The 72089-nt window shown below is 33.2% G+C and overlaps 1 long non-coding RNA gene across 1 annotated transcript; it reads right to left on the bottom strand.

Annotated features, from left to right (window-relative positions):
* Positions 1–48048: 48048 nt before the first annotated feature.
* Positions 48049–70659, bottom strand: LOC116421489. Its single transcript, XR_004231863.1, has 4 exons — positions 69683–70659; positions 69018–69118; positions 50378–50742; positions 48049–49268 (listed from the first exon to the last, which is right to left on the bottom strand). It is a non-coding gene; the product is annotated as an uncharacterized LOC116421489 (long non-coding RNA).
* Positions 70660–72089: the final 1430 nt, after the last annotated feature.

Genomic DNA, 72089 nt, shown 5'->3' with positions numbered 1-72089 from the left:
GTATCAAAAAATGTTATTTTTGTTATGACTTTACAATTCTGGTTCATTTGTGTTGTATTGATCCTATATTCTAAAGGTCTATGGTCACTTTACAGCTTATTTATGTCCTAGTGTTGCTACTATGTTGTTTTAACCTCACACATTAAAATCTGACAAACCAAGATATGGGATGGTACCAATAAATAATTCTTGATTTGTTGATTTCAATAAACACACCACACATATACACACACACACACACACACACACACACACACACACACATTCACCAAAATATTGAGGTGTTCAAGTTGAATTTGGTTTAAATTTAAACCACAGATTGACAATGAACAAATAGAACCTGATACTAGTCTATTTGTCATCAGGATGTCAAGGAAAGTGCTCAAGACATGAATCAATATATCTACATTAGAGTATGAGCTTTAGAAACTAATAGCCATGAAGCCTTAAGCAAATCATATAATTTCATTGGGCACTACTTGCACCATCTGTAAAAGTGAAATAATATTATTTGTCTTTCCTATCGTTTCTGGTGGTTGTGAGGATAAAATAATACACATAAACTAATTTACAACAAAAATGTTTTATATAAATATATGTTGTTCTTGTCATGATAACAGTAATTTTGATGATAAAAATATTAAGTATTGTGATAAGGAAGAAAAAAGAAAAAAAACAAAGAAAGATGTAACACATCTCTTGTAGAGCAACCTTTAGCCTATTCCTTGACTTATTTCATATTTAATCTCTTTATTCATAATTCCAGATCAAGCCAGGAACATGTGTGAATATTTCTATTCTAATTTGTAAACTTTCAAAATAGCTTAATAAATCAACTAATCTTAGAATCCCCATCCCTAGTTTATCAGATAAACTGGAAAAACTTTTTTTTCCCAATAATAAATACTTACTTATCTCTTCATACATTAAATCCCTTAATCTCATAAATTAAATACTAAAGTTAGACAAAATCCATTTTAACCACAAAATGCATAATAAAATATGAACATATATATTTATAATATTTTAAATTTGAGAAAAATTGCAGCATGATCTCTATCTTTTCACTGTAACAACAAATGACTTCTCTGCATTTCTGAGTACACGCTATGTAATTTAGTTACCCAGGATAGTCTTCACCACAATCACCTTCATCCTTTTCTCAAAATAGCAACAATAGCTTCATAAAAAAGCTACATGAGTCTTTTTTCTCTGTGTCTTCTCTAGTTTATCTGTTAGTAGAGAAAAAAAACATTTTCTTTGATTTTTCTCAAGCCTTCATTCTTAATATTTATCCATATATGTTCTCTTATAATTTTCTTTATAGCACTTTATAAAATAAGTTGATATTTCTAAATTTCTAAAGATTATATTTTCTTTTATGCTTTCGGCAAATTTTCTGTTATATACATATACATGCAAACACACACACACACACACACACACACACACACACAAGTTCATCAAAAAAAAAAAAACCTCATAGAATGATGATTGTAGCAATAACTTTCTTTTCTGGGTCTCCTGTTGCAATCTGAGCTCCTTGAGAGAAACATCTTACTTTTCTATTTGCAGTCTCAGCAATTAGCATGGCGCTTTACATATAATAAGATTACATATAGATTTATATATATATATAAATATGTATGCATCTATTTTTATATAGATAATGATAGATAGATATTCAGCCATTCATCAGAGAATCAAGGGAAGGGAAGGGAAAAAAGGGAAAGAAAGGAAGGGAAAAAGAGGAGAGAAAAGAAATAGGTTATGAGCTATTTGCTAGCAATGTGACTTACAAATCACAAACTCTCTGAGGTTCATTTTCCTCATTTTTCAAAGGAAGATAGTTATTCATGCAATACTTCCTTCAGAGAACTATTTTGAGAAAAGCACTTAGCAAATATTTTAAAGTACTACAGACAGATGCATATTTATTGTTACTGTTATATTGTGCACAGTGTAATGTCTTTAAAAAATATATCAAATCTATTCTTTGGAAGTCTTGATCAGGATAATAATGCCCCTAAATAATAAAAGCCCTGAGGAAATGATTCCTACCCTTCCTGAGTTATAGTTGCCCAGTCATTCTTTTCCCTTCTCTTTTCCCTGGCTCCAACCCCCATTCTGTGGCTCCTTAAAGCCTTTCCTTTTGTCTTAATATCAAATAATGCCCACACATACAGTGTCTTTCCCTTAGAATATAAGCTTCTAGATGGGACATTTTGTTCTTTTTGTCTTTTGCCCCCAGAGCTTAGCACAGGACCTAAGTCAGAGTAAGAGTTTAATAAATGATTATTAATTGATCAAATTATTATTAATTTATCTGACCTAGAAGGCCTTGAATATATGTGAATCACTGGAATAGTGAAGAAGGATGACCAAAGCTACTGCTTTGGCTTTTCTGTCCACTTACACGTCCTATCCTCCTTTGCCTCTCTTCAACTATAAATACTAAGGATTGGTAGAAGATAAGAGTAAATGTCAAGGAAGGAGAGATGGTTTCATGAGTAGAACAGAAACAGAAAACCTGATTCTATGTAACCACCACTCTTAAAGATTACACGTCTCCATTAGTGCGTTTAACATTAGGAGACAACCAATTAATTGACCAACCAATTAACTCAAAGCAAAGTCATTTATTAATATGGCATCATCATGAGAACAACAATAATAAAAACATTTCTCCCTAAGCTTGAGAATGGAACACTTTTTGGGTGTGACATCACTGGGAAAAAAAGAAGTATATTATGGAATATATTAGTAGACTCATAATATACTAGTAGAGTCATACCCAGAGAAAGTCTACACAGTTGACAAATCAGGATGATTTTGATGATGTAGAGCCCTCGATGTTCTTTCTTTTCTTGGTGTCCTCATGCTATTCTCCTGCTAGAAGATCACTCAGTTGGGTTTTCTGGTACTGTTTCTCCCAAAAATTTGACTTCCAACAGTCACAGTTGATTCTGTCTCAATTCACAAAACTCCTCTCTAGTGTTTCAAATGAGTAAATGTGTTGCCTACAGCATACGGTATTTCCTACTAGCATAATACCCTCACAACTGAATTGTTTATTTATATCTGACTCTTCTCTTGACCGTCAGAATTCACACTATTAAGAACTGTGTCTTACCTGACACTCTCTAGAGAATGTCTTGCTCTTTAAATGGCAACATGTATATGACCTATCCTTTGTCCAACCAATGGCTAGCATCTCTCTAAATCTTTCAAGTTTGACTGAAGAATTTTTTCACATCTCATAAAGAAGTAACAAAGTGCACATACTTCTTTCTGCTTCATTTAAGACCTTAATACTTCATTGTATCTATTATCTGCCCTCTTATATCTGTAATTTGATTAACTAGTCTGAAGAAAACCTACTGATCAAAGGTGTAATATTCAATTCCTCCCACTGTATTTCAATAGAAACACAAAAAGCTTTTTCACTAAATTCAATTCTCATTTATGCTTTAAAAAAGTCTAAAAGTAAAAAGTACTTAAATCTTGGCCAGGGTAGCTTTTCTTCCCTTCGGGCATTAGTTCCAAGTTTCAGAAGTGAACCTAAATGAAACGATGATCTATGATATCCAACTTCCTAGGTTTTATCTGCAACTGAATTATTATCCCTTCTTTCCAGTAAATATAGGCCAACCTAAGCAGGGTCTAATCCAATCCAGACAAAGAGTGGAGCTCAGGGAACAGTATCACTAATGAAATCAGAATTCTCAGCCAAAACAACTAGTTAAGATCATCTGATCTTGGAAGATGTAATTTTAAAATGAAATCAACAAAGGTAAATGCAGGAAGATATTGGTGCAATGAAAGACAAGAAACTTTTATTTAGGAATTAAAGGCACTGGATTCAAATTCTAATTCTGCCATTCAATACCTATGTAATCTTATGCAAATAAATTAATCTTTCTAAATTTCTGTTTCTTCGATTGTAAAATGAGGGGATTGCACCAGACAACTTCTAAAGTCTCTTTGAGGTTTAAATCTATGATCCCAAAAAATTAATCATACCTTACAACACTGATGGAAAAATAGAAAATTTCAAGACGCATTTCAAGCAAAAGGCAGAAATGATAGGCAACCAGAACTATAAAGACAACAAAAATTCACTTTTCAAAATTACTCTTTGGATTTGAAACAAAAGTTGATGGGAAACTGGTGGTGTGGAGGTCAGAGAATATATCTTTCAAGTGAGCTTTCCATCTTGATCAAATTCTGAGAAAGATCACTTATTTGAACTGTTCTTAAAACATCACTCACTTTGAAGGAGTTGCAAGCACCAGTGGAAAAAAATACCAAGCTTTACAGTGAACTGAAAACATAAATAAAATATACCTGAACAAATTTCAGCAAGAAAAATGCAAACTCATATAACTGGGAGGGCCAGTATATCCCAGAAATTAAGAAAACAATCCCTTTACAGTAGTGTTAACTACCTCTTACCTAGGGATAAGAGAGTCAATAATCAGCTATAGAAGTTTATGGTGTTAAATGAGTCATTTATTTATAGATTCATGGTAGAACAATATATAAGTAAATTAAGAACAATAAAAATAAGAGAGATAATAAACTCATCTCTGCGGAGCAAATGAGAGGGAAATGGGAAAAGATAATAAGATCCCAGATTTAGAAATGAGAAAAACCTAAAAGATCACAGACTTAAGGATTGTGAGGGACCTTGGAATCCCAATTAGAACATATGACAAGCATTTAATCCCTTCTCCCCTTTAGATTCTTTGAAGGAGGGAAGCCCATTACCTATTAAAACAATCTCATTCTCTCTCTTTCTCTCTCTTTCTGTGTGTGTGTGTGTGTGTGTGTGTGTGTGTGTGTGTGTCTGTTTGTCTCTCTGTGTATGTGTGTGTGTCTCTGTGTCTCTGTCTGTCTGTCTGTCTGTGTGTATCTCTGTCTCTCAGTGTGTCTCTCTCTCTTTTTCTCTCTGTGTGTGAGTCTCTGTCTCTGTCTCTCTGTCTCTCTGTGTATCTCTCTCCCTGTTTCTCTCTCTCGTAAAGATTTCATTATTAGAAAGTCTTTTTCTTACTAACATGAAATCTAAATTGGCCTTTTCCTATATACCTCCCATCACTCCTACTCCTGCACTCAGGGACCAAAAAAAAAAAAAAAATGAATTTCACTACGCCTCCATAGAATTGCCTTTTAAATACTAGAAGACAGCTACCTTGTCACCCTAATTCTACTCTTCGTGATAAACATCTCTATTTCCTTCAACTAATTTATTCCCCAGCTTGTTTAAACTGTGGAGTCCGAAACTACACATAGTACCCTACAATAAACCATAGAACCATGCCTAAATCTTATCTGGTCAAGGCAGAGTACAGACGGTCTATCACCTCCATATTCCTGAAATCTGTACCTCTCAATGTAGCGTATGGCTGCATTCTTTTTTTTTTATTGCCCATATGACAAGGCCAATTCAGATTCAGCTTATATTCCCCTAAAACCAACAAATCTTTCTCAAACAAACTACTATATAGTCATCCTTCTCCCATCCAGTACTTGTGAAGTTGTTTTTTTTTAACTCAAGGGCAAAACTTTACAATTTGACAATTTCTTCTTTTTGATTTGACCTTATAATCTAACCTGAGCATATCTTTCTGGATCGTGACTTTGTGATCAAGCATTAGCTATAATTCTAGCTCTGAGGCATAAACAATGAGAAAAATTATTATTTTACCTTTATTTTAAAAAACCAATTATTAAGTTGGGATCCAGGTTTTTCTCCTCAATTTTCTCATTAAAGCTCAACTCTTATTAAAAGTCAGTCTCTGAAGGACATGACTAATTGAGGAGATTACCCCTAGTCCTCAAGGTACATGCTTTTCAATCTTAGTCAGTACCCCCACCAAACTAGAAGATCTAACTACTATATAGAGTATAAACAAAAACCAATCTGGACAAGATTGGGGAATTACCTGGGGAAAAGGAGCCACTGTTTTTAACCAGTTTTTAAGAGTTTAAGGTGACCCAGTTCACAAAGAGAAAAACAACTAGAGTAGTCTGGATGAAGATGTATTCCCTGTCTAGATTGTTAGAGATGCCTGAGCCTCATAATCAATCTATGTTCTCCGAAGGAGAAGGTGAAGTAAATATCCACCTCATTAAGTATACACCAATCAAAGTTGATTTTCATTTGTCAAGGTAATTCTCTTTCAAAGGTTATTTAAAGTTTAAAGTATTTCCACAAGGCATCTTTGGTTTCTGAGAGAAACAACTGATCAATTTATTAATTGATAGCCTAATTAATAAATTGATTCTTAATTATCCACTAACTTAAGGATTTTTATTCATTTCAGCAAATGTGATGAACATAATAACATTAATCATAAAAATGTAAAATTGGTTATTCACTTCTAGCATTACATAATTTAGAGAACTGGAAGGCAGAAACCCTTGAGTCCAAACCATTCCCCCCCACAATTCCCAACTATTACATACTTGCCAAGCACTCAACTCCATTCTTCAGATGAGAAATCTGAAATCACCAGAGGTTAAGTGATTTGCCTCGTTTACACAGGTAGTAAGTAGCAGAACCAAGATTTGCCCACCCACACCCATCAGTACCCCTGACTCCAAATACAGTGCTCATTTCCATGAATCAAGTATAGGAACATAATAGGAAAGAAACAGGGAATGATTTTATCTTTGTGTTTATGCCCCAAGAAGATATTCAAAGATAAGCTTGTTGCATGTAATTGTTGAATTGAGATAAAAAGAATTTAATTAACAGGAAAGTTACAACATCCATAAAATGTCTACCAATATTTGAAAAAAAAGGCATTTTAATAAGGAAGAAACATGTTAATGAAGAAAAGTAGCATTAATAAAAGAGAATATTAATTAGGGGAATGGTGTATACAAAGTACACCAAGGTTTTAGGACACAAAAGAAACTTGGAAGGTTTTTTCATTTTGCTTACAATTGGTTTATCTATCCATTGAGTTGAGATTCCAAGAAGCTATGTACTGAAAGATATTTTTTTAACCCAAAGCCATAACTGCTCAGGGCTCTGCTCTCGTGATTTATGAAGTTTAAAAACAACAACAACATGGTGACTGCACATAGGAGAGCATCTTTCCCAAAGGCTTCATTAACCTAGCTATCACAGTAATTACATTCAATCTTCCTGAGTTCTCCCTGAAGTTTCAGCTAAAACCAGTATTTTTCACTTTTTTTCTCAAATCATTGCACCATTTCTATGGAATAACTACTACCTCAAGGGGAGAATTATGGCAGTAGACATAGTGGCTCTTCCACTTCGAGTGTTATTTATCCTCTTCTAGATGTTAACGTCAGGAATAACTGAAGACAGTAGTTCTCAATTTTATTGAAAATGTGAAAAACACAATTGTGTACAAAAATTCTGCCTTCCGTAAATAATGGAATCATAGCATAATAGAGCTGAGAAGTATCTTAAAGATCACCTCATCCAACTTCCCACCCAATGCAAAAACCTCATCTACACAACCCCTGACAGGTAAATTTTTCCTCTAATTCTTTTTCTGTCAATATACCAAGGATGCTCATGGTGACAAAGTGTTTTAGAGGAGATGAATTTTCCCTAGAGCCAAAAAGAACTGATATGTACTTTTTCAGACAAAGAAACATCCTTACAGTACCTGTAGCACCAGCAGAATTTGCAAACATCAGGTACTAAGGGAAATGCTTTGCATTCTGATGGTGCTTTGGTTTGAAAAATATACAGAGTTTTCGACTGTTGTCAGTTACAGATTAGTATTTTCTTGCTTCTTATCTAGTTTGGGCTTGATCCCCTTTTTCCAACACTCTATCATGGGTTTTATTGTGCTGAGAAAATGTCAATATCATCTATATAAAAAATACTTACTAAGATAAATACACAATGAAAACAAAAATAAATGAGGAGTAGCCATTATTTGGGATTATTTATGTTCCTAATCTTTTCATTGTTTTAAGACTCCAAGATATAGTGCAAAAAGGACTCTCTGGTTCAATGTAATTGTATATATGTATGTAAGGGGATGTATTTACACATACATAATTATAATTATATAGTCCAAGTTCAAATCCTAACACTGATGAGAACTCCCTATGTGAACTCAGACAAGTCATTTAAATATCTAAATTTTCTCATTTATAAAATAAAGAAATTGATCTATACTGACTCTGAAGTTATTTTCAGTACTAGATGTAAGAGTATATAATGATGTTATTAGACATTGAGGGTCCAATCTTTGGGAACACGATCCAGCAGGGTGCTGCAATGAATAGAGTTTTTTTACTCATGTCAAACTCTTTGTCATACCATTTGGAGTTTCCTCAGCAAAGATACTAGAGTAATTTGCTATTTCTTTCTCTACCTCATTTTACAGATAAAGAAACTGAGGCAAACTGGGCTAAGTGACTTTCCCAGGGTCACACAGTGAGTAAGTATTTTTCACTTCAGGACCTCCTGACTCCAAAGTGGGGGCTCTATCAACTGAGCCACCTTGCTGCCCAAGAAGACATGACTTCAAATCCCCTTAATCTTCCTCACTATCCTTAATTTTAAAAAGGGGATAATAATAGTACCTACCTCAAACAATTATTGTAAACATCAGTGGAGATAATAATATCCTTAAAGTGCCCATCATAGCTCCTGAAACAGAATAAATAGAAACTAAATATTGTTCCATTCCCCTTCCCTTCATGATGGGTTATACACAGTATTAAATTTTCTGCCTGGAACCAATTCCAAACCTAGAACTTCAAAAGCTGTTTTTAGCTATGATAACTCAGGATTAGTACAATATAATGTTGAAAACTCTGTCTGGCTGAAGAGCCAGAAAGTGATAATTCAGTAACATTCAAGCCAAAACTCAATGTGTATACAAAGGCTTTTACCAATTTGTCTTTTGCTCTCTTCCCTGGCGGCTTTCAAGTGAGGAAATCTCTTCTTTGGCTGCCAGGTGCAAAGGAGAAAAAATAAACTATATTTCCCTACATGTCATCCTAGATGTACATATTTGAGAGTCCCCTACATATTCTCCTATAAATCTTCCATGGACTATTGAATCAGAATGTTAGGAGATTTCTTCTAATTCTATGCCATTTCACACTCCAGCTACATTAGTATAGTACTTACTTGGCTATCAGTTTCACTGAATGATCTGCCATCCTCTTTTCCTGGAGGATATCATTTAGGTAATTTCTTACATGAAAGTCACAACTAGTAGAATATTTTGCAGACTTTTTAATGCATATAATATCTCTTAATGATCTTTGATTTCACCCATAATTTAAATTCTGTAGCTATGTTTCTGATTAAGGATGACATCTTACTGGTTACATCAAGTCCCAGGAAACTACAGGGCTCTCCAAGGAGTTTGAGGGCCACTTAAAAGAAATTGCCTTCACAGATGCTGCTGTTGTCCTTTGTCCTTTGTTCTTGAAGAGGACCATGACATTAGGGAGCTGATGTCATGACATGCAAATGAATTGGATTTGCATGAGAACTGGGCAAAGTCACCTGCCTCACTTTCCCTTCCAGAGCCATCTAGATGCAGAGGCTAGAAATAGATCAAGATGACTGGAGATGGCCTTGGATGCAATGGGAAACTTTGGGGTTTTTAACTAAAAACTTCAACAGGTCTTAGTTTGACTGATGACATACCCATTCAGTAATTAAGGCTAAGGAGCAATTAAGGCAATCTACCTTTCACCTTGTCCAAAATAATCTAAATAAATAAATGAATCTGGGAGAGGAAGACTGTTTTGGCTATTTACATTCACTCTGAATTAATCAGAACCCAAACCATGACCAAATGAGATTTGGTCTAGGACCTATAGATGGTCAATTAGAATCAGATTAGTTTTGATTTAAGGCCTGATCCTTAATAAGGAAATCTAACCAGTAAACCTCAAGGTATCTTGGGAGGGTAAATGCAAAAGACAAAAAATAATGCTTTTGAAAGCATCTGTAGGTAAGGATATGATAGCCTATGTATAAAGAGGGAGGAAAAATAGATAGAATGAACCATGTTAAATTATGATATCCAGTTAAATTGACAGTCCATTGAATTAGGTCATTAGTAAGAAATAGATAGCTAAATAGATACATAAATATTATTATATTTACATACTTATGTAATTATATATTGTAAGGCACTGTCCCTTTTATATCTGAGTAGTTCAGTTGCTAAAAGTCAGAAAAAGAACTTTTAAGCAAGAATAAGTGAATAAATTTGATTTGTAAAAAAATTAAAATGGGAGGAAAGAAATAGATTGTTAGGAATGCTGGATAAAGATTTTTTCCCTTAAATGACTGGCCATAGAGGACTTATTTGAGGGAAGAAAAGTTAGTACATCTGAAGGGCATTGTGATTTCTTCCTCATTTGCATGTGATACTTTTTTGAATGTGAATGAATAAAACTCATAGTATAGCAAATTGAATAATTGTTTACAGACTTTAAGAAGACAAAATAAGAATTGTTGCTTTTAATTGACAGAAAAGTAGATTCCATGAGTTTTACTTCATAATGAAAAGATGAGTCACTGAACATCAGAAGATTGTGATTTGGGGCATTTAGGAGTTGTGGAAAAGCTAATTATGATGTAAATTAAAAAAACAAGCAGGAAAGTCAGGGAATAACTAAATTAATAAGAGCACAAGAAATTTTCAACTGCTCTTTTTTTATCCTACTGATTGGAAAAGATGCATAGCTTTGGCAATTAGGTGAAGAAAAGACTGAGAGACTAATGAGAGTTGAATTCTGCTACAGATTGAGCTACTAATCTTCACTATCCTCTCTGATTTGAGAATCAAACAGTTTTGTATTAGTTTTGCAGTAAAAATTATCTTAAATTTTATAGAACAATATAGAATCCTATTGATTGAAAAGCTGATTGGCTTTGTTTTCATTGGCCAGACAACTAACTGGAGGAAGTTTACTGTGAGCTTCATTTTTTTAGAACAAAGTACTGGGCACTAATTGATTGGCTGGGGAATACTATTGATTTAATAGTTTCCCTTGTCTATATTTGATTTGTGAAAAAATTAAAATAGGAAGAAAGAAATTAATGTTACATTGGTCTACATTTCTCAGTCAGCCAACCTAAGGAGTTTTGCAGTTTTCTAGGTTAATAATACTGATTGATATTACAATAATAATAATGGAGGAGGAGGAGTAAGATACATTCTTAATGCTTTTAAAGAGTAATTATGAGTTTTATTTTTACTCATTTTAACTCATAATGTTAGCATCAAAATTTCTCATCATTTTGATAGTAGAGATGGAGTGGATTTGTCCTTCAAAAAAATGATATGAACCAAAATGGGAGAAGTTAGAAGAGAAATAGCTTTGTGAGGTAAAGATTATTCCTAAAGAAGATAATAATATGTAGTCCTAAAGTTCAAATTTATGAGTTGTTCACTCAACTCAGGTTTTCCTCACTCAAGTGCCTCGCTTCTAGGTTTCTAATACATGCCCACCATTCTTTACAGACACTGAAGTGGCCCCACTGTAGTGGGGGAATATCACTTCAGTTTCTGTGTAAACTTTGACATTTTTATTACTGTTATTTCGACTTATTTTGAGTAATGATTACATTTTGATTATTCTTGGTTTTGTTTTATCATTAAATAAATATATCCGCTAATGATACCATTGTGATTGATTTTATATTAATCACTGGTAGGGGCTTATGAGCTCCAGTGGCAAGGAGTGTGCTAGTGACAGTGTTGCTGGGCCTTAGATTTAGAAAAATCTGAAATCATATGCAGCTTAATAACTAATAACTGTATGACTCTAAGAAAGTCATTTAACTTATGTTTGCCTCAGTTTCCTACTTATAAGATGGGAATAAGTGTAGTATATAATTTGTAGGGTTGTTTATAAGGATCAATTTTTTTTGCAATCTTAGCATAGTGCCTGGCATATAGTGGGTTCTGTATAAATGTTTATTCCTATCCTTGCCTTCCTATTTTTTCAACACAAAATACACACACACACACCACACACACACACACACACACACACACATCTACAACAATGTTAATGGTTTACCTTTAGAACCCAGAAAGAATTTGAGGTGAAGTTCCATGGTACTATATCTCTGAGAGTCTCAGACTTGCTAGTGTGATTACAGTATGAAGTGGATAACCAGTCCAGAAACTAAGAATGGTTGGCCACTTCCATATATAACATATACATTTTATTTTTTATAGGCACAGAAAATGAACAGTAAATTAGGCCACTATTAAATAGGAAAAGAGCAAGTTGAATTGTCTAAATTAAACGGGTTTGTTTTTGATTACTCTCAAGCTTCTTCCAAAATAAATCTCAACTCTTTAACCCCAATGTTCGTTTTGCTATTATATGGCTATGAGTTGTAGAATATTAGTTTATAAAGAATTAAATTTGAGGATCACCCAAAGGGTCATGGAGCTTATGCTTGAGGATGTTAGTGGATTATGAAAATCAATTACATAGTAGAAAGAGCATAAAAGAAATAATTGAATGCATAACTGACAAAGTTAAAAACTGAGATAGAAACTGAGAAAAAGTAAAAAAAATCAAACTGAGATATATGTATTACCTACATGTAGATATATTCAGAGAGAAAGAATATGATGATGATAATCTTCATGCTTTATTGATATACTAACAATTTTAAGATAATATAAAGCAGGTCCAGAGCCAGTGCTCTGAATACCAACCCTCTGACAACTTATAGGAAGGCATGTGCAAAGAATGGGCAGAGGTAGATGGATTGCCATCTGAATTGTTGGAGGAAATATGTGCTTTGATGAGAGCAGAGATCCCATTTTAGTGTCATCCAAATAATGCTGTTTGACTGCAATTCACAGAATATTATAATCTTTGAAAAACCAAAATTGTAGGCTCCCCTTCAGTAATTTGAATAATTAGGATAATTTTGAGTTCACAGGATCATAGGATTTAGAGTTGGAAGAAACCCAAAATCATCTAATTAGTTGACTTATCACATTTAATAGGTGTTATATTTCAGGTCAGCAAATAATGGTTTGGCTGTTAGCCAGGAAAGTCTCTATATAAGAGATAAGTCTCAAGCAGGACCTTGAAGGAATTTGAATTGGTGGAAAGGAAAAAGAATGATATTCGAAGTGGAGAAAGCATGATTTAAGTGAGAAAAGGCATAGAAGGAGGAATGAGAATAAATAGATAGTGCAATAACTAGGAATTTTTCATCTGCGTAAAAACAATTTAGAAAGAGGAAAGAAGAACTAGAAAAGGAGTCAGCACTTGATCAGAGGGCAAACTAAAAATGAATATAATGACAACAAGAGAGTGTCCCATTCTACCTCATGATCCCCAAAGAATCTCATTCAACACTTCCATGTGTTTTGGGGAAAAGGTAGTCCCTAGAGAAAAATGCCTTGGAATCTTTGGATTGGCAGTCTAGGCAGATTAAAAGAATAGAACCATGCCATTTAGTGAAAACAAAACAAAGGCCAAGAGTCATGGAGATGTTTGTTTCTATACTGCCAAAAGGACCTCTCTGTAGATGCCCTGAAGTATATCCCCTGACATTCTTCTCTAGTTATAGTTCTATAGATAATGTTCTGAGGAGTATTCCAAAGGTAATGAGGCTAGAGCAGAAGAGCCATTTGAAGGAACATTACAAATTCCCCAAATATATGATTGAGATATACAGGGATAAAAAAGAGCTAACTGACAAGACCTTGACTTCCAATTCAATTTAACAACTATTTATCTGAGCAGTTACACTAAGTTTGTGAATGCTGATAGGAAGATTAAAAATAAGTCTTTCTCCTCAAAGGATTTATTCTGTGATTGGGGGAATATAGTGTACTCAAATCAAAATATAAAATGTAGAATATAATGAAAACAAAGTAGATATCACAATCAAGTGTCCTTGGAAAATCATAAGTGGAAGAACCAGATTTGAATCCCAGAAAGATGAATTTATAATAAGGAATCACCAGGAAACTATTTTACAATAAGCATACATAAATATCTACTATTTGCCAGATCCTTGGGATATTAAAAAAAGATAAAACAGTCTGCTTTCAAGGAATTTATATTCTATTGAGAGGAAAGAATATATACACAGAAAAGTAAATGCAAAGAGCAAACTACAAAGTAGTTGGGGCAGGGAGATTAATGAAATAATAAGTAAAAGTCTCTTCTAGGAGAGCCCTTTTCAGCTGAGCCTGATAGAAAGCTAGGGATCCCAAGACAAAGATCAAGAGGGTGTGCATACCAGACATGTGAAATAGCTTATTCAAAGATACAGGCACAGAAGAGGAGTGCTATGCACAGGAAACAGGAGCATCAAGTTGTCAGTCTGGATAAGTGTATGAGAGGGAATAGTGTAAATCATTTGGAAAAGATAAATTGAATCTAAACTGAGAAAGGCTTTGAAAGCCATATTGAGGGAGCTATTGGAGTTTCTTGAGTGAGGAAGTGACTAGGCTGGAATGATGCTTTGAGAATATCAATTTGTCAGCTAGAAGAAAGCACAGGAGAACAGACATGATGAGAGCAAGAGAAATCAGTAAATTATAATATCTCAGAACAAAAATGAAGAAAACTCCAAGTTTGGAAAACAGGATAAAATTAATTTAGAGCCAGTATGTTCAGATTCATGATGAAGCATGCTATCCATCTCTGTTTAGAGAGATGATGGATTCAAAGTACAGATTAAAGGAGACAGACAGACAAGAGTTGACATAGATAGATAGATGTATATATATATATATATATATATATATATTCATAAGTAGGAACACACACACATATATGTGCATAGACAGAAAGAGAGACAGACAGAGAAAGACAGAAAGAGAGAAAGAAGGAAAGAAAGAGAGAAGGAGAGGGGAAAACACACACATTGCTGTTGTCTTTGTTTAGTGATTCAGTCTTGCCCAGCTCTGTGATTCTGGATGAGATTTTCTTGGCAAAGATACTGGAATGGTTTGTTATTTCTGTCTATCATGAATTCATGCAAAGAAAGGGTAAATGACCTACCCAGGATTACACAGATAATGAATATCTAAGGCAACATTTGAACTCAGGTATTCCTGACTCTAGACCTATTGCTCTTTTCACTAAGCCATAAAGCTACTTCCAAACACACACACACATACACACACACACACACACACACACACACACACACAAACACACGTAGTATGGGTATATATAGAAATTGCAACACAATTAATGTAGGAATTTGTTTTACTTGATTGTACATTTCATAACAGGTTCTGTTTTTCTTGCTTTCTCACTGATTATGGGGGAGATACGTGAGAGGAAGAGAATTTAGAACTAAAAATAAAATAAAATAGCATTTTAAAAAAAAATAGTCTTTTTAGTGAAGCAGAAAAAGTAAAACAGGACTGGTAGGAAAAAATCCATTCTATGACCAGATATGCCTTTAATTGGCTTAATGTACAGGGTAACTCACTACACTTCTCAAGGCTTCCTTAAGTTTCTTGATGGTTGAACACTGACAAAAAACTAGAATTATCTATAAATTTCCTCTCAGTTCTCAGAATTCCACAGCTATACTATGTGTATTGGAAAGTTTGAAAAGAATAGGGACTGAAGAAAGAGCCCTGCATTTAAATAGAAATTTATTGAGAATAGAATTTAAGCCTGTTGAAAGGAAGATATGTTGGGGGGATTTTGTTTGCCTTTGCATCTCCAGGGCTTCAGTGTCTGTAAGGCAACTTGATATAGTGGAAAAAGAGCTTGCCTCTAAGTCAGGACTAACTGAGTTCAAGTGTAATTTGTCACACCTACTGGCTGCACTCTGAGCAAATGGCTAAACATCTCAGTACTTCCCATTGACTCTTTTGATAGCTGTCTAAAAATATAAATTGCAGGGGTAGAGCCAAGATAACAGAAAAATAGCAAGGTCTCACCTGAACTATCCCAAATTCCTCTCCAGATGATTTAATGTCTTAAAAACAATTTCTTGAGTAGCAAAACCCACAAAAGAATAAATAAAACAAATTTTCCAGCCCAAGACCACTTATAAAGTCAACAGGAAAGATCTGTTACATTGGGGTAAGAGTAGAACAAAGACTAGTAAAGACAGCTTCAACAAACCAGCAGTAGGGGGGCAGTTGAATAAGTAACACTAGCTCCCAAAGTTCTCTTTCTACAAATGGTAAGGAGTTCAGACCACTGATTACAGGGAGCTTACAGGCATTAGTTTGCTGGCACAAGGAGGAATTCATTGCATTGCCCATAAATAGAGCTGGATCACAGACCTAAATATTAGTCACAGGATGTGGAGGAGCACTAGTGCACAAGAGCTTATAATCAGAGGAGAGAGTAGACTCTGGTCACTATTCCAGAGTGAAAAATAGTGCTTATAATCCCTTACAAACCAGAGCACAGGTCAAGAAAATAGCAAATACACCTCTTCTTAGGTCATTCAGTGTGAAAAGATCTGAAAATTTACAAACCCCCAGAACTACCTCTAAAAAACTGTTGCACAAAAAAATCTGAAGCTTGGAACACAGTTCCCTCAATTCCAGTAACAGAATACAACTTTAATATAAAGTTAAAAGTCAAGAAATAGAGTAGGAAAAATAAGAAAACAACAACAAAAAGGAATCTGATCATAAAATTTACTGTGATGATAGAAAAAATGAAAACACAGACTCTGAAGAAGACAACAAAGTTTAAACTACTATATTTAAAGTCTCAAAGAAATGTGTAAATTGGTCTCAGGCTGAGAAAGAATTATTAAGAGATGAAAAAGCCTTATAAAAATCAAATAAGAGAGGTACATGGAAAATTGGGAAAAGAAATGAGTGATGCAAGAAAATCATGAAAAAAAGACAAGTTTGGTAAAGAAGTACAAATGAATAATGAAGAAAATAACACTTTAAATTTAAAAAGTGGCCAAATAGAAAAAGAGGCCCAAAAATCCAAGAGAAGAACTCTTATAATTCTTAAAAGAAGAATTGGTTATGAAAAAAAATTATCTCATCTGAAAACAAATGAACTGGAAAATAGATTGAGAAGAAATAATGCAAGAATTGCTGAACCACTTGAAAAGCAGGATCAAAAAATATCCTAGACATCATCTTTTAAACAATTATCAAGGGAAAACTACCCTGATATCTTAGATGCAAAGGGGAAAATATAATTTAAAAAATATACTGATCACCTACTGAAAGAGATCCCAAAATCAAAACTTCCAGGAATATTATAGTCAGATTTCATAGCTTCCAGATCAAAGAGAAAACATTGCAAGCAACAAGAAAGAAACAATTCAAGTATCATGGAGCCACAGTTAGGGTAATCCAAGATTGGGGAATGACAAGTTGTGGTATACAATTATGAAGAAATACTATTGGGCTATAAGAAGGGCTATAAAAAATGATAAAAAGGATGCTCTCAGGAAAAAACTGGAAAGACTTAAATGAATTGCTGCAAAAATGAAATTAGTGGAACTAAGAGAACATTGTACCCACTAACAATAATACTTTATAATGAGCAATTATTCCCAGCTTATCCAAATTAAAATCAGGGACTCTCAAGATAAAAAGCAAAAAGGATTTATTATAATCTTGCAAGAAAGAGCAACTCCCAACAGACAAGGTGTTGTAAGTAGAGGAGTGCAAAGCACAAGCTTCAAAGACAGGATTATATAGATCCATACATGGAAGCCCTCACCCACTTCCTTTCTTCCACCTTTCTTCCATTAGCTGAGAGAGTCTAGGTTCCCATTCTAGATGCAGAAATCTACCCAGAGACTAAAAATCTAACCAAAGACAAAGAATACTAGACAATAACACACTTTTACAACATAAGGAATTTAATGTGGCAAAAAGGGAAGGAGGAATAGGAGGGAAATGTAAGTTTATCTAAGATAAGTAAACACCTGCAGCTTTTGGCTATAGCACAAATTATAAGTTATAATTAGAGTATAGATCTAGGCCATATTCTTAGGAGAAGTCTTCACTCATTTATCCCATTCACCAGCAATACTATGATCCATGACAGTTCCAAAGGACTTATGATGAAAAAATGCCATCTACCTCCAGAGAAAAAACTAACAGAGGACAAATGAAAATTGAAGCATTTTCTTTTTACTTTACTATTCTTGGGTTTTGGTTTCTGTTTTCTTTCATCATATGATTGCTGTGGAAATATGCTTTATATGACTGCACATGTGCAATCTCTATCAAATTGCTTGCTTCCTCAGAAGAGCCAGAGGATGGAAGTGAGGAAGAAAATTTGGAACTCAAAATTTTAAGAATATATTAAAATATGTTTTTACATGTAATTGGAAAAATAAAACTATTAAATAAAAAAGGATATAAGTGGCAGAAAAGTTGTAGATCTAAATAGTTAGTGGGAGTTTCCTCATGGAGAGTTCCCTATACCAATGAAATCCTAGAGTGATACCTACACTTAAAACTAGATTTGTAGATACATTGATAAATAGGTAGACAGTAGTTTGAGGGAGGGTGAGCCAAGGTAAATAGACTGATCTTTGCCTGAGCTCTTCCTGGCTTCCTTTAGAATCAACACCAGATCAAGTCTCTGAACAGATTTTGAAGCAACAGAACCCACAAGTAATTGGAGTATAACAAATTTCCAGCAGAAGATAATTTGGAAGAACTTCATGAAAAGTCTGTCTCAATTGGGCAGGGGGAAGTGGCCCAGCACAAGGACAGGGTGGAAGTTTAGGGTGAAGAGGCCTGTGCACACAGGACAAAGGCTCTTAGCCAACATATCGCAGCATTAGTTATGCTGTCCTAGTTCAAAGCCAGTGGATCATCTGACTACATGAGAGATTTCCAACACAAGTAGAAGGTAAATACTGAGCCTCTAAAACCCAAAATAACAAGCAATACTGGGCCACACCCATTCAGCACAGAAAGTATGCCAGCAGCACCAGCACAGGGCAGCATGAAGCTGCTGTCACCTGTTCAGGAAGCTTGGAACAATCTCTCCTTTGCCCTAAGAGCAGACTTCAACCTTTAAAAATGAGCAAAAAAAGCAAAAAGACATGGGGCCATAGGTAGCTGTTATGGAGCAGGAAAGAACAGACCTCAAACTAAAGGCAAAATGTCTCCAGATGAAGTCTCAAAGTATAATATGAGTTGTTCTCCAATGCAAAAAGTTCTCTTTCAAGAATTCAAAAAGAACTTTAAAAGAATTAGAAGAAAAGTAGGGAAAGGAATTGAGATCTTTGGGAAAAGAAGGACAGAAATTGTCTGAAGAAAATCACTATTTCATGAAATGGTAAAAGGCAACAACTATTTAAAAATAGATTTGATGAAATGGAAAAAGAAAACATCTCCTTAAAAAAACAGAATTGGTGGAATGGAAACTGAAAACAACTGCCTAAAAAGTAGAATTAGTGAAATGGGAAAAAAAATCAAATAAACAAAAAAATTCATTTAAAAATTCAATTGGTCAAATGCAAAAAAAAAAAAAAGATAAAAAAGTTAACTAAAGAAAATAATTCACTAAAAATTAGAACTGAACAAATGGAAGTGAATGAGTCAATGAGATATCCAGAATCTCTCAAACAAAACCAAAAAAAAATTTTAAATAGAATAAAATGTAAAATACTTCATTGGAAAAACAACTGATCTGGAAAATACATCCAAAAGAGACAATCTAAGAATTATTGGACTACCTCAAAACCACAACGAAATAAAAACCTAGATAACATTTTTCAAGAAATCATCAAGGAAAACAGCCCTGATATTGTGTAACCAGAGGGTAAAATAGCCATTGAAAGAATCCACCAAATATTTCCTGAAAGAAACCCCAAAATGAAAACTCCAAGGAATAATGTAGCTAAATTTCAGAATTATCAAATCAAAGAGAAAATATTGCAAACATCCAGAAAGAAACAATTCAAATATCAATAAGCCACAATCATGATTACCCAGGACCTAGGAGCTTCTACTTTAAAGGCTCGAAGGGTCTAGAATATGATATTCCAGAGGAAAAAGGAGATTGGACTGCAGTCAATAATCAACTATTCAGCAAAATTAAGCATTATCTTTAAGGGGAAAAGATGGACATTCAATGAAATAAGGGATTATCATTTATTTTTGATGAAAAGATCAGAGATGAACAGAAAATTTGATCTTCAAATACAAAACTCGAGAGAAGCATAAAAAGGCTAAAAGGGAAGAAAAAAACATGTTTTCTAAAGGTTTAATTGTTTACATCCCTATATGGGAAAAATGATATGTTTAATTCTTGAGAACTTTATTAGGGGTATGCTTAGAAGGGGAGGGCATAATTTGACTTTATTGTGATATTAAAAAGGAACTATGGGTAGAAAAGGGATTAAATCGGAAGAAGAGGAAAGGAGAGGTAAAATTGCATAAATTATATCACATGAAGAAGAAAAAAGACCTATTACAATTGAGGAAAAGAAGAGAGGGGTGATCATTGTGTCAACCCTAATATCAACAGATTTGACTCAAAAAGAGAATATCAGACATATTTAGTTTGATAGAGAAACTCGTCGCATTCTATACGAAAGTTGGAGGGCAAAGGGGAAAGCAAAGGGGAAGGTAACAGAAAGGAGAACAGAAGTAGAAGGGAAGAGGGATAAGAAAGAGGGGAAGATCTTTAACAAGGGAGGGCACAGTAAGGGACGTGGTGATTAGAAACAAAACACTGGAGAGGAGGGAAAGAGGGAAATGAAAGAGAAAAGTATAACGAGGAAAATAAGATGGTGGGAAACACAGAGTTAGTAATTTTAACTATCAGTGTGAATGGCATGAACTCTCCCATAAAACAGAAGTGGATAGCAGATTGAATTAAAAGCCAGACTCCCTATAATATGTTTTTTTGCAAGAAACACATTGGAAGTAGAGTAGTACATACAGAGTAAAGGTAAAAGCCTGGAGCAGAATCTATTTTGCTTCAGCTAAAGTAAAAATTGACAATAGATGCTTAATAAAATAGATAATAGATGTTCATATATTATATTTGATGAAATTAATATTGTAGATGAATGAGGTTTTATAGATCTTTACTGGTCTGACTAAATCTAAGTTGTTAATAGCAGTAAATAAGATTTTCAACTTCTTATTCTTACATTTTTATAATGACAGAGTCAAACATATATTCATGGTTCTTTATTAACTATGTGATTGGGCAAGGCATTTAATTCATCTGAGCCTTAGTTTCCTTTTCTTAAATATGGATGAAAATAAAACAGTTTCATTTCAGAACTGTTCAAAGCAATGTGTTTAGTTGGCTATAAAACATTACATAAATGTGAACTATTTATTATAAGAAGAAAAAAAAAGCAAATTCCTTCAAATATAAAAAGCCAGGAGAGACACAATTTTGGTACATTGTGATATAAAACAAACCAACCAAAAAGCAATTGAGAATGACAAACGGTTTCAAACTTCCAATTTCCATTAATTCAAACTTCACTCAGGATAAATAAAACAGCAGAATTCCTTGATGTGGAACAATAAAATACAGCTCTATCTTCAACAAAAGTTTTGACCAAAATAAGAAGAAATAGAAACTATAGAAAATAATCATTTAGGACACTAAGTGATCTAAATAAGTAACAAGTGCCCAGAATTCTTAAATAAAGTGATACATCTTGGAAAGTAAAATTCTTACCCAGAATCCATTTTTTCCATTAACTTCTCTTTATCAATATGTGTAATCAGAAGTATTGTGGCATAGTAAATAGACTGTTAGATTTGGATTCATTAAAAATTGAGCAAGTCATTAAGACCTAGGCAAATAAGACAGGAGTAAGTGATTTCATCATCTCTGAGCCTAAAGCAAAGTTCTAGGTCTACAAACTGGAATGTTACTAGTTACATTTGTTACTAGTAACATTTGTCTTGGGGAAGACAGTCCCCACTTCAAGAATTCCCATCTTGATAAAAAATCAAATCTTCTGAATTTAATGGTAACCCCTCAATGATCTGAGGGGGATGAAGAATGCCTGTCTCTCCTGAATTTAGTGGACTTCTTGAGAAAGCCAGATTAGATCAAAAAACTATGCTGGCCCAAACTATAATCTCACAATTTTTTAAAGGTAAATATTGTCCACTTTTTGGCAAGTTCAGAATATTCAAAATGCATTAGGATCTTGATGGATATGTCCTATCCTTACAAATTGAGACCAGAACTTCATTGAAGGCAAAGTATAGCATTCTATATCCTCCTTTATTTCCAGCACTTCAGTACTTTGAATATAGGAAGCACTTAATATTTATTAAAAAGCTGCCTTAGAACACATCTTTAATCACAACTAACGTCTGTCAGAAAGCAAAGATTATACCCACGTTATCTTAGTTTCATGGTCATCATAGAAAGAGAGTTGAAAAATTACTGGTAACCACTTCATAAGACTCTCCTGTCAATAAACTCATACAATCACCATAATGGACAATTTTCATTTTGTTTCTAGATTTCCCACATGACCATAAAAACCATCTCCAAGGCTATCTAAAGGGCAACTGAATTGGCACTGTAAGAACCAGAGAGTAAATGAAGATCTAGTCTTATAAGTGATTTGTAAAGCCACTGGGACAGTTAGATAGTACAGTCAATAGGACTACAGGATAGAGTCAGGAAGCCCAGCACAATTTAGCACATCAAGAGAGGTTTGGAGCACTAGGATGAGAGTTAGCCAGGAGTGTGGGACAGAGACTATACCACCTGGAAGTGTTTAAGGCTGGGAGAAAGCAGCAGCAGCAGTGGTACTTGGAGTTCTCACCACCCAAAAAAAGTTCATATTGGGATGATCTCAAAAAAAATGGAATGATGAGAAAAAGAATATACTGAGGGAATGGGAAAGGGAAATAAGACAAAGAGATATCTCATAAAAGATAGTCATGCAAGGAAGAAATTTTATAAATAAGGAAACCAAGGCCAAGGACTTACCCAAGTGACTTTACCAAGATATCAAAATAGCAAATGGAAAATCCAAAATGTATTCTGTTCCTCTTACTCTAAAATCACTGTTCTGAGCCTTATCCATTTAATTCTATCCAGATGCCAACGAGTTTATCAAATTCTTTTCTGGCAGTACATTTTTCATACAGAAGAAGGGAGAAGAAATCAGAAAAACTATTGAAGCCATTGAGTTTGATTTTATCATTTTATACTTAAGATAACTGTGGCACAAATAAATTAAGTGATTTTTCTGTAGTCACACAACAGATGGGTATTTAGGCAGGAGTTGAATCCAGATCCCCGGAAGTCTACCAAAATAGGAAAATGTATTAGGAAAAAATCTCTGGGAGTGAGATGGAAAAAACTGAGAAGAAACTGGACAAATCACCTCTTTTAAGAATAAAATATATATGTTGGTGATGGAGAAGACCATAATCATCAATTTTTTTATTTTTACAAAGAGCCTTACATAAAGTATCTTATTCAATCTTCACTATAACTATCATTATCATTTTACAAATGACTCAACTGAGGGACTCTTGTCAAAATATCCATAGCTAGTGGATATCTAAGGTAGGGTTTGAACCTAGGTATTCTAACTCTGTGTCCAGTACTCTTTAGCTACTATGCCAAAGAAGTGGTTAAACAATGAACATCTGAAAGAAGAAATGTTCAATATTGGAAGGAGGGAAAAAGAAGAGATAAACATGACTTTCCAATTCTCTCCCAACTGTGTAATTTTCCTTTTCTTCCTTTCCAATGTTCTGTTGAAGCCAATACTGGGTTTATGTCTAGAAACTCAATGAAATAATAAAATAGATGACATATTCGTGTTAAATTTTAAACATTAAGAAAAACAACTTTATGTATCCAGAAAAAGCCTCATTATAATCCAAGTTTCAATAATCCTCACATATTTACAGCCTTGTTGATGTCCTTTGGAATGAAGATGATATCTTAAATGCAAAATATTATTTGTTAGGTTAACAGCTATTGGAATGTGTTGGGGTTTGTCAATGTTCATTAAAAGCAGGAAACTGCTATGATGATCTATGAAAGCTCAGGGACATGTAATATTAGCTATCGTACTTCCAGTTCTTATCTAGCCCTCTCACTCATTGCTCAGTGTAGTTCTATTGGGGTTTTTATGTGATTTTAAATGAAGTGCATGAGTCTTCATGATTATTAGAGATGGGAAAATGGATCCAAACAGAAGTCAGAGCTATTAAGATTTTTTAGCTCATATCCAGAATTGCTAGACAGATTTTGTAAAACTACAAGTTAATGGAATAATAAAACCAAATTTGGTGTTTGTTTCAAAGTTAAAAAATGTTGAAGATATCTCTGGGAGGACATGGGAAAATTTAACATAGTATTAAGGCCTGTGATTTCATAGGTAATAGAGTAATACTATTCAAAATGTAGTCAGGGAACCAGTGGTCTCCATGACACCCTAAAGTGTCAATATCATATTGATAGAAATAACCCATAAAAAGGTCCTTTGGAAATTTCAATAACCCTTAAGTGAGTAAAGGGATCCAGAGAACAAAAATTTTTAAAACCATTGACAGAGAATTCTTAGGATGAAGAAATCCTTTCTACCAATACAAATCAGCTTTTTCCCTTCAATTTGTAGTCATAAAGAGTTACCTAGGCCCTAGGGCACTGAAAGGTTATATGATTTGCATAGGAACACTGAGTGAATTCCTGTAAGAGAAGGGATCTTCAAGGGCTACTCTTTTTTACAAAGCCCTAAGTGACAAATGTATAATGTAATGATATATCTAATTCAAGGCAATTATGTGGCACAGTAGATAAGTGTGGGGCTAAATCCTCAGACTTAGGAAGACCTAAGTTCAAATACACCTAAGAAACTTCCTATTTGTGTGATCTTTGATAACTCACTTAACTCATTGCCTTAATACACTGGAGGGGCAAAAAATGGCAAATCATTTCAGTATCTTTGTCAAGACAGACAGAGTTAGACATGATTGAACAAAAACAACCCAGTCTTATTGGGGTAGGGGTAGAAACAGATAAGTGAATATTGCTGCATGGAGTACACACAAGAAAAATATTAAGTTCCTAGATAAAAATATATGTAATTTTTCCCCAGATCCATAATTTCCCCAATGGGAAACATCTGTTGAAAATATTTCTGTTACAAACACAGACCAGCCACTGTTTTAAAACAAGTACAGATTAAAAGAATTTCCTGAAAGGAATGAGAAGTTGTCTCTTGTCCTGGTCTAAAGAGATAATATGAATCGAAGGTAGGAATTGAAGAGATATTTTTATTTATTTTTAATTTATGTGATAAAACAAGAATCTCCATAACATAGTATAAGTTTTAAAAGATGATTGCACATGAAACTTAATAATAATCATGTAAATTTCTTTTTTCTTTCCTCTCCTCCATATATTGCTGCCATTAGACACAGATATGTATGTATGTATATGTACATACATATGTATATTATTTATATGTACATATATATGTATATGAAATCATTCTATTTATCAGTTCTTTTTCTGGATGCAGGGAGCAAATTCCTTCATATGTCCTTTGTAGTTAATTTGGATATTTCTAATAGTCAAAATAACTTGTTTGCTCAAATAAATAATACTTAAAACAATACTGCTATACTGCATATATTCTCATGATTCTGCTCATTTTGCTCTTTCTTAATTCCAAAGCCATATCTTTATTTTCTATAAAAGGTTGCAAGCTTTTCCTATATTTAATATTCAATTCCTGATATTCGCTGAAATTCTCTTGAACTCTTTCAATTGTAACATCATCAAAGTTGAAGAGTCACACAATAATAACAATTTCTATTTATTTCCTGTTTTATAGTCATGGAACACCATTATTTCCAAAGAATTGAAAACAGGTATTACTGAGAGCAAAAGAGAAAGCTATGGAGTGTGTGATCAGGTATAGAAAGTAAGAAAGAAGTAACTAGGGTAACATAAGTGATGCTACTTTTAAAATGTACTAATGAAAAGAGGGGATGGTCACTCAGTCAGAATAATGAATAATATAAGTGCTGTATCATTATTATTGAGATGTCATGAAAATATGAGGTAGGCTTACAGAATGCTGGGTAGATCAGCTACTGCAAACTACATGGGAGAATATCTACTAAGATAGCTCAGGATAATCAGAGACAAATGGAATATGATCTGAATCACTGAAATAATTAGGAATAACAGTCCATGAGGTGAAGGAGCTTAAAGAGACAATTTCTCTCTCCTCTGTTGTCTTCACTCAGAGTTTTTAGTCTTTGAAGGGACCTCTTGGGGTTTGACTGCCTACCACCAAATGAATGGCACAGCTCCTTCTAATTCAATCAATGCAAAATGTGTTCTTATATTCTAAAAGCAGGTGGGGGCACATTTTTGGGTTTAATACTGCATTATCTTCTCCGTCCTTCCAATGACTATACCAGCTGGAGGGAGGAGGGAAGTGTCATGAACTTAGAGACAAATTGCCCTTATTATATATCAATAGCTAGAAATGGTATTATGACTCAGTTTCCCTGAATTGTAATACCTCAGTTTCCCTGCTTCATTTTCCTTGAATTGTTCTGCCTCAGTTTCCCTGGTAGCAACCCCCCTTCTTGGCCTTTAGAACTGAGATAATTAGGGCTGCAGAATTCTGGTCACTCTGGCATTCCAAAAAGTCATAAAACTCCAGAAGGCTTATCTCAAATGCTTGGGCATCTTCTAGCTCAGATTTCTTGACTCCTGCTCGACCACCTCCTTATCAGAATTTATGATCCTTCCTCCTCACCCCCAACCTGTCAGAACTGAATCATGATCTTTCCCAGAATTTACATTCACTCAGTGTTCTTGCGCCCTGCTCCCAGATAGATGGAGTCCTATAAAAGTCTCTGGAATTACTTGCTTGTTTCTGGATGTTTTGAGACAAGAATCCCATTCAGCTGATGGGGGTGGAGGGAGGGGAGACATGGGTCCTGTTTGGCCACTAGTCCAAATTCTCCACTATTAAAATATTAAAAACCCTAATCTCTGTCTTGCCTCAGTTTCTCCAGCATTACACTGGAAAGGGTCTTAGAGATTGTGTAATCCATTTCTTCTTTGAGCAAATATAGGCCTTCGGTTACACAAATAGGAAGTAACATAGTCTAGAACCCAACCAAGTCCAATTGATTCCCCCGGAGGGTGGGGACTCTCTGGAGTCTTTCCATTATACTATGTTGTAAAGACCCATGATTCCATGAATGCTTTAAATTTCCTCCACAAGTACATTTTGCAACCTGTCTATAACTCATAGTTTTATAACATTTATATATCTCAGAGTGCCTTATTTTAAAGATAAGCAAACTGAGTTGCTTCAGAGAACAAAATGACCAGAAGTTTCAAAGAGGCAAATTTCAGCTTGATTAACTGATGAAAAGAAAAGTTTCCTAACAAATAAATGTAGCTATCCCAAAATTCAATAAGTTACCTTAAAAAGTAATGGCTTTCCCCACTCTAAAAGTCCTCATAGGATAGATGAACATTTTTCTCTGTAAATTAATTTTTTAAATTAACAATATATTTTCTTTCCTACTTGCTCACTGGTTGGAAAAGAAAAACAAACTCCTTTAACAAATAAGCAAAGAGAAAAATTTTCTAAATTGACCTTATCTAAAGGAAGTGTGTATGTAGATAGGGGTGTGTGTGTGTGTGTGTGTGTGTGTGTGTGTATACAGAGTTAAGAGATGGAATGTTTTGTTTGTGGAATCCCACAAAAACTCAAGTGTCACTGAATCTAAGACTACATGTAAGGGAGCAAAATTTAAAGATTGAAAAAGTAAGAGAAGTTAAGTTGTAAAGGGCTTTGAATGCCAAACAGGATTTTGCATTTGATCCTTGAAGAGTAAGGGGGTAACATGGTTGGATCTCTAATTTAGAAAAATCATTTTGGTGGATGAATAGAGAATGGATTTGAATGAGAAGTGACTTCAGGAAGATAGACAAAGCAGTAGGCCATGTGTGAGATGATGAGACTTTGAACCAGAATGGAGGCAATGTCAGAAAAAAGAACCAGGATAGTCAAGATATGTTATAAAGACAAAATCAACAGACATTGGCAACGAATGAGATATGAGACATGAGAGATAGTGAGAAGTGAAGAATGACACTTATGTTGCAAGCCTGAGCAATTGGGAAGATGATTTTGACCTTTACAATAAGATAAGACAGAAGAGGGGAGGATTTCAGGAGAAAGACAGTAAGATAAGTTGAACAGAGTTTAAGGTATTAGTGAAGAAACTGAGGCTCACAATAGTAAAAATAATTTGCCCAAAATCACATAGGATCTACCTAGGACTCAAATCTAGAGCTTCAGTTAAAACTGCTTTTCTTGTTGCTAAATATCATTGAGTTTGAGCAAAATAAAATTTTTATAAATTAACATGGTTTTATTCTTTTTGCTTAGCTAACCTATAAATCTTTCTTTAAGTTCATAGATTATTTCCATTTAACCTTGATCCCACCTTTAAGTTTTCCTTTTCATAGTAATCAAGTCACTGTTTTGATAGCAAAATGGATCGAAGTAATACAATTTGGTATCCACTGCTGGATCTAATTAACAGAGAATTCCTTCAGATTCTAAGTGCACTAAAACCCTAGATGTCATTGTAGTGTCACAGGATGGTATAAATTCTTTCTTTTTGGGATCTCTTTCAGGAGGTGATTGGCAGATTCTTTCCATTTCTATTTTACCCTCTGGTTCTAGGATATCAGGAAAGTTTTCCTTGATAATTTCTTGAAAGATAATGTCCTGGCTCTTATTGTGATCATGCCTTTCAGGGAGACCAATAATTTAAAAATTTTTTTTTCCTACATCTTTTTTCCAGGTCATTTGTTTTTCCAATGAGATATTTCACATTTTTCTATTTTTTTATTTTGTTGGTTTTGTGTTTATTGTATCTTGATTTTCACAAAATCATTAGCTTCCATTTGCTCAATTCTATTTTTTAAAGGATTTTCCTCACTGAGCTTTTGTGCCTTCTTTCTCAATTGGAAAAATTTGCTTCTGCTTATTAGCTTTTGGTACTTCTTTTTACACCACTCTCAATTCTTTCCCTAAGTGTGAAGACCGTGTATTTTTAAATCAGCAGGAGTCAGGAATTCAGGTTAGGGGAAAATTGTCAGTCTTTATTCTCAGTGAAGAAGGATCGGAGGTGGAAGAGAATCGGCGATAGCAATGTGTGCAGCTGAGTCAAGAAGCTAGCTAGTCCAGCAGCCACACAACCAGCAGCTCGGAGTCTCGAGCCCAGGCCCAATCTCCCCCAGCTTCTCTTCCTGTCTCTCCCTGCCTCCACCCACCTAAATCGTCATTTCCTATACAACACATCAGGACTTGCGTGGAGAGTGGGCAGGGACCATTCTTTATCATGTATATTAATAGAGTATAGTCCAATTACTATTTACCCTCACGTACTTGGGACCTCAGTGCATCAACTCAAACCTCAGCCCATTACACCTAAGTTTTCCTCTTTCTCTCTTACTTGATTCTCAAAATCCCTTTTCAGCTCTTCCATAGCCTGAGCCCAATTCTTATTTTTCTTGGACCCTTTGGATATATGAGTTTTAACTTCTGAGTGTGTTTGGATCTTCCTTGTCACATAGTCACTTTCAATGGTCAGAAACTTTTTTTTTCTTGTCTGCTCATTTTTCTAGCTTATTACTTGACTTTTAACTCTTTGTTAAAGTAGGGTCAGTTCAATTTGGAACTATGCCCAAAGGGCTATCAAAATGTATATGCCCTTTGATCCAGCAGTATTTCTACTAGACATATTCCAAAGAGATCTTAAAGGAGGGAAGGGGACCCACCTGTGCAAAAATGTTTGTGGTAGCCCTTTCTGTAGCGGCAAGAAACTGGAAACTGAGTGGATATCTATCAGTTGGAGAATGGCTGAATAAGTTATGATATGTGAATGTTATGGAATATTGTTGTTCTATAAAAAATTATCAGCAGGATGATATCAGAAAGATCTGGGGAGACTTACATGAACTGATGCTAAATGAAATGAGCAGAACCAGGAGATCATTGTACATGGCAACAAGAAGACTATACAATGATCAATTCTGATGGACATGGCTCTTTTCAACAATGAGATGATTCAGGTCAGTTCCAATAATCTTGTAATAAAGAGAACTGTCTACATTCAGAGAGAGAACTGTGGAAAGTGAGTATGGATCACAACATAGCAGTTTCGCTTTTTGTTGTTGTTTGCTTGCATTTTATTCTCTTTCTCATTTTTTCCTTTTTAATATTATTTTTCTTGAGCAGCAAGATAAGTGTATAAATATGTGTGCATATATTAGATTTAACATATATTTTATGATATTTAACAAATATTGAATTACTTGCCATAAAAGAGATGGGGTGAGGGGAATGGGGGGGGGGAATTTGGAACACAAGGTTTTACAAGGGTCAATGCTGAAAAATTATCCATGTATATGTTTTTAAAATGAAAAGTGTTAATAAAAAAGGGAAAAATAAATAAAGTAGAGCTCTATTTCCAGGGCGAAGGTTGCATTGTCCTAAGTTTCAGGAATTTTGTGCAGTTGTTTCCAGAAATCTTTCAAGGCATCTAACCACAAGCACTTTTTTCTGCCCTAGAACTGTTAAGAATGTCCCTGCCCCACTATAGCTATAAGACTAAAGCAACAGAATCTTGCTTTGCTGACAACAGGGCAAGAGCTGGGCCCAGCCTGTTCTGGGACTGCACACCGGACTCCACCCTGTTGCCACACGCCCTCTCTGCAGACCTTTCAAGTCTTCCCTGGTATCCCCGGGCCTAGAGATTCAGAAACCACCAGAATCACCATGATTCAGAGGTCTCACCTAGCTACACTGGGACTGGGTCTCGAGCCGGGCTGTGCTAGTTTGGCTTTTGCTGGACTCCCATCTTGGTTCCACAGCCCTTTTCTGCTGATCTTCCAAGTTCTCTTTGGTGTCTTTGGGCTGAGAAGTCTAGAAGCCATTGGTACTGCCATTGATTCAGAAGTCCTGTTTTGCTGATGCTGGGGCTGGGACCAGGATGGGAACTGAGACAAGGGCTATGCTGTGGCAACCTGTATCAAAACTGCATGCAGGGATACCCATCCTGTGTCACATACCTCTTCTTCTGAGCTTCTAAGTTACCTTCAGCTGGAAAATGTTCTGTTCCATCTTTTGGGATGTTCTAACACTCTAAAATTTATTTAGAGTCATTATTTAAAGGAATTTGGAGCAGTTTGGGAGAGGTTGAGCAAGTTCCTACTTTTACTCAGCCATTTTGGCTCCACCTCCAAATGGTATAAATTCTGAGACACTCTACATTGATTTTTAATAAGTGCATTAAGTACCTACTATATGCTTATCAATATGTGAAACACTAATGATAAAAAATGATAAAAAGAAAAATTAAACAGTTCCTAATCTCAAGTAGTTTACATTTTATTAATGGAGACAACATGTATATATATATATATATATATATGTAAAACATAAAAAGAACAAGGTAATTTGTTTGGGGGAAATCAAACTATTTCTTAGAAGTACTTAGACTACTTAATATTTTCTATGTATTTCTTAGTGATTTTTTTTCAAGTCAAGTATACTTAAGATTGTGAAAATAATTATATAATTTCCTTTCTAGATAGATACTGTATACGTGTACTCCTTTATCTTGACTTTGAAACACAGGTCTTGAAGGGAATTTATAAACTTATAAGTTCCTTGAGGATAGGGACTGTTCCATTGTCTGTACTGGCTCTAGTACATTTTTTAATTCCTATTAAGGAAAGTTTGTTGAAAAGAATTGTATTCAATAAAGCACATTTCATTCTCAAAGCAGAGGGGACCTAAAAGTTGTCTAAAATAAAAGGAAAAGTAATTTCTTTCATTCTCTTTCATTAGATATAATAGATGTTTTGTTTTAGTTATTTTGTTTTTTTTAGCTTAGGTCAAGCTCTGAAATTTCATATAAGTAGCTGAGCTTTTATTGCTTAGTTTCTCAATTTTTATTTTAAGTAGATATTCATTGGAAACCTGTGAGCTCTTCTCTATCCTCAGAGCACACATGACATTCTCATTTTAAGTGGGCAAACAAAACAAATGCAGAAATCTGCATGGCATTCCAACAAATTTATTTTTAGAAAGTCTATTAAAAAGGACTCAAAAGACATAGCCATTACTAAGCAACTATCACACATGAATCTGTCATTTAAAAGAATTAAAGCACGATGATGTTGCTAACAGCTCTAGAAAATAAGTAAAAGAGTGAGACACATAAAAGTTATCTCTGAACTTGCCCCACTCCCCCCACAACACACAAAATAGGTTTGATAATATTTGATCAAATTTGCTCTAATAAAAAGTGATATAACAAAGTCCATTTTTTAATGTTAATTAGAACAGTAGTAAATATCTATACAAATATTTTGACTTGTTCAATTCCTTTTTCTAAAATGGTAATACTTAAATATTTTATTTCCTCTTCTATTAATCTGGAAATTTACATTTTTTGTAAATATTCATCCATTCAGTTAGATTGTCAGACTTGCTGCCATAGAGTTGAGCAAAATTGGTCCCAATTATTGCTTTAATTTCTTTTTCACTGGTGGTGAGGTCACCACTTTCATTTTTGAGGCTGATTATGTTTTCATTCTTTTTTTCTGGTCAAATTAAAGGTTTATCTATTTTGTTAGTTTTTTTTCATAAAACCAACTCTTAATTTTATTTTTTAGTTCAATAATTTTCTTAGTTTCTATTTTATTAATCTCTCCTTTGACTTTCAAAATATTTAATTTGGTTTTTAATTAGAGGTTTTTAATTTGTTCTTTTTCTAGTTTTTTTTTAGTTGCACACCTAATTCATTGTTCTCCTTTTTCTCTATTTTATTTATACAGCTATTAAGAGATATAAAATTTCCCCTAAGAACTGCTTTGACTGCATCCTATAGATTTTGGTATGTTGTCCCATTATTGTCATTTTCTTGTACGAAATTATGATTATTTCTGTGATTTATTGGTTGAACCACTCATTCTTTAGAATTAGGTGATTTAATTTCCATTTGTGTTTTAGTCTATCTTTCTCTGGCCCTTTATTAAATAAAACTTTTATTGCATTGTGGGATGAAAGAAAGCATTTACTATTTCTGCCCTTTTCGCATTTCATTGTGAAATTTTTATGCCCTAATACATGGTCAATTTTTGTGTAGATGCCATATACTGCCAAGAAAAAAGTGTATTCCTTTCTGTTCCTATCAGATCTAAGTTTTCTATGATCTTATTAACCTACTTGATCTCTTTTTTATTTATTTTGTTATTAGATTTGTGTGATTCTGAGAGGGGAATAATTTTGCTGTATATTTCTTTCTGTAACTGGCTTAAAATCTTTTCTAGGAATTTGTCTGCTTGGTGCATACACATTAATATTATTATTATTTCATTATTTACTGAATCCTTTCTCAAGTTTACCTTCCCTCCTTTTCTCTTTTAATAAGATCTATTTTTACTTTTGTTTTATTTCGGATAAAACAAATTGCTACTGCTGATTTTTTTCTTCAGCTGAATCATAATAAATTCTATTTCAGCCTTTTATCTTTATTCTGTATGTGTCTCTCTGTCAAATGTGTTTCTTGTAAACAACATATTGTAGGATTCAGTTTTTTAATCCACTCTACTATTTATTTCCATTTTATAAATAAAATATGATACTTATCACCTCCTAAGATCTCCAAATCAAAACTCCCAGGATTATTATACTCAAATTCCAGAATTCTCATGTAAAAGAGAAATGTTTTTGAGTAAAGCTTTTTATTTCTAAAACATAGGCATAGATAATTTTTGGCATTCACCTTTGCAAAACCGTTTGTTACTATTTTTTTCCTTCCTTTCCTCCCACTCCCTCCCCTATGGTAAGCAATCCAATATGTTAAACACGTACAATTCTTCTATACATATTTCAACAATTATGTGGCACAAGAAAAACCAGATCAAAAGGAAAAGGGAAAGAAATGAGAAAGAAAACAAAATGCAAACAACAATAAAAAAGGTGAACATGCTATGTTGTGATCCACACTCAGTCCTCACAGCCCTCTCTATGGGTGCATATAGTTCTGTTCATCATCACATTGGAACTGGGTTCAATAGGATTGATCATTGTATAATCTACTTGCTGCCATATACAATGATCTCCTGCTTCTGCTCACTTCACTTATCATCAGTTCATGTAAGTCTCTCCAGGCCTCTCTGAAATCATCCTGCTGATCATTTCTTACAGAACAATGATATCCCATAATATTCATATACCATACCTAATTCATCCTTTCTTCAACTGATGGGCATCCTGCCACTAGAAAAAGGGCTGCTACAAACATTGTAGTTTCTTTTCCCTTTTTGTGATCTCTTTGCGATATAAGCCCAGTAGAGACATTGCTAGATCAAAAGGTATTTACAGTTAGATAGTCTCTTGGGCATAGTTTCAAATTGCTCTCCCAAATAGTTGGATCAGTTCACAACTCCACCAACGTATTAGTGTCCCAGTTTTCCCATATCCCTTCCAAAATTCATCATTATTTTTTCCTGTCATTTTAGCCAATCTAAGAAGAGTACAGTGTTACTTCAGAGTTGCCTTACGTTGTATTTCTCTGATCAATAATGATTTAGAGCATTTTTTCATATGTATAGAAACGGTTTTAATTTCTTCATCTGAAAATTGTCTGTTCATATCCTTTGATTATTTGCCAGTTGGAGAATGACTTGAATTCTTATAAATTCTGCCAATTCTCTATATATTTTAGAAATGAGGCCTTTATCAGAAACACTGGTTGTATAAAAATTTTCCCCCATTTACTACTTCTCTTCTAATTTTTTTCTGCATTGGTTTTGTTTGTACAAAGCCTTTTTAACTTAAAGTAATCAAAATTACCCAATTTGCATTACACAATGTACTCTGCTTCTTCTTCTTCATCTTTTTTTTTTTTTTTTTTTTTTTTTTTTTTTTTTTTTTTTTTTTTTTTTTTTTTTTTTTGCTGAGGCAACTGGTTTTTACCCAGGATCATACAGCCATGAAGTGAAGTGTCTGAGACCAGATTTGACTTCAGATCCTCCTGACTTCAGGGCTGGTGCTCTATCTACTGCACTACCTAGCTGCCCTTCTACTCTGCTTCTTCTTTAGCCACACATTTCTTCCTTCTTCACAGATCTGAGAGTTAGATTATCTTTTATTCTTCTAATTTGCTTACAATATCACTCTTTATGTCTGAATCATGAATCCATTTAGACCTTATCTTGGTATAAGGTGTTAAGTGAGAATCAATGCCTAGTTTCTGCCATACTAGTTTCCAATTTTCCCAACAAATTTTGTGAAATAGCAAGTTCTTAGCCCAGAAGATTGGGTTTTTGTGTTTATCAAACACTAGATTACTATAAGCATTGACTGTTGTGTCTTGTGAACCTAACCTATTCCATCAACTACTTTATTTCTTAGCCAGAACCACATGGTTTTGATGACCACTGCTTTATAACATTGTTTTAGGTCTGAGTACAGCTAGGCCACCTTCATTTGCATCTTTCCCCTTAATTCCCTTGAAATTCATGACCTTTTGTTCTTCCAGATGAACTTTGTTGTCATTTTTTCTAACTCTGTAAAATAATTTTTTGGAAGTTTGATTGGCAGAATAACTAGATTAATTTAGGTAATATTGTCATTTTTATTGTATTATGTAGGCCTACCCATGAGTATTTGATATTTTTTCCAATTGATTAGATATAACTTTATTTGTGTGGAAAGTATTTTATAATTGTGTTCATATAGCTCATGACTTTGCCTTAGCTTATAGATTCCCAAATGTTTGTATTATCTACAATTATTTTAAATGAAATTTCTCTTTATATCACTTACCACTGAACTTTGTTGGTAACATATAAAAATGTTGATGATTTATGTTGTACATACTTATGTTGTACCCGGCAACTTTGCTAAAGTTGTAAATTATTTCTAGTGGTTTTTTAGTTAATTCTCTAGAATTCTCTAAGTATACTATCCTATCATTTGCAAAGGGCAATAATTTGATTTCTTCATTGTCTACTCTAATACCTTTAATTTCTTTTTCTTCTCTAATTGCTAAAGCTAATATTTCTAATACGATATTGAATAGTAATGGTGATAGTTAGCAATTTTGTTTTGCCACTTATCTTATTGGGAATGGTTCTATTTTATGCCCATTACATATGACATTTGGCTGATAGTTTTAAATAGATGCTTCTAATCATTTTAAGGAAAACTATATTTATATCTATACTCTCTAGTGTTTTTAATAGGCATGGGTTTTAGATTTTGTCATGTGCCTTTTCTGTATCTATAGAGATAATGATTTGATTTTTGTTAGTTTGGTTGCTGATGTAATTGATTACACTATTAGTTTTCCTAATATTGAAGCAGCCCTGCATTCCTGGTATAAATCCTACTTGGTCATAGTGTATTACCCTGGGGATAATTTGCTATAATATCTTTGCTAATATTTCATTTAAGATTTTGGCATCAATATTCATTAGGGAAATTGATCTATAATTTTCTTTTTCTGTTTTCATCCTACCTGGTTTAGGTATTAGTACTATGTCTATGTCATAAAACGAATTTGTTGGAACTGCTTCTTTCCCTATTTTTCCAAAATAGTTTGCATAGTATTAGAATTAATTGTTCTATAAATGGTTGATAGAATTCATGTATAAATTCATCTGGCCCTGGAGATTTTTTCTTAGGGAGTTAATTAAATAGGGATTATTAAGTAATTTATTCCCTCCTCTATTAATCTGGGCAATCTATATTTTTGTAAGTATCACTTACAAATAAGTATATTTTTGTAAGTTTACTTAGATCATCAGATTTATTGGCAAACAGTTTGGGCAAAATAGCTCCTAATTATTGCTCTAATTTTCTCTTCATTAGTAGAAAGTTCTCCCTTTGATACTTACAATTTGATTTTCTTCTTTCTATTCTCTATTCAAATTAAATGAAGGTTTAGCTATTTTATTGGGTTTTTTTTCATAAAACCACTTGTTAGTTTTGTTTATTAGTTCACTAATTTTCTTACTTTCAGTTTTATTATCTTCCCTTTTATTTTCAGAATTTCAAATTTGGCATTTAATTGGAGGTTTTTAATTTGTTATTTTTCTAGCTCTTTTAGTTGCATGTTCAATTCATTGATCTTGTCTTTCAAAGAGAAAGAAAATATTTTAGTCAACCAGAAAGAAACCATTCAAAAACTGTGGAGCTACTGTTAGGATCACACAAGATTTAGTGGCTCCCATATTAAAAGAATGAAGGACTTGGAATATGCTATTCCAGAAGGCAAAGAAGCTAGGATTACAATGAAGAATAATGTACCCATAAAACTTAGTATAATCCTTCACAGAAAAAAATGGAAATTTAATGAAATAGAGGATTCTCGAGCATTCCTGATAAAAAGTCAAGGACTGAATAAAAAAAAAACTGACATTCAAATACAAAATTTAAGCATAATAAGGTAAACATGTAAAAATAATCAGAAGGGTCTCAATGAAGTTAAACTATATACATTATTCCTGTTTGGAAATATGATACATGTAACTCATAAGAACTTATCATTTTGAGGGCAGTTAGGAGTTTACATGGACAGAAGGCATATCTGAAAGCTGATTTTGTTGAAATAACCTCCAAAAAAATGAAGAGGTAAGAAAGAGCAATGCACTAAAATAGTACACAAGGAAGAACTTTTACAATAGAGAGAAAAATAAGTGTGGGTGAAAAATATTTGAACCTCACTCTCATCAGAAGTGGTTCAAGAGGGAAGAATATTTCTACACACTCAGTTTTGAACAGAAAAGGGAAATAGTAGAGGAAGGGGTTAAGAAAAAGTTGAGGGGAAAAGATAAATAGGGAAGCACTACTTAGAAGCAAAATAGACTTTTGAAGAAGAAAAGTATAAAAAAGAAAGTGAAGTAGAAACAAGAAAATGAGATGAAGGGAAATACATAATAAACATAAACCCATAAAATGGAACAACATAGGATTAGAAGCCAGATTCTAACAAAATATTGTTTACAAGAATCATATTTGAAATAAAAAGAAACAGATAAGAGTTTAAAATAAATACTAATTGACTTCAGCTGAAAAAAATGGTAGGGATAGAAATAATGATTTCAGACAAAGCAAAAACAAAAACAGTCTTAATTAAAAGGGATAATTGGAGAAACTACATTTTTCTAAAAAGTGCCCCAAAATAAAGTAATATTCTTTAAATTTACAATTTTCTCTGATAAAGGCCTCATCTCTCTAAATATTAACTTCAGAACTGTCAAACATAAAAATAAAGACCATTTTCCAATCAACAAATGGTCAAAGGATATAAACAAGAACTTTTCAGGAAAAAAAATCAAAATTATTTATAGGCACATGAAAAAAATATTCTAAATCACTTTTGATTAGAGAAAAGCAAATTTTAAAAAAATTCTGAGGTACATCTCACAACCATCAGGAATATAGATGTTCGAGGGAATGAAAGTACACCAATGAACTGGTGGAATAATAAACTGAGCTAATCATTCTGGGAGGACAATTTAAAAACTAGGTCCAAAGGGCTACAAAGTTGTATATAGCCTTTAATCCATCAATATCACTTCTCTTTCAAAGAGAAAATATTTTAATCAACCAGAAAGAAACCATTCAAAAACTATGGAGCTACTGTTAGGACCATGCTATTGATGGATTAAAGCCTATATATACTTTTGTGTATATTGTGTATATATATTTGTGTATATTCCCAAAGAGACAAAATAAAAAAGGATACATATATATATATATATATATATATATATATATGTATATACATATAAAAATATAGCAGCTCTTTTTTGTGGCAAAGAATTAGAGATATAGGGAATGTCCATCAATATAGAGATACAGGGATATGGCATATGTTTGTGATGGGGTACTGTTGTTCTGTGAGAAGTGATGGAAACTGTGGTTTCAGAAAATAATGTCAAGACCTGTACAAACCAATGGAAATGAAGTAAGAAGAACTTGAAAGTCATTGTGCCAAGTAACAGCAACATCATAATGATGATTAGCTGTGAAAGATTTGATTACTCTGATCAATATAGTTATGTAAGACAATTCCAAAGGATTCATGTTGGAACAAAAATGTGATCCACCTCCAGAGAGACAACTGATAAACTCTGAATGCAAATTCAAAGACATAACTTTTATGCTTTTAAAAAATATGACTAAGAGAGAGTACTGTTTTGCATCATTTCACATGTAAAATTAATATTATATTGATTTTCTTCTTGGTGGGTAAAGAGAGTGGTAGGAAGGAGCGAGAGAATTTGAAACTCAAAATTTAAAAAGAAAAAAGTTCTTAAAATAGTAAATTTGTTAAAATAGTTATTTTTAAAGAAAAGCAAAAAAAATGCAGCTAGGTAACTAAACCAGGAAGAGACCAAACAGAGAAAAAAAAAATTATACACCAATCTCGCTAATGAATATCAGTGCAAAAATTTTAAATGCAATATTATCAAATAAATAACACATTTATCACCAAAATAATGCACTGTGATCAAGTAGAATTTATATCAGGATCACAAGGCTGGTTTAATATCAGGAAAATTATCAGTATAATTGACTAAATCAATAACAAACTAACAAAAATCATATGATTATCTCAATAGACACAGAAAAAGATTTTGAGAAAATGCAATTCCACTATCTATTAAAAATACTAGAAAGCAAGGGAATAAATGGACTTTTCCTTAAAATGATAAGTAGCATCTAATACCATCAGCAAGTATTATGAGCTAGAAAGACTAGAAGCACCAGTAAAATTAGGGGTGAAATAAGATGCCAATTATCACCACTAATATTCAATATTGTACTAGAAATATATGCTTTAGCAGTAAGAGGAATTTGGAACTATGCCCAAAGGGCTATCAAACTATTCATACCCTTTGAACCAGCATTGTCACTGGACTACTAGTCTGCATCCCAAAAGAAGTCATAAAAGAGGGGAAAGGACCCATATATGCAAAAAAATTGTAGCCATTCTTTTTGTGGAGGCAAAGAATTGTAAATTGAGTAGAAATCCATAAATTGGGGAATGGCTGAATAAGTAACAGTATATAAATGTAATGGAATATTATTGCTGCTAAGCAAAGATGAGAAGACTGATTTCAGAAAAGCCTGGAAAGATTTATATGAATTAATGCTGAATGAAGTGAGCAGAACCAGGAAAACATTATACACAGTAACAGCAAGATTGTGTGCTGATTAACTGTGATGACTTAGCTCTCCTCAACAATACAGTTATTCAAACAATTCCAGTGTTTTGGATGGAAAATGCCTTCCACATCCAGAGAAAGAAATGTTGATTGAAGCATACTATTATCACCTTTTTCACATTTTTCTTGTGGTTTTTCCCTATTTTTCTAATTTTTCTTACCCAAGATGACTCATATGGAAATATTTAAAATTGACATATATAACATATCAGTTTGTTTGCTATCTTGGGAAGGAGGGAGATAAAGGAAGAAGGGAGAAAAAAATTAAACTCAAAGTCTTACAAAAATGAAGTCTGAAAACCATCTTTACTTGTCATGAGAAAAATAATATACCACTAAAACAAAACATTTTTTACAAATCCATTCTCAGACACTTACTAATTATATAACTCTGTGCAAGTCACTTAACTTTTTTTGCTTCAGTTTGTTTATCTATAAAGTGAGCTGGAAAAGGAAATGATAAACCACTCCAGTATCTTTGCCAAGAAACACTAAAAAACATCACAAAGAGTCAGAAATGTTTGGAATGATTAAACAACAACAAAACAGAAACAGTAGTAGCATCTACCTCTCAGCATTGTTGTAAAGGGGAAAATTACATAATATTTATAAAATATTTTGTGAACCTCAAAAAGATATATAAATTCTATTATTTAATATGTAGTTAATGTTTTACCAGAAATCTGTCAGAATAATCAACTATGTTTGCTTACTTTTTCATTTAAATGAAATATCTACCATCTGCTCCATTATTTTTATTTTGCTTTTTAAATTGGGTATTGAATCATAAAGTTATTTTATAATTCCTTATATTCCTCATGCTTATCCATTTTAATTGCTTTCTAGTAATCTTAAATTAATTTACCAAAATTTGTGTAACCACCCTCCTATAGTTGGACATATATAATTGTTTAATACACTGACAGTTAAATGCTTTATCTATATTCTATGGATTTGGGGGCTTGGGAGAACAGAATTACATATAAATGACATAATAAAGATCTTGAGGCAGATAATATTTGTTATTATCGTTGTTGAAAATATCCCCATTATATATTTCTGACTTCAACAAAACTTTTAATTGTTGCTTTGGGGTTTTTTGGGGGGTGAAGAATACAGGATTCTACCTTTATCCTCTGAATCAGCCCCATGTTTCTATTTGCTAAAATAATCTGGGAATTTTAGTTGACATCAAACTTTATTAGAATCAACACCATGAAGAATTTATTTTTATAAAAGGCTAACACAATCAAAATTTGCATTAATAGAAACATAATAATAAGATTAAGTCATCTCAGTGCACTCTACACTAATCTAAAATGCCATCTCCTAATCTGAGGTTACATATTTAGAAAGGACGTTGGAAAAGTAAAATATACCCAGAAATAGAGACAAAGATAGTAAGACATTTAGAAATAAAGTTATACTGGGAATATGTGAAGCATCTGAATCTGAAGTAAAAATTAACAAAAGGCAGAATAACTAGCTGTGTAGAAGGAGAATTAGACTTATTTGATGTAGCTTCAGAAGATAAAACAAGAACCTCTGTTTCAAAGAATATAAAAAGTTATGTCAAACAATTAGATCTGCCTATCACCACAAAAAAATTATTAGTTTGATGTTTTACTATGACATGAAGTTACCATGGGCTCTTTGAGGCTAAGGGGGGAAAAGTTAAAAGTCTAGCAGGTTTTCCTAAGCTATAAAAGCTAAGTACAGGGTGGTGGCCCAAAAGTCTTATGCTTTAAGCTATCAAAAATTAAAACTTAAAGCTTAGAACTAGAATTTTAAACTATAGAAGCTCAAAATTATGCTAATATTTATAGGCTACCCTGTATAGCCATGGGAGGCTGAAAGGAAAAATATCCTGGTTTCAGCATCAGAGGACTCAGGTTTAAATATCACCTGGATCTTTACTACTTATATCATCTGGAACAAATCTTTGATCCTCTATGGCTTTAATTTTCTTTCTTTTTAGAATCTGGAGGACTGAACTGGAAGACCTCTAAAGTTTTTACCAGTTGTACACTGTGCTCATGTTATCCATTGCATATCTCCAGTCCTAGGACCAGACTTTCTAAAGTCTCATTAGCAGCAGGTGTCTGTAGGATGATGAGTTATTTAGTCATAGTACCTACTAAAACAAAGAAAACTACAAAATTGTCATCAGCTTTCTGCAACCCCTTTTGGCTTTCACATTGATAACAGCAGAAAATGGGATAGAGAGGTATCAGGATCATATAGTTCAGCCACTGTTTGTAATGATCATTTTAACTCTTGATACTTTAAATGTGAGTTCTACAACCAAAGGCCAACAAGTTGATCATGCAATTTAAGGAGCTACATTCACCTAAATATTGATGGTCTCATTAGAAATGAAAACTGAAGAGATGAAAAATTAAGCTGAAGGCCAGCTCACAGGCTTATTTCAGAGAGGTAATGATGACCACGAGATCAGGAAAATAATGCCATGGCATGAAAGTGAATTAGATTTGAGTGAGGGAAGGCAGTGCAAGGTTATGGAATCAATAAAGGAGTGGCTCCATATTATTCTCAAAGGCAAAAAGAAACACTAAGAAGTAATCTTGCCTGCAAAATGAAAATATGAGAATAATGAGAATATGAGAATAAACAAAAAGAACACCATGCAGACAATTACAGTTTATATTCCAAAATCTATTGCAAAGGATGAAGAAATGGAGAAATTTGATAAGGATCTTTTATAGATCCTCCAATTTCAATATATACCTTGATATTTGGTGACTGCAGAAAGGAACACTACCATATAGAAGAAAAAGAGCAAAAAAATATATTGTTGAGAGGCTATAACAGCATGTTATAGTAGAGTGTTGGACAGATAAGAAAAATCTGAGTTCAAATCCCACTTTGGATACTTATTATAATATGTGTGACACTGAGATAAGTCGCAACTTCTTTTTGCTTTCATTTTCTTATCTATAAAATAAAGATAATAATGGAACCTACAGGGTGGTTTCAAGAATTGATCATATATTTAGAGCTGGAAGAAACCTTAAGAGACATGTAATCAATCAGTCTTTCTCTTTTTTTTAAATAAGAAAACAGAGGACCAGAAAATGAAAGAGGATAAAGATTTCATGTTACTCAAAAGCTTCATGTTTGTGTACCACGAATCCTTTTCTTGAGGAAGAGAAGGTGCTAGTACTAAATATAAAATTCAGCTATCTATGAGCAATCACAACATTAACTAATTAGATTTAAAAGTACAGGTAACTACTAAAATAGAAGAAAGGATGAAGACAAAGAGGAACTTTATCTATTTACAATATTTCAAACCTGTCCTATTTAAACTTGTCTCTGAAAACGTGAAATGGGAGACTATACAAACATTGGCTTTCATTATTGCCCTTTCTTAGTGAAGTTAAACCAACATAAAACAATTGTCACAAGTGGAAAACAAAAGCACAAAGAATCTCCTTTGGCTAGAAAATATCAGATCTCATTGTCAAGAGAAAAGACATGGAAGTCAATGACAAAACCAATTTAGAGTCAAATTCACTGCCAAAAAAAAAACAAAAAAAAAAAAAAAACAAGCAAAAAACAAAAACAATCATTAAGGGGAAGGATTGCAGAACTTTACCAGCAGTATCAACTCACAAACTCACAAAACTCAGAGAAACATTAGAGGGAAAATGGGCCTATAGAAAGATTGAAATAAAATGCAAGTAATTCATTTCATTCTGACAGGACCTACATATAACAAATACACAGAATATGAAATAGATTGATAAATTGTATTTAGATTACAATCTGTTTTGATGATTCATGAAAGTAGTACCATTTATTGAACTACAGTACCTCTTATGCTATGTGTGGGATTGAGATGACACATAAAGTGAAGTCAGTAACAACAACCAAAACCTGATTCCCCAAATTTTCTCTTCATCTGTCTCTGTCTCTCTCTCTGTCTTTTTGTCTGAATCTGTCTTTCTGTCTCTCTCTCTCATACACACACAAATACACACACACACACACACACACACACACACACACACCATGTTGAGACCAATATAATTTTAAAGGAATACAGTGATCAATTTTCAAAATATTTCAAAGAAGTGACTCAACCAAAGGTGACCCAGCAGACTTCAGAAATTATTGATAGTCAGTGCTATTTTCTCATTTCTATGAAATTTTTATGAGGATAATCTATGTATACATTCAGGGTAATCTTAATGGAAAATAAGAGAATAAAACAGGCAAGCTTTTGTAGATAACTTTCTGCAGCCTACCACATATTCATAGTCACCCAAGCAATTGAGAAATGTAGAAAATATGAAATTCCTGTGGGTATGCAAGTTTTTTTGACTACAAAAAAGTGTTTGACTTGGCAGACAAAAATGCATTCTTCAAGATTTCTTTAATGAGGTGACTCCTTTCATGTGTAAGGATATGGATATCAATATGCTATGGCAATATTTATATCTATATTTGTAGATATTTATCTAAATAATTAATACAATCTATAAAATAGAAAACTGCATCCCCAACAAAGGTAATGATGACCAGAAAAAAGAAAATTTTCTGAATACAATCCAAATGGAAGAAAAATCAATCATAAAAAATAAACTTCTTTTCAGATGTTTATGTGTAGTACCTGATTGTCTTATATGGCTCCTCTTCAATGAGGTTCACGATCATTAAAAAAAAAAAGTTTACCTAGCAAATACACATAAGAAAAAACAATGCATAATCTTCATATTATAACATGCAATTAAATCTTGAATGAGCACTACAAGTGACAATTAATGGGCCAAGAGATGAATAGATATTTTAAACTATGGCCTAGAACCTTTCATTTATCCCAAACTACTTCCTGACATAAAAACAATATATTCAATACCTATATTTTGGTGATGTTTTGTGCTTAAAAATCTTGGAATGGCAAAATCATTGATGTATCAAAATTGTAATTGATCCAAAAGACAATAGAAAGATATGTGTGAAGATAAATAGGCTACAGCATATATCAGTGATCTGACTGCAAGAAATAACATTAAAAATCATAATTAAGGACCTATAAGACCAGAAAAAGAAGTGTGCCTAAAGCACAGATGATAGTTTATGAATAGCCTCAGTGATGATCTATTAACTGGAATTTTTAACATTTTCTGTTTTATAGATTTTTCTATATAGAATTTTTAACAATAATCCTATGGAATAAGAAGTTATAGATGAGTAACAATGTGAATTGTTAGAAATGAACTAAACATTAATGATGATTTCAATCATCAAAGCATTAAAATACATGGTCTGAACTCTGAGATACCACTACATACCTCTCAAATTGACTAAGATGACAGGAAAAGATAAAGATGAATGTTGGAGGGGATGTGGAAAAACTGGGACACGGATGCATTGTTGGTGGAGTTGTGAACAAATCCAACCATTCGGGAGAGCAATTTGGAACAATGATCAAAAAGTTATCTAATTCTGCACACCCTTTGACCCAACAGTGTTACCACTGAGCTTATATCCCAAAGAGATATTGAAGAAGGGAAAGGGACCTGTATGTGCAAAAATGTTTGTGGCAGCCCTCTTTGTAGTGACTAGAAACTGGAAAATGAATGGCTGCCCATCAATTGGAGAATGACTGAATAAGTTATAGTATATGAATGTGATGGAATATTATTGTTCTGTAAGAAATGACCAACAGGATGATTTCAGAAAGGCCTGGAGAGACTTACATGAACTGATGCTGAGTGAAATGAGCAGAACCAGGAGATCATTATACACTTCAACAACAATACTATATGATGTTCAATTCGATGGACATGGCCATCTTCAACAATGAGAGGATCCAAATCAATTCCAATTGACCAGTAATGAACAGAATCAGCTACACCCAGAGAAAGAATGCTGGGAAATAAGTATGTTAGCCAGAAAAGTAATGAAGACATATCAGTTTAAACACTGGAAGACTTCATAATTTTGATTAACGCCGTAACCAATCATCATGTCTTAATAAGGTTTATGATAAAGCATACCTCCCACTTCTCAACAGAAAAATGACAGACCAAAAAGGTATCAAATGGAGTATACATTTTCAAATGTGGCCAAAATGTTAGTTTAGTTTGCTTTATTACAAGGGAGAGTTCTATTGCAAGAAAGATGGGAAGCAGTAGTATATTACAATGACATTTTTTAATGAAGGAAAAGCGTATCAATGAAATATTTTGAGATAACTAATATTCAGACCTTATCTCTGACATTCTTTGTGTGATCTAAAAAGAATGGAAGGAATTGCAAGTGGGAAAAGGAAGGAAGAATAAGTAGAAATAAGGAAGGATGGAAGGAAATAAGAATTTATTAAGTTCCTACTATTTTCCAGGTAACTTTCCTAAACACTTTGTAACTATTATCTTTTTTGATTCTTACAAGAACCTTGAGAGGGAGGTACTATTATTATCCTATTTTATAACTGAGGAAACTTAGATAGAGATTAAAAGCACAGTATCTAAGGTGGCATTTGAATTCAGGTCTTTGTAACTATGCATTCTATCAACTTTCCCACCTAATTACAGGAGATTTAGATGTTAACATTCTACTGGATTCATGGGAAACAAGAAAAACATAAAAAATAAAAAATTCATCTGTGCCTAAAACTTCATTTTTATCTATATTTTCTATGAATTAGCACAGGGGAATGATGAAATAGGAGTTAGTTGATCAATAAGATCTCTCTGGGCCTCAATTTCTTCCTACATAAAATAAGGTAATTAAATTAGATGCCCTCCAAGTTTCCTTCTACTCACAAATTTCTAAGATCCTATGATTAGATGTATTGGCTAAGAGAGTGAAATAAATGTTTGCAAAGTAAAATCCAAACATATCAAAAAAATTATTTTAAAAAGAGACACTGAACAATCAAAAATGACTCCAAGATCATAAGCCTAAGTGACTGAGAAAATGATATGGCCATTACAGAAGCAGAAAAGTTAGGAAAAGAACAAATTAAATTGGACCAGTGATTAATTCAGGTTAGGTATGTTAGCTTGAGGTGGCAAAAGGAGATACTGCAAAGTGAATTGGAAACATGATTTTGATGCTCTGGAGAGAATTTGAGGATAGAGATATAAATATGAAAGTCAGAAGTGGTTGAAATCACCAAGGGAAAAACTAACAAGGAAGACTTATTTTTTCTAAATCTATTTCATTGTAAACTTCTACAACCAGGGCAGGGTCAAAGACCTTAGATTCTTGCAGAAGTCCCATTAACTCTACTATCCTCAGTATACACCTGATGCAACATGTGGGCACATTTCTATATTGTTAAAGTACAAGTTACACATTGGAAATTAAATAAATGACATTCATTGGGTGTAGTCATTGAATTCTGTACTTTTAAAAAATGTTCTTGATCCTACTAGGTAAGGAAATAAATTATTCTGTTTCAAGAGTGCATTAATGCTAGACTACCATTTAGAAAATTACCTCTTCTAATGCACTAAATGGTATCCTAATTGCCCAGAAGAATTATTATACTTCTCCAAAGTGAACAATTTATTCTTTTCTAACCAATAGGATAAAGTCCAATTAGAAATAGAAGATAACTTCATAGATATTAAAACAAGATAGGTCAGGATTATAAAAGCCAGCTGAGTAATTTATAATGAATTTTTTTTTGCTATTCTAATAATATTTCTTCATGATAAGTTCAATTGCCCTTTAGGGATTAATTTTCCATAAAACATCTAAAGATTCAACTAGTGTCTTGATCCTTATGATTCACATGTGTGCTAATGCATGCATGTGTAACAGAAATCTATACCTTTCATTTTCTGACTGTTGTTTGTCAGCAAATTAAAATTAGAATTTTATGTTTAAAAAGTTATTTTCTAGAGAAGACAAGAGTTAGCACAGAATTTTAGATTTGGAAGGGAATTCAAAGGTCATCTAGCCCAAACCTTATCTGACAAATGAATTCCTTTCTACAATATCCCCAATATTTCATTAGTTTGTAAATTTATTTAAGGGAGGAACTATTTTTTTTTTGTTTTCCTAGTACTTAGCATAGTGTTTAAAACAAAGTAGGATCTTAATAAATGTTTATGAATTGACTGATTTATTGGTCATGCATCCTTTCTCTAAATAACTCCACAAATGAAAAAGATACTACTTTTTAAAGAAGCCCATTTCAATTTTCCCAATTGCCAAGGATTTAAAATTGAGACAATCTATTATTTACCAAGCACTTGTGCAAAAGGATTTTTATTTCTCCCTATAATATTTACTCCTGTTTTATCGATGATGGAAAAGAAGAAATAATTTATCCCCTTTCCATTGAAGATACTTCAAATAGTTAAGATAGCAACTTTATTCTCACTGCTCAGATCCTAAGTCTTTCCTTCACTTAGACACATATTATAAATATCTTTAATGTGTGATATCTTATTTTAAACATTAAGAGAAGGAAAGTGACAAGATTCATATTTGGTTCAAAAAATTGTATTTTGTGTAAAGAAATATAAATACATTGTACTGATTATTTGTACTCTTAATGCTTATTTTTTAATATCCAAGTATCATACAGTTATATTGTGATAACGCTTTTTTTTGTAAAAATTGTAGCATACAATTTTTTTTGAGGCAATTGGGGTTAAGTGACTTGCCTAAGGTCACACAGCTAGGAAGTATTAAATGTCTGAGACCAGATTTGAACTCAGGTCCTCCTGACCAGGGTTGGTGCTCTATCCATTGTGTCAACTAGGTGCCCCTAACATATAAATTTGAACAAAATCAAACTCTCAAAAATCTGATTCTTCTTAACTTTCTCTTACATGAGTTTCTAATAGAAGCTATTATAAAATGATTTCCACTAGTTTTTATTTGTTTGTTCTTGGGATTTAGAGAGGATGGTTTCTTCTTCTACAATAAAGCAGATATCCTCATCAAATTCTTATCCTCAGTTTTTCCAAATATAAAATCCAAGAAGTGATTGGAACCTGATTTTTCTTCTCCCAAAGAGATTAAAGAATCTAGAAGAGAATACAAAGCAATTATTTTTGTTTTACCATCTTGTCAAATTTAGAGTTAATTAAATTTAAAAATTAAATTTAAATAAATTTAAAATTAAAATTAATCCTGTTAATTTTATTTAAAAACTTAACAACTTTTTAAAAAGCTACATAATAGTTCAATTTCAGATACAATCTTTAAGTTCATAAAAAGATATGTTTATATAGAATTATACCTATAAAATGCTCTAAGTAGAATCATAGGTTGACAATTCTTTCCAAAATATTCTTAAGGAAAATAGCATAGGTATCTTTTTGAGACAAATTCACTTGAGGAGGCCGAAGAGGTCAGCTCTCAGGACATAATGCCCCATTCAGGTAGTTATGGAGGACAGCACTCTAGTGCAAGAAAACAGAGCTCTTCTAACATTATGAAGTCCACCCTGGGAAAAATGACAGAATGGGAGAAAGAAATATGGGGCCAAACCAAAAAAAACTCAACTGAGGTAATACCACTAATTATTCTTACAAATTAATTATTCATCTCAGTTATTTTTACCCATTGGTAGAGTGTAAATATTGTCAGCATCCTCTAAATTTGGTACCCTATAGAAAAGTTCAGTGATCTTGCCATGGTTTTGTATTCTTATGATTAATAAAAAGGCTAGAAATATTCGTAGTGGGTTTTTTTAATAGTAACAGTAGCATTTTTTTTTCCTTTTCCCCCATATGGCCTTTATGAACATTAATTAGTTCCCTTAAATTCCTGTGGATAAGTAGTCTTATGCTCATTTCACGAGTGAGAAAACAGACACTGAGAAGTTAAGTGGTTTGCCCTAAATCACATAACCTTCAGCAATTAGAGCAAAAAGTTCCTGACATTCATGGCTGTGATCAACACTGGAACCAAGCTGAGGCATCCCAATTCTTTATGAGCAACATGATTGTGCAGAAGTTAAGAGTGTGTGACTGAGCTATATAGCTCAGCTACTGAGTCATTTGCAAATTCCTTAAAGAATTTTCTTTTTCAGATACTGTGGCTTTTCAAATTGAAAATTTTAAAAATGCTGAACAGCAGGTTTGAAATCATAATCCTAGTTTTTAATGGAAATGTGAACTTCAGGCTTTACCTTTTTTTTCCTCTTCAGCTTGAAAACATGCCCTTGGGAGAATCTTCCTTCTTTCAATCCAGCTGCTCTAGTATTCCTTGTCTGAAAATCTGTCTCAAAAAATACTCCTTTAATAAACTTGCTAAGCAAACACAGCATAAAAGGAATTGTTATTGAAATGAAAAGGGTGTATTTTGGAATTAAAGTTAAATACAGTCTAATAAGAGGCCTGGAAAGAACAGTTAGGGTCTCTTCTCTACACTTGCAAGAAAACCTCCTGAATTCCTCCTGAGAAATTTAATGGATTGTTCTTGATAGCTGAGGTGGCCTTTTCTGTGGCTGTCGCTTGTTGTAAGCTGGACTGTGAGGCTATACCCAATCAGGTGCTGTAAAAAGAGAAGAATCAAGAAAAATAGATCATCAGTGATCCTAATTATTATCTCTTAGATTCAAACTTCTTTAGAGTTTGTCTTGATTTTTTCTAACCTTTGGCAAAATTAGATAGGGTGAAAACATGATTGGCAGGAGATAATTAGAATCATTCAATCAACTACAAAAGAGACCTCAGCTCATTCTTAAAGTTAACTATTTAGCAACAAGCACTGAAGAGTTTTGAATTTATAATCAAATGGGGAGGATGTTAACTTATGTACAGATATTGTACATATGTACAGATCACTATTCACTAAGTGATATGCATAAACAGAAGTATGGAATTTAAGAATTAGAAGGGACCTCTGGGACCATCAAATCCAAAATATAATATACAAAAATAAAAGCACTACTATCAATCACCCAACAAGTGGTCATGCAACTTCTGCTTGAAAATTTCCAGGGAGGAAGAATTTATTACCTTTCAAAACAATCTATCTCACTGTTGTCCATGTATAATTTTTGGAAAATTTTCCTGTGACATCAGCCTAAATTTTCCCTTTGCAATTTCCACTTAGTTCTGGCCTGTTGAACAAAATATATGAAATTTAATCTCTCCTAAGATTAAAAGAAAGTTGTCATTTCTTCCTTGGGCTTTATGTTTTCCAGAATAATCATCTTCAATTTCTTCAACACATTTTCATATGATATGGACTCTTCTCCTCCCTAGAGTCCTTCTATGCTCTTACTTTAATATCCATCCTAAATCTTGGTGCCCAGAACTGCAAACAGTTCTTCTACACAGATAGTGACAGTTTGACAAACCATATCTAAACAAGTTATATTTGCAAACTACACACACACAAACACACACACACACACACACACGCAGTGAATTCAACAACAAAAGATACGGCCACTGCCACATAAATTCTATCAATTAGAGCAGTTGTGGTTGGGACAGAAGAGAGAGGAAAAATATTTTGTCTATTTAATGCCAAACCCTGTTCAGAAAGTCCTGAAGCCAGACAGTTTAAAAGAGGGCTTCTGCTGAACATAGAAGAAAAAGACTAAAGAAGAATTGTATCCAGCTCAGAGACTCAGTGCATCCTTCCTTTTTTGTTACCAGAGGAAACCCTCAAAAGAGAGAGAGAGAGAGAGGTAAATCGTGTCAAACTATTTTTTCCCAGAGTCTGGTATAAGAAAGATAAAACAACTAGGTTGTATCCATTTATTCCTCCTAAAAAAATTCTTATTCCCTACATGGGAACACAAAAGTGAGTGCCAAGTGGGGCATAGGCAGCAGGGTTATTAAGACAGAAATGAGAGGAGGAGATTAGGGGAAGAGGGTTGTATCACATAGTAGTCTTTTTCAGGTCATCTCTGTATTTTCAGAACTGGAGGTTCATATGTATCAGTTTCAGGTGGCTATCTGGCCTAGCAGGAGAAGTTCTGGCTTCAGTGTGCCAGTACTGCAAGGAATTTCCAATCCACAAATACTGAATGGAATTTCTAATATGCACAACAAGGAATGCTCAGTTTTATCTGATTTCCAAGTCAGTTAGGCTTCTTCTGCATGATAGGGGAACCTGAGCAAATCAAAGGGATTATAAAGTCATCAACCATTCCATTTTCACAACAGATAGATAGACATATTGATATAGATGATAGAGGAAGGAAGGAAGGAAAGGAAAGGAAAGGAAAGGAAAGGAAAGGAAAGGAAAGGAAAGGAAAGGAAAGGAAAGGAAAGGAAAGGAAAGGAAAGGAAAGGAAAGGAAAGGAAAGGAAAGGAAAGGAAAGGAAAGGAAAGGAAAGGAAAGGAAAGGAAAGGAAAGGAAAGGAAAGGAAAGGAAAGGAAAGGAAAGGAAAGGAAAGGAAAGGAAAGGAAAGGAAAGGAAAGGAAAGGAAAGGAAAGGAAAGGAAAGGAAAGGAAAGGAAAGGAAAGGAAAGGAAAGGAAAGGAAAGGAAAGGAAAGGAAAGGAAAGGAAAGGAAAGGAAAGGAAAGGAAAGGAAAGGAAAGGAAAGGAAAGGAAAGGAAAGGAAAGGAAAGGAAAGGAAAGGAAAGGAAGGAAGGGAAGGAAGGAAGGAAGGAAGGAAGGAAGGAAAGGAAGGAAGGAAAGGAAGGAAGGAAGGAAGGAAGGAAGGAAGGAAGGAAGAGAGAGAGAGAAAAAGAAAGAAAGAAAGAAAGAAAGAAAGAAAGAAAGAAAGAAAGAAAAAAAGAAAGAAAAGAAAGAATGAAAGAAAGAAAAAGAGAGAGAGAGAGAGAAAACATACCCTCAAAGTACATGCCACTAAAACCTTGATGACATGATAGAAACAAAATACAACTTAAATGAGAATACCTGAAAACATTGGGAATTAGGAGATAGAGATAAAGATTCCCTATAAGAGACCCTAATGTCAAATTCAATTTGCCTACAGAGCTTGCACCACCTCTAATGGGACCAGTGGATGTGCCCTGGGTTATTGTATTACATCAGTAGGACAGACATGGGGCTCCCTTAGCTGTTACCATGAGTGAAAATGTCCATGATCATTAACTGTTCCTTCCTGGGAAGGGACTGGATGAAATCCACTTCTGATTTTTCATAAAGGTGGTTAATATCTAGTTTAAGGAGGATTAACAAATGGAGACAGGAAAACAATTCCATTTGATGTATTGACCTTATTTAATCTTTTTTTTTTCTTTTACAAAGGACTATTGCAACAGTATAACAAGAACAAACATACAGCATTTCTGGGGCAAAATTCATCTCTTCCCTGCCACTCCCTTAGTCTTTGAGGAGAGGATGGAGACTGAGTTTACCATTTGGCTCAGTTAATATATATTTGCCTGATGAAGTTCCAAGTATACCCTGAGCATTTTAGAGCTTTTCAGTGTTAGTCTCAATATCTACTCTGTAATCCTAGTCTCCAAAGTTTTCAAAGCTCTAGCTACCTAAGTGGTGACTCCATTTCCTTCACCTAGAATTGTAAAGGACAAAATAAACTAGATCAAAATCTGAAGCCCATTTCTTGGGGCAACAGAGTCTAAGGAGACCTTTCAGCTCTTTCCCACCCTGGCTTACTCTGTAGTATCCCTGTTGAGCTCAAATCAGATATTCACCCTGGAAAAAGAATATTTTATTTCTAAGATTCCTATTAAAGTTTTTATATATACATCTTGTGTTAAAAGTAAATCAGTAGGCAAAACAATATCCTCTTTTTTCAGTTTAGCACTCAACAACCAGGGCACAGAGAGGTATTTTTCAAAACAAAGTCCTATAAACATGTGAGTTCTCATGAGCAAATTTTAATCCCTATTCAGGTGTTTAAAGGATGTACTAACTTACAAGGAAATAGAAAAATGAATAAAGAAAGTCAACTTGTCTTTTGAAAGACTGGCAGACAAGCTATAGAATAAATATGGGCAGAATTCAGAAGATTAGGGTAGTCTCACAGTATTTGAACTACAATTGCAATAGGGGAGGAAGGCTGCTAGAACCAGTCATATCATACCATCAATATGTCTGTAGTTGGACTTGAAAGTATTTCATTGACTCCAAAGACAATTCTCTATCTGTTTTGCTTCTTATTGTTTGTTAGATTAATATCCAATATAATATTAATAATTAATAATTATTATTTAGTGGATTAATCCTACAGTATCTCTCCCCTGTCAATGCTTCATTGTGGTATGCAGGTGATCCTGGATTCTTGGAGCCTTTATCAGCAAGGTTTGGTACATAGACAGGAAAGTAATAATTATTATATATAATATGTGTATATATATTTATATTGCTTTCTATGTGCCAGGCACTATGTTAAATATTTTACAATTGATGTCTCATGCAATCCTCACAACAACCCAAGGAGATAAATACTATAATTATCCCAATTTTACATTTTAGCAAACTGAGACAGAGGTTAAAAGTAACTTGCCCAAGATCTCATGTCTGTCCATGTCTGAAGCTGAATTTGAACTCAAGTCTTTCTGACTCTAGGCTTAGCATTATACCACCTAGATGACCTAGATTGATTTTGAAAGAGCTCATTGCTTGTTTGATTGCAGGATGTTGATTTTTTAGACACAGAAACACTCAGAGATTCTCCACTAAATTATAAAAGGGTTTGTGTATCAAGAGGGGAAGAAGGGCATACTCACTGATGAAATTATAGGTACTTAAGATACTGAAGTATCACTATTCTGGTCAGTTTAGCTGGAGGGGTATAACAAGAAGAATATTTAGAGAATTATTAGAGAGAGGCATGGAAGGAACTCTAACAACACAGATCAATTTCTGACACCAGAGTATTGCAAAAAGCAGTCAGACAATTGCCACAGAGCAGAGATTAGGCAACTCATTTTATCCAACAGTTCCACATAATATTTGGCTTTCAAAGAGGGATTAAAAGCCAGATACTGGACACATTATATATAGAAAACATTACCTGCCACAAGTATCCTGCGGGGAAGCACTACATAGTGCTTTGTATGGTCAGGTCCTAGTATGGTCCTTGGCCATAAAATAAGCATTTAATAAAGATTGATTTGAAATCATAAAATAATTCAGGCCAGCTCCAGTGATCTTATGATGAAGAGAGTCATTTGCAACCAGAGAGAAGACTATGGAGACTAAATATGGACCACAACATAGTATTTTCAATTTTTGTTATTTGCTGCATTTTGTTTCCTTTCTTATTCTTCCCTTTTTGATCTGATATTTCTTGTGCTGCATGATAATTGTGAAAACATGTATAGAAAAATTGCACATGTTTAACATATATTGGATTATTTGATGTCTAGGTAAGTGAGTGTATTATTATTATCATTATTACGTGCTGGAGGGCTTTCATGCATTGTACTTCCAGACCAAGTTTTTTTATGTTCAACTCTCTAAAACATGCACACCTTTAAGTTATCTCTTAGTGCTTATCTAGGTTGGCAAAATATACTTACTATAGTTTTTACTTGAAATTCTATCTCTTATTTTTTTTTAATTCTTTCTGCAGCAATTTGGACATAATTGGGCTTCTATGCTGCCCCTCATTCAGTCATTTCAAAAAAAGCCTAGACCCAGAAATTTTCAAGTCCTTTCTCTATCTCAGTTTTCTCATCAGAAAAGGGGATAATGTTGGCATCTACCTTACAGAAATGTCACAAGGATTAAATAAGCAACATATGTAAAAGGTTTTAAGAATCTTAGAGTACTACATAAATGCTGGATATTTTAATTTTTTGGATGTTCTAGCTTTGGGGATAATTATGATAACTCCCTGTTGGTTAATAATAACCTATTGGATAATAATCTGTTGAATAAACTGGGCTTCATCACCATGGAAGGGAAACATGTAACTAGCAATAGAAAGAAGGAGTGATAAAACAATGAAGATAGCACCTGAGAGAAAAAGATTTCTACCAACCCTTAGGTTTATCCTTTTCTGATCTACCTGTGATTGACAGATCAAACTATACTCTACATTGGTTTTCTTATCCAGTCTTAGTACAAAACTCTGTAACCCTTAACATTTGTGGACCATACAGCAGAATTATTCTGCTTATTCTGAATAGAAATTATTTCCTAAGAACAATTATATATATATATATATGTATATATATATATGCATATATATATATATTAAAATCATAAAACATGAAATAACATGGACAATGTTTCTCAAACCTTAATATATATGCTAGCTATTATTATTATTATTAGTCTTACCACTACTTATGGATTTCAATCTTAGTACAGCTCTGAGAAGTTAATATATATATGTATGTATATGCAGATAACAATGTATATAAGATATATATGTATGTATATGCATATAAGTATATATGTATGTATAGAATATATATATATATATTTTTTAACTTCTCAGAGCTGTACTAAGATTGAAATCCACAAGTAGGGGTAAGACTAATAATAATAATAATAGTTAGCATTTATATTAAGGTTTATATTTATTTATATTAAGGTTTGAGAAACATTGTCCCTGTTATTTCATGTCTTCTGATATTTTATGAAAGTTTCCTATAGATAGCTTCAATATTATCAATAAACTTTACAGTTTTGTCATGTGTTTACATCTTAGAAATACTAGATTTGATTATCAGAGATTCTTTTTTCCTTTTTTGATGGTAATCCTTAATTAGAGAGCCACATATATAGATAGCATAAGTGTTTGTTGAAATCAATATTTTTTTCTTTAGTAAAGCCAATGCTTTCCTTTGATTTTATGCAGGGGAATTCTAGGAAATTTCTAATCAATCCATGACATTTAAAACAATGCAGGACCCCCAAAGCAACTTGTTATTCACTAACTTTAGATTTCAACCCCAGTTCACTTTCATAATTCATCTTAATTACAACAACCAAGTGAACAGTTATAAGCAAATTGTAAAAGTCAATTTTCCAAAAGTACCAAGATTAATGATATTTAGAAGTTAATTGAGTGTTAGTACATGGAAAAACAGAAAAAAATAATACTTAATTCTCTGTCACATCTCTTTCTTCCTGAATTAGATTGTGGTTTACCAGTTTGGAACACGATAAGATTGATCTGGAAACTTTGGAGGAAAATATGTAAATATCATTTGAAAGATGATGAAATAATGAATGAGAATAGCATTGGAAGCACCACCAAATTGATAGTACAATTTCCAAACTATTTCAAAATTATTAGAAGAAATAAAGTAGGTATAATGTGGCTTTTTGTAGTTGGCATTTGTAAAACATCTGACTTGGTGTCTCCTGACAGTTTTCTGGGAAATTACAAATTGACTTCCATATGAACATAATCAAACAGACTGAAAATTGGATTGCATACTCTAGGCAAAAATAGATAATGAAAGTCAATGTGTCTACACAGGAAAGAAAGAAGAATACAAATGGACCTAAAAAGGTCAGAAATATGCACAAACATACTAAATAATATTTTTAGACAGACTTTTCTTGTATTTTACAGAGCAAGTACTTATTAGCCAGTGTATACACAGCATTTTTTAATTTTTTAAAAAAAAGGAAATAAGAGAGAGAGAAAAAGGAAGGAAGGAAGGAAGGAAGGAAGGAAGGAAGGAAGGAAGGAAGGAAGCAAGGAAGGAAAGAAAACAGGTAGCTCTGCTTCTTCCCTACAAGTGTGGACAGTCTAATTGGGGAGGCATAGTTTAATCAAATATCCAGGATTTTTCCAGTTCATAAATGATTATTTTTTCTCTACAATGTGTTTAATACTGTATTGAATACTGTGTACTCCATAGAATAATCATATTCAAATTAATCTGTGATCTCATTTATTTGAGATTTTCTTACAATGTAGCTTATAACCCAGTCCAATCTGTGTGACTTTGATTTCTGTTCTTCCAAATTTTAATTCCCTCCCCACAAAAGGGGTCCAGAGAACATGCTAGAAATCTTCCTAGATATTTCACAACACAGAAATGGTACTAGTGGGACACTGAGAACTAGTCTAACTAAATTGAGAGAAGCTCATCACAAAGTTGTCCACAAGGAGATGCATCTTTGTGTTTTCAATTTTTACGTTAACACCTACTAAGATCATATGTTCTTTTGTTGAGAGGCTATTAATTTCATTTGTGATGAGACTACCCACCCTTATAAAATTACAGAGTCAAAATCTATATTAAGTATTCTCTTTCTCAACAGAAAGTCTTAAGTTCCTTCATTCCTAAAGTCCTTTGACCCACTTTCAAGTACCTCTGTGACATGACCCAACTCCATCATTTCAAATTTATATGCTATTTCTCCCTATCCCAATATCTACTTTGTAAAACAGATTTTAAGTGCTTCTTGGGTAAGAACTGATTAATTTCATACCCAGCAACCTAGTCACCCTAATGCCACTGAATCCACATACTTGCTACCCTTTTTTTTCTTCTATGTGATAAAATTCCTGTTCTTATCTTTACATTTGCCTATGGACAATACTTTATGTGCAGTAAGTCTTACTCCTTCCATTGTTCCAATTACTTTTATATTGATTTTTTCCTGTTCCTCCCTTATTTCTTCTGCCTATGAAAATCATAGCCAGTTCAATGAAGTTCAGTGCTCAAGTCAAAAAGCATTTATTAAGTGCTTACTATATGTCAGACAAATAAATGCAAAAAGAAATACAGACCCTATCCTCAAGGAGCTTATAGACAATTATAATATGATATTATTATGCTATAAAAGTTATGAATATGAGAAATACAGAGAAATGTGGGGAAATTATAATGCAGAGTAAAGTAAGCAACAAAGAAATATGTAACTATATGTTTGTATACATTATATGTAGGAATTATATATGCATACATTGGTTTTAAATCAATAAGCATTTATTGATTGATTATTATGAGTAAGGAATTGGTATGGGAATCAACAGGAAGTAAACTTGGAAAGATAGGACTGGATCATGTAACAGAGGATCTTTAAAGGGGAGGTAGAGTAGTATAGACTTAAAACATTAGGAATTTGTATATTTCCTTTGATAAAATGAATACTTTGAATCAGACCAAAGATATGTAAGTTCATCAGCATTTACTTAATTTTTTAAATTTTTAATTTTTCAATTTATTTCCAGTTCCAAAAACTCTGTTTCCCATTTCTACCCTCACCCTCCCAAAAAAACAAGCAAATGTAAAACTTATTACAAATATTAAAATATTATACAAAACAAATTTCCACATTAGATACATTTAGAAAAAGGAAAAAGAAAAATAGAAAAAATGCTTCCCTTTGTACTTAGTCTATCAGTTCTCTAGAAGCGAATAGTATCTTTCATTGTCCCTTGAAATTGTATTCATTTTGTTAGTCATAGTTATTAAGTCTTTCATAGTTCATTAATTTTGCAATGTTGTTTTTACTGTATTATTGTCCTGGTTCTGCTCATTCCACTTTGCATAAGTTCATACAGATTTTCCCAGGTTTTGCTGAAATCACTCTGCTTTTCATTTTTTTAGAGCACAATAATATTCTATCACATTCTTTTGCCATAACTTGTTCAACCAGTCCCCAATTGATGGGCCTCCCTTAATTTCCAATTCTTTGTCATCACACAAAGAGCTACTATAAATATTTCTGTATATATGTATCTTTTTCATCTTTTTTTTATTTACTTGAGATATAAACATTATGGCAGTATTGCCAGTAAAAGAGTATTCAGAGTTTGAGGTCCTATTACAAAATTGCTTTCCAGAATGGTTGGACTACTTCACAACTCTAATGACAATGCCTTATTGTACCTATTTTTTTTACAATCCTTTCACATTTGTTATTTTCCATTTCTATCACATTAGCCAATCTGAGCTGGTATGTCAAAGTTTTTAAAATTTGCTTTTCTCTAATTATTAGTGAGTTAGAGCATTTTTTTCATCAATTTAAGATTATTGACAGCTTTGATTTCTCCTTCTGAAAAGTGTCTGATCATATGCCTTGACCACTTATTAAATGGGAAATAACTCTTATTCTTATAAACTTAATTCAATTTCCCACATTTGAGAAATCAGAACTTTATCAAAGAAACTTGCTGCAAAGATTCTCTCGCATTTCCTGCTTTTTCTTATAATTTTGGCTGCATTTATTTGTAATAAAAAACTGATTTAATTTTATATAATCCTAAATTTCCATTTTACCTCTCATGAACTTCTCTCTTTTATTTAGTCATGAACTTTTCCTTTATCCATAGATGAGATCAGTAATTTCTTCCTTATTCTCCTTATGATATCACCATTTATGACTAAATCATGTATCCATTTTGAGCTAGTTTCTGCCAGACTATTTTCCAGGTTCCCCAGCAGTTGGTGTCAATATTGGGTAGTCCTATAGCTAGGATTTTTTTTTATTTTATCAAACACTACATTACTATGTTCATTTGGTTTTGTGTTTTATATACATATCCTGTTCCATTGAAAAAACCACTCTATTTCTTATCTGGTATCAAAATGTTTTGATGATTACAGCTTTGTGTAATAATTTGAGATCAGGTACTGCTAAGCTCTCTTCCTTCTCATTATTCTTATTGATTCCCTTGACATTCTTAATCTTTTGTTTCTTCAGATTAATTTTATTAATATCTTTTATGGCTTCACAAATTAATTCCTTGGTAGTTTGATTAATATGGCACTGAATAAGTAACTTAATTTACTTACTGTCATTTTTATTATGTTGGCTTGATTTACCCATTTAGTGACTTGCCAAGTAGACTCTTCATTTTAAATGAAATATTTTTTTACCTCCTTTCTAGGTTTTATTGGTAATATATAAAAATGCTGGTTATTTGTGTGGATTTATTTCATATTCTACAACTTTGCTTGAAATTGTCAATTTTTTCAAATCTTTTGTTTCTTCTGCGGCATATTAGATACTCTTATTAGGTGCTACTGTTGAAAAAAATACATTTTCTTGTGACCCATTTGGTGATGAGATTCACTGAATTTAAAAGCATTGATGCTCAAATAACAGATGTGTCAAGGCTGTACTTAAATTTTTTCCTCCCTGATAAAATACTATCTAGAGATTGGACCTCAACAGTCTAGGTTTCCAGAAACAGACCATTTCTATACTAAATTGAGATATAAAAACATTAAGACTTCAGAAAAAGGAATAACATATTAAAAGCATTTTTTCTAAATTGGACCTGTGATTTCATCTGTGTGGGAAGCATCAGGTAAGGATCTATCTCTACAAATAAAGGTCAGCATGTTCTCTGTAAATTATAGGTTTATAGAATTGCCTAGGACACTGAAAAGTTAATGTACTTCACTATGGTCATTCATATGGTATGTCTTCCCCTTTAAAGGATTTTTCCCATTGATTCTGTATATTGTGTATGTATCTTATATATACCTAGGTCCAAAATTTGAACCCATTTTTTTCCAACTGAAGGACCATATCCCTGTATACTATTAGGATGCCACGTAAGATTACCTTCACAGAAATAATAGTTACAAAGAGATAAGAAACAATGCCATTTATTAGGGCAATATAAACCATATCCATAAGTGCAGAAGTAATATGCATTATTAGGGCTATTTCTAGTTTTTCCTGCATAAGTTCTGTTTACTGTCTCTCAGTCTCTGCACTTGGCATCCCTTATGTCTGGAATGTTCTCCCTCTTAAACTCTATCTATAATAACCCCTGATTTCCTTTAAAACTTAGATCAAGCACATCCTTCAAAGGAGATCTTTTCAAATCTTATTAACAGGATGTGCTTTACACCAAGTACATTTTCAAACTACTTTGTGTGTAGCCATATTTACCAATATAGGGTGTAGGAGTGTTCAGGGAAGATTAGTACCTCTGATATGAGGGCTTTTAAGATCCTTTCAAAGATGTTTTCCACCTTTGATATCCACCTGACCTACTCAGTTCTCACCTGTGGCTCCAAATAGCAGTAGTTATGTACAGTGGCCACAATCCAGTAAATAATTTCATCAGGTAGGCTAAACCAGGGTTAGGGTAACCACGGGGACCATTAGTGAGTTAGGGCATCATCTACCTCAAGCATATGAAGACTTTCCCTAACAGAACGGGAAAATGAGAAAGATTTTTTCCAACAACCAAGATGGTAGCTGAAGTAGGGACTGTGGAGTGCTTAAAGCCTGGTTGGACATCAAAGATGCCAAGGTTATACTTTATATCCCAAGCCATCACCAGCTGTCTTGCCTCGTTGATTATACCAATATACTGTCTCCTCCACAAGAATGCAAGCTCTTTAAGAATAAAGAGTGATTTTGTATTTTCCATTGCTTGACATAAACTAAGCTCTTATTAAATACTTGTTTATTTGTTATTTTATTGGATATGAGTCCTGAGTCACTAACATTGATCTATAAAATATCATAGAGAACAGGAGAGGTATTCCAGGATTAAAGGACAAATGTTTTCCTTATTCTTTCAAGGCAACTGTGTCCCAGGGCTGTTTTAGGGATCAAATGACATGTTTATAAAGAGCTCAGCACAATTCCTAGTACATCGTAGATGCTTAATAAATTCTTGTTTCTTTTGATCTTCCTTCTATTTTCTATAAAAAAGAAAACAATAGCATCTATAAATTATAGCTCTTGATTTTAATTTCATTAAAATTCTGAAGCATATTATTAACAAGATAGTGAATGTTTAGAAAAGGAAGAAGTCATCACTAAGAACAAACATGTTTTTAGACAATGAATAAACAAGTTAATAAGTCTACTAAGTGCGAGGAATAAAGACAAGTGAAAATCTCCTTGTTTTCAAAGAACTTACATTAAGGAGAGAGAATATATATAAATATAATATAATACAATATAAATAAAAGGTAATTTGAAGGGCCTAGTGAATCACTTAGTAACTGGTGGAAGAGAAAAGACTTATCTTAAGCTGAATGTAGAAGGAGATTAAGGATTTTAAAAGACATTGGCAAGGCAAGTATACAATCCCAGAAAAGTGGCAATTACCTGAAAAGACATGCAGATGGTATATTAAACTTTATATAGAAGGAACAGTAAAGAAGCTAGTTGGGGTAGAATGAAACATATGGGAACTGGAATGAAACATAATAACTAGAAAGGTAGGTTGAAACCAAGTTGTGAAAAGTCCTTAATAGTTGAAACAGAGTTTGTATTTTATATTCTAATAGAGAGATATTGAAGTTTACTGAACTGGGGAGTGACATGTATAGACTTGGGATTTGGGAATATCAAGTTGAAAGAGACAGACTGAAAGAGAAAGACAGACAGACAAGAAAAATAGCTATTAGGGAGGCAGAATTGAAAATACTTGAAAACTGATTGTATGTGAGATGAGAGATTGACTGGAACGCTACTGCCTTTGACAGAAATAAGAAATTCTAAGAGGGAAACATTTTGGAAGCAAGATAATAAGTTCTGCTTTAGACATATTGAATTTCAGAAATCTATGGGACATCCAGTTTGCTATATATAATAAAGTATTCATTATGCAAGCCTGGATTTCAAGAAAGAACCAAATCAAAATAATGAATCTGAGAGTCATCTGCAAAGGAATGATAATGAAACCCATGGAAGCTATTGAAGTAGGATAGTATGTAAAGAGAACAGAGAAAAAGGCCAAGACAGAATCTTAAAATATTCTCATAATTAGGGGATGTAATACAGATGACTATCTAACAATGGTGACTGAAAGTGTGGTCATACAGATAAAAGTTAAAACAAGAAAGAATAGTGCCACCCAGAGAAGAAAAGGGAAACTGTTAAGGAAACAGTGGTAACACTGTCAAATGATGCTGAGATGTTAAAAAGGATGAATGATAAGAAAAGAACAGGATATGACAATATTTTTTTCATTTTCTTATAAAAATTCTAATCTGAAAGTAGAGGATATTGTAGATAGTTTAAACTACATTTTAGCAAAGCATTTGACAAAAATCCTTCATGTTATTCCTATGGAAAATATGGAGAGAGGAGTCTTAGACAACAATAGTTAGGTGGTTTGGAGCCTGTTGATTGACTAGAATCAAACCACATTTATGAGGTGATGTCAACCTAGAAGTTTTCAAGTGAAGTATGAGAAGAATGAAAAGCCCAAGAAATAGAGTCTCTGGATGATTAATATTCAATGTATTAATTAGGCTAGCAAATAATAAGTTGATCAGTGGTCTCTTTCAGTAACCAAACTCAAAGATCATAGCGATCATCTAAAGCTTAAATACCTTTGGGAAAGTGGGTGCCCCTGACAGATGGAAATCAACCCTGATTGTGAACAATTAATGAGGGTGTGGAAAAGGAGGTGGGCTGGAAGCTTTAAGCTCCTCCTGCTGAAAACCTTAGATCCTGATGCTAAAAACTGGTTATTAATCTAATAGAAAAATAATCACTTCTCTCAGAATCTCAAGGTTTTCTGCTTGACCTGTTGCTAATTAATATTTTCATCAAGCCATTATATATTTACTATATGCTTATTATGTATCAGACTTTATAATAAGTGCCGGGAATACAAAGTTAAAACAAAACAAAAATAGTCCCTGCTCTTGAGGAGTTTACAATCTAACTGGGGAGACAACATGTAAACAATTTTGTACAAACAAGACATATACAGCACAAATTTGAAGTAATCACAAAGGGAAGGCATTAGCATTGAGGAAATCCAGGAATGGCTTCTTATAGAAAATGGATTTTTAATTGAGACTTAAAAGAATTCAAGAAAGCCACGAGGAGAGACAAGGAGGTACACAACTACAGGAATACCAAGTGAGACCACATAGAGTCAAGAGAGAGTGTTTGTGTGGGGAACATCAAGGTAGCCAGTGGTCACTGGGTAATAAAGTGTTGAAAGAAGCAAGGTACAAGAAGACTGAAAAGATAGGAGGGAGTTTCATTATAAAGGTCTTTAAAAGCTGAATAGAGAATTTTATATTTATTATCAATCATTTGAATAGAGTTATAGATACTATATTTATCAAAATTGCAGATGCTTCAAAGCTAGAAGGTTAAGAGAATAACAGAAGCTGGAAATAAAAAGATGTTAACTGGATAGAATTCTAATCCAAGACTAATAAGATGAAATTCAGTGGAAATAAAGGCAAAAGTATTTTAAGATCCAAAAAATCTGTTTCACAACTACAAAATGGGAAAGTCCAGTAGAGGTGACATTAAGAGAAACACAGAGTCTAGGAATAAGGAAGAAATAGTCCCCTTACACTCTGTCCTGGTCAGAAATCATCTAGAATATTAGGTTAAGTTCTAAGAGCCACATTTTAGATGGTACATTGATAAGCTCAAGAATATCCAAAGGAAGGCAATCAACAGGATGATTCATTTTGGCCATATGATCTCAGGTTGAAGGAACTGGCTATATTTTGTCTAGAGAAGAAAAGACAGATGAAACTGTCTTCAGGTATTTAGATATCTGTCATATGTTCCCAGAGGAAATAATAAATGGAAGTTGAAGAACAGCTAATTTAGGTTTGTTATGAGGCGAAAACTCCCTAATAATTAGATTACTATTCCAAAATGGAATTGACTACTTTGGAATGGAGGTCTTCAAGAGAAGGCTCCATAACCACTTATCAGTTGTAACCAGCTACAGGATCCTGTTAAAATATGGCTTGACCCACATGTCTACTGGGGTCCCTTCCAACCCTTCCACCTCTGAGATATTGTAATTCTCTGATTTTTTAAATTAATGCCTTATTACAAATTCCATCCACCTGCTTGCTTGCTTGTTTTGTCTATTCATCTCTGTCCATTTGGAAAACTCTGAAGGAAAGTGTGAAAGAGGAGAAGTATTAGTAAGTCATAATCTCTCTGAACTTAAATTCCTTCATTAGTAAAATATGGATCATAACACTCTTAAAACTGTTCCAGAGGATTGTTGTGATATTCAATGAATTTAAGTATTTAGTAGTTGACACTAGAATTCCAACATCTAGTATTTGGCATATCTTAAGGTATTATATGAATATGATTTGTTTTTTGTGATCCAGTGAATTTGACCTGACTGGTTTCAGCCTATGCCCTCAGATGCATGAATACTTAAGTGCCCTCAAGCTTAATAGGTGTTCTCACTTTCACAAATCACCACAGCCATTTTTGCACAATGACACAGAGTTAGGATTCCTGGTTTCCTTCCCCTCATTATTCTTTCTTTCTTAGACAATTCAGAGTATTACTCCTAATTCAGTGTTCCAGACTGCCTCACTGCTATACTCACTGGAGAGAGAGTAGTCTCCAATTAGTGCCACAGAAGCTCTTTGTCTAAAACTGTACATAACTTTAAGCCTGAGACTTATGATTAGATCACTCTGCACTTCCAAGTTATCAACCTTAAGCTATTTTGCATCTATTCTTCTTCAATAACTTCTGTTCCCCCTGTGGCAATTGCTCTTCTGGAACAGCTCCCTTCCTTTTTATATTGCATTATTCATTTATGTTAATAAATGACAATTAATTCAATCATTCTACAACTATTGGACTTTGAATTTGTTTCCATTTTTTAATTGGAAATAATATTGCCATAAATATCTTTGAAAAATAGTATTAGGAAATGTTCCCCAAAATAAAATTAATGTGACAAGGAGTATAACTATGGGCATAACTTTTTCAGCTACTGAGTGATTTTAAAAATTATTCCAACAACTTAGAAATATATCCTGTAAACTACTTGAGAGCAGGCATTGTTCATATATATATATATATATATATATTCCCCATCATCTATTATAGTACCTAGCACATGGTAGGCGCTTAATAAATTTTTGTTTGATTTTCCACAAGATCAAGTTTTAATTTAATTATTAACTTATCAATGTTATGGGTGTGGGAAGGCATTAAAAAATTCCTTTAATCTGAATTTTTACTCTTCATTTTTAAAATGTGTGGTTACTCTTCTGTAAATTATCTGTATTCTTTTATGCATTATCTATTTATCCAACTGAGTGTGCCCTTGAATAACTTAAGCCATTCTAATTTGCCATACATATTTTTACAACTTAGTATTTTTCTTTTTATATAATTTATATTTTTTACAGTTTAAAATTGTTTTTATTTTATGTAGATGAGCTACATCTCTCCTTCCCACAATCATATATTCTATTTGTTAAAGAGATAAAAATCAATCTCCCCCATCAAAATCTAAATATATTATTCTTTTTCCCATTCAACATTTTTTATGATTAAGTCTCTGATCCAGATGAAATTAATTATACTGTTCAAAATATGGATCTAAATACATTTTTCCCTGTTACCCCTCAATTTTTCAACTATATTTTAAGTAATGTATTTTTTCCACTGTTTCTAAAGATTTGCCAATTATTAAGCTTCATGTTTAATTGATTTTATAGTTAGGATTTTTATTTTGCTACATTGATTCTTTTTCTTTATTTTTTCCAGTTCCAGATAGTATTGATTATGAATTTGCTTTATGTTCTGTTTTAACATGAGTTTTAAATATCTAAAGCATAATTACAAGTTTCAAAAGATTTTTTTAGTGTTTCTTTTCAAGAAATTCAGTTTTAAGATTAGATTCATTGGCCACAAACCTAAAAAAATGCCCCAAAAATCCTATAGTAAGAATATATAGGTCTATAGAGATGAATTAGCATGGGACTATAGCAGAAAAAAGGAAGAATTTCTTTGCTTTCAATGGGAAGAAAATCATGTGTCATCATTTGGTCTACATTTGAGATATAATATTCCCAGTGACCACCATACCAGAAAAGTATACTGAATATGATAAGAATTACTGTATTCTAAATTGTCAAGCTATTTTAGCAACTCTCCCAATTATTTGCAGGTGCTATACCAGCATGGTTTTCTTTTGATCTGAAATTGATTTGTATGGTCTAAGCCAGTTGGCATCATATATGGAAAAATAAGATGAATTATTTTGGCAAAGTATTGCTTGATAAATTTTATTCCAAATGATTTGGCCTTTTTAGTCTATAAAAATGGATCTAAATTTTTACTAGATGAAACTCACATTTGGTAGGTAAAACTGAATTCAAAGAGGATACATCACTCCAGTATATTTGGATTTGATAATTTTTTTTCACTTGCTAATACAGATGTGGTATAGGGGAAGCAAGAATGATGTATAAATGGCTGCCCATAGTAATTTGTATTTTCTAGATTTTGAATTTAGCCTACAATATATATTCCTCAGGACTAGGAAAATAATATTTTGGAAGTTTTTATTGTAAATTGAATAATTACTTTAAAAAGAAAATCATCAAATTTTCTAAAGAGAGTTGATGACTAGATATAATCCACTCTAAAACTTTCAAAAGGAACACAAATTCAGAGCTAGTACCTACCTTAGAAGGCATCTAGTGCAATCTCTTCACTTTATGGAAAAGGAATCAAGTCCATATATAGGATACCATAAACCCAGATCCTCTGATTCCAAATCTAGTACATTTTCCACTATAGAAGTGTCAGAAAAACTCAAGAATATTATGTCCTTCTCTTAAACAACAGCCTTTTGACAGACTTCTACTTTTTAAAGTATTTTCACATTTGTTGTCTTATTTGATTCTCAAAGATTTTCTGTGTGTGGTTTTTATTTAATAATAAATAGCCTCTGCCCTCACACTCACTCAGGTGTGCCCACACACCACTCAGGTCTCATAGGCAGAGATATGCTGGAGCCAGCTCTAAGAAGCTTGAAAAATTTGCTGAATTTTCCACGCAAGCATTTATACCTCAGACATTGGCAGTGTTTGTAAGTCATAACTTGATTTATTGTTTTGTTGATCGTTTAGACTTAAAAGTATGTTCATAATGAAAATTAAACTTAAAAGCATGTATGCATATATATTCTTCTTCTCCATCATAGTTGTTAAAATACTTACCAGCATATCTCTGTAATGTTCTATAAACAATTATTGAGTTCATCAAGAAGGCAATAAAGGGCTTAGAGAATGAAGTCTTCACCCCAATGGAGTCCTAGTGACTGTAAGAGAAGAAGAATAAGAAAGAAGAAAGAAGAAGGAGAAGGAGGAGGAGAAAGAAGAGGAGGAAAAAGAAGAAGGAGGGAGGAAGAGAAGAAGAAGAGAGGAGGGAGGAGGAGAAGAAAAGAGAAGGGAGGAGGAGAAGAAAGGAGGAAGGAGGAGGAGAAGAGATGAGGAGGAAGAGAAGGAAGAGGAGGAGGAGGAGGAGGAAGAGGAGGAGGAGAAAAAATAATATACAAACATTTAAAGTTTGCAAAGTAATTTATATACATCATCTTATTTGAGCTTTAAAACACCTCTGCTCCTAGGGGACAACTATCCCATGACCAAGATAGTGTGACTACTTCTGTGAATCATCATTTCTAAAACTATCATTCACAAACCCCCAGATAGGTTGAAGAGTCAGTCAGTTGACAAAATTAGCTCAAAGAAAAAACATTTAATGAAATGATATAGTATTACTACTGTAAGAAAACATCATCCCCTCTCCATGATATCCTAGAGTGCTATCTCCTACAAATACACAGAGAATGAATAGAAAACTGAGCACACAGTAGGCAACTCACCTCTCTAATCCTTCCAGGGTCCCTATGTCTTTTTTCTTCTAGTATTATCTCCACTATTTTCCTCCTGAATGACATCTGACAGGCAGGTCACTTCAATGGGTTCTTTATCCTCCTTTTTGCAATTTGACTTTCTGGATCTGCTCACTGCTGATTGAAGTAACTCCTACCAGTTAAGTTCTTATATTGCAGGATGCCATTGTCAATGGAGATGAGAGAGAAATCCTTTTACTGTATTCTGAAAGAGGCTTAAGAAAAATAAAGCAGATTGATTCTCTCTTGAGGACTTAGTTGTTGTCCCATGCTAATTCTCTTCTTATCTGCCAGAGATAACGTTTGCTAGTTTGCTTATTTTTCTACTGACTGCAAAGCTAGCATAGCTTTCTGTTTATACATTGAACCAAAAGATAAAATTAGTCCTTCAGCCAGACAATGGTTAGGTGCCTTAAAATTCCTCCAAGTTGACTGAGAAACTTCACACATCCCAAAGAATTAATAAATATAAACATTCCTTTTTTGCCTTCCCTACATTTTCCAGTTTATCCTACTTAAATATTTGTTGTTCTCAAATGAGATTTTGGCAATCTATGCTTGCCAAAGCATAGTTCTCTGATGATTGAAGAAATTACTGTCCTTATATTGCCACACCATAGTGTTTATAGCAACAAGTCTCAGCAAAATTTAACTGGCATAGCTCTTAAACAAGATTATAATTAATAGTCTTTTCTAAGTTTTCATAGATGATGACAGAGATTGCATCAACTCCCAAAGACATGATTGTAAATCAACAAACAAATGCTCATAGGCTACTTTTTCTTTTGAAATATTTAAAAGTCTGCTCCAACCCAAAGACAATAAAGAAAATAAAGGGAAGGAAAAGAATTTGCTTCTTCAGAGGAAGTCTGGTCCCAAATGAATCAATCAATCAATATTGATTAATACTTAATATTGATGGGCTCTGTATTAATTGCTGGTATAGAAAAAACAAAAAAAACAAAACCTGTTTCTGCCTTTACAGCATCCATTTTAATGGAGCAAACTATATATAAAAATATAGTATTCTAATACTTGTACAAAATGAATTTAAAAAGAAATCTTGCTGAGGAAAGCATTAGCAACTGGCTGAAATAGGAAAGAACACTTTTTAACACAAATAATGTATTTTATCTTTTTTCCAATTTTTTTAACATTTTTATTTAAATTTTGAATTCCAAATTCTATTCCGCCCTGTTTCTCCACTCTCCTTCCTCCTTAAGTCAATAAGCAGATGTAGGTTACACATGTGCAATTTATGTAAAGCATTTCCGTGTTAGTCATGGTATATAAGAAGACTGGAATAAAAGAAAAAAATGAAAGTGAAAAAAAGAATGCTTCCATCTGTATTCAGTCAATATTGGGCATTGTTGCAAATTACTCTCCAAAATGGTTAGATCAGTTCACAGTTTCACCAACAGTGCCTTAAAACTCCAGTTTTCACACATCCCTTTCAACATCCAACATTTTCCTTTTTTCTTATATTAGTCACTCTGATTGGTGTGAGGTGGTACCTCGGAGTTCTTTTAATTTGCATTTCTCTTATCAACAATGATTATATTATTTTAGATAGCTTCAATTTCTTTGAAAATTGCCTCTTCATATCCTTTGATTATTTATCAATTAGGAAATAATTTGTATTTTTATAAATTTTACTCACTCCTCTATGTATTTGAGAAATGAGGCCTTTATCAGAGATACTTGTTGGGAAAAAAATTACTAATGCTCTGCTTTCCTTAAAATTTTGTTTGCATTGGCTTTATTTGTGCAAAATCATTTTAATTTTATATAATCAAAAGTATCTATTTCACATTTTGTAATACTTTCTATATCCTTTGCTCTCTTTAATTTCTTATGGAATCAACCTTTATATCACATTCCCATTTTGACCTTATTTTGGTATAGAGTATGAAATGTTAAGTCTATACTAGTGTATGCCATATTGGTTTTTTTTTTTTTCAATTTTCCCAGGAGTTTTTGTCACACAATGAGTTTTTGTTCCAAAAGCTTGGATCTTTGGTTTCATCATATACTAGATTGCTATGATCATTTACTATAATGTAGTTTGCACATAATCTGTTCCATTGATCTATCACCCTATTTTTAGCCAGTACCAGTTTGTTTTGATAATTATTGCTTTATAATACAGTTTGAGATTTGGTAGGATACACTAATTTCTTTCACATTTTTTCATTGATTCCTTTGATAGCATAAGCTTTTGTTCTTCCAAATAATTTTTTTTGTTGTATAAAATAATTTTTCATAGTTTGTTGGTATGACACTGAATAGATTTAGATATATTATCACTTATATTATTTATTATTATAACATTAGCTATTCTCTTGTATTTTTCCAGTTGTTTATATTTGACTTTGTG

This window comes from Sarcophilus harrisii, chromosome 2, assembly GCF_902635505.1.
Source record: "Sarcophilus harrisii chromosome 2, mSarHar1.11, whole genome shotgun sequence".
NCBI lineage: Eukaryota > Metazoa > Chordata > Mammalia > Dasyuromorphia > Dasyuridae > Sarcophilus > Sarcophilus harrisii.
The sequence above is the reverse complement of the archived record's forward strand: the minus strand, read 5'-3'. Positions and strand labels throughout refer to the sequence as shown.